Source organism: Megalobrama amblycephala, linkage group LG2 (assembly GCF_018812025.1).
Source record: "Megalobrama amblycephala isolate DHTTF-2021 linkage group LG2, ASM1881202v1, whole genome shotgun sequence".
Taxonomy (NCBI): domain Eukaryota; kingdom Metazoa; phylum Chordata; class Actinopteri; order Cypriniformes; family Xenocyprididae; genus Megalobrama; species Megalobrama amblycephala.
Genome location: NC_063045.1, coordinates 41,211,194 through 41,283,024, shown reverse-complemented (window position 1 = coordinate 41,283,024; position 71,831 = coordinate 41,211,194). Strand labels below are relative to the sequence as shown.

General features: G+C 36.1%; 5 protein-coding genes and 1 long non-coding RNA gene across 8 annotated transcripts in view; 4 read left to right on the top strand and 2 right to left on the bottom strand.

Annotated features, from left to right (window-relative positions):
• map3k7cl (map3k7 C-terminal like) overlaps positions 1-667 on the bottom strand; it is a 10,554-nt gene extending 9,887 nt beyond the window's left edge. Inside the window, exon 1 of the mRNA XM_048176009.1 lies at positions 390-667. The gene's annotated coding sequence lies outside the window, so the exon portion shown is untranslated. The remainder of the gene's footprint in view (positions 1-389) is intronic.
• A 1,039-nt stretch (positions 668-1,706) lies between these two features.
• On the bottom strand, positions 1,707-17,177 carry LOC125258849. 2 transcript variants are annotated; one of them, XR_007182690.1, is made up of 4 exons: positions 17,044-17,177; positions 10,143-10,226; positions 8,748-8,785; positions 1,707-2,341 (listed from the first exon to the last, which is right to left on the bottom strand). It is a non-coding gene; the product is annotated as an uncharacterized LOC125258849 (long non-coding RNA). The 2 variants fall into 2 exon arrangements; XR_007182691.1 differs by lacking the exon at positions 1,707-2,341 and adding an exon at positions 5,488-5,846.
• LOC125258829 (kelch-like protein 10) lies at positions 4,991-10,578 on the top strand. Its single transcript, XM_048175975.1, has 8 exons — positions 4,991-5,245; positions 5,395-5,887; positions 7,863-8,282; positions 8,536-8,733; positions 8,921-9,070; positions 9,769-9,885; positions 10,159-10,250; positions 10,370-10,578. The coding sequence occupies exons 1-8, from the start codon at positions 5,097-5,099 to the stop codon at positions 10,500-10,502; spliced, it is 1,752 nt and encodes a 583-aa protein (XP_048031932.1). The 5' UTR covers positions 4,991-5,096; the 3' UTR covers positions 10,503-10,578.
• On the top strand, positions 17,120-25,975 carry cct8 (chaperonin containing TCP1, subunit 8 (theta)). 2 transcript variants are annotated; one of them, XM_048175991.1, is made up of 16 exons: positions 17,120-17,279; positions 18,192-18,282; positions 18,379-18,458; positions 19,831-19,980; positions 20,406-20,586; positions 20,685-20,746; positions 20,846-20,983; positions 21,165-21,343; positions 21,480-21,546; positions 21,699-21,786; positions 22,341-22,456; positions 22,547-22,618; positions 22,697-22,861; positions 24,842-24,961; positions 25,092-25,224; positions 25,722-25,975. In XM_048175991.1, the coding sequence occupies exons 1-15, from the start codon at positions 17,220-17,222 to the stop codon at positions 25,197-25,199; spliced, it is 1,677 nt and encodes a 558-aa protein (XP_048031948.1). In that variant the 5' UTR covers positions 17,120-17,219; the 3' UTR covers positions 25,200-25,224; positions 25,722-25,975. The 2 variants fall into 2 exon arrangements, with proteins under 2 accessions (XP_048031948.1, XP_048031958.1); XM_048176001.1 differs by lacking the exon at positions 25,092-25,224 and having other exon boundaries at positions 17,121-17,279.
• Positions 25,976-41,841: 15,866 nt separating this feature from the next.
• On the top strand, positions 41,842-44,521 carry LOC125262881 (L-rhamnose-binding lectin CSL3-like). The gene is made up of 5 exons (XM_048181723.1): positions 41,842-42,897; positions 42,986-43,009; positions 43,130-43,186; positions 43,382-43,505; positions 43,644-44,521. Exons 1-5 carry the CDS (start codon positions 42,867-42,869, stop codon positions 43,747-43,749), a joined length of 342 nt encoding a protein of 113 aa, XP_048037680.1. The 5' UTR covers positions 41,842-42,866; the 3' UTR covers positions 43,750-44,521.
• A 6,577-nt stretch (positions 44,522-51,098) lies between these two features.
• tmem135 (transmembrane protein 135) lies at positions 51,099-62,234 on the top strand. The gene is made up of 15 exons (XM_048175814.1): positions 51,099-51,289; positions 53,026-53,153; positions 53,562-53,654; positions 54,151-54,184; positions 54,400-54,465; positions 56,514-56,560; positions 57,058-57,099; positions 57,252-57,419; positions 58,270-58,339; positions 58,567-58,734; positions 58,882-58,945; positions 59,034-59,110; positions 60,502-60,600; positions 60,913-60,980; positions 61,071-62,234. Exons 1-15 carry the CDS (start codon positions 51,149-51,151, stop codon positions 61,201-61,203), a joined length of 1,398 nt encoding a protein of 465 aa, XP_048031771.1. The 5' UTR covers positions 51,099-51,148; the 3' UTR covers positions 61,204-62,234.
• The last annotated feature ends 9,597 nt before the right edge of the window (positions 62,235-71,831 follow it).

Below are 71,831 nucleotides of genomic sequence, written 5' to 3'. Positions count from 1 at the left end.
TTAATTTCAGAAGTATGAGATCAGCAGCCTTTCAGGGAGTCATGAAAAGGTTTCGTCATGTGCCCAAAGTTGCATCAGGGATTAAACAATTGGAGATAAGTCCTCTCCCAGCCAGCAAATGAGATCATACTTCTGAAATGGAGTTCCTTGGTGTTGCTTATGAAGTCATATTTGTGTATGTTACTAAATTCAATAATGTATATTTACTATATTTTATGTGCTAATACATATCTGCTAGACACAAGTCTAGACACAAGTCTAATGTTAATGTCATGAAAGCGTGAAAGAGACCACAAACATAACTCGCACTGTAACTTTACTTTGTTAAAACTAATTTTTAAGAGGTTTAATTTGTTCATACGATTAAATGAGACAATAAAACCCCTTACCTGACAACAGAAACGTATTTACAGAAAACTCTCTTATAAAAATCTTAAAAGAGCCTCAAGAGTCGCTCAACAAAAGACACAGAGCTGAAGACACTCCATTGCGAAGCCTGTAGATCTTCTTCACTGTTTATACCATAAAAGTCACATTTAATCAGTCATAATCCTCGTAGTGTACACTGAGAAGCCAAAAGCAGGTTCACAAAACACAGCCAAAGTAATGACAGCTCTTCAGCAGGAGGTACTGTGATTCTGTGTGTGCTTAGACGGACACCAATTAAATGGCTCAGATGGCATGACTTTACACTACAACAATGTCCACCTCTCCAATCAGCTTTGAGTGACCCACACATGACAAGAACAATGCAAAGGTTTGATTTTCATTGTAATTTTGTACTCTCTGTTGTAGGCGGTTATAGGGTTTGTGATTTATAGTATTTTTTTGTGTTTGTGCATTGTTAGGTTATTTTTAATGCAAAACAATAATCAGCAGTGGAATCATTTAGAGTTGTGTACATCAAATTGTTAAAAAAAAAAAAACAGTCACACAGGAAGGAAATATATAGCCTAAAGATATTTACATATTGTTATGTAGCTTTATTTCAGCTATATATTAAATATGTTAATGTCTATATAATGTTAAACAACAACAGGGAAAAAACAGTTTGTATCTATGTTGTGTTCATTTGTCCTATATTGTCAGTCGCTTCTTTGTTCTTATTACTGACTGTTTACTTGATTTCTTAATTACTTTACAATTTTTTATTTATATTAGGCAAGTATTTTTTTTGCTGTGGTTTGCTTATAAGAATTTGGACATATTGCCAAATCATGTTATTAAAGGGACAGTTCACCCAAAAATGAAATTTATTTTACCCATATTTCTTTTACTCACTCATTAATTTACTCTCAAATTGGTCCAATTACTTTCTTCTGCTGAACACAAAAGAAGAATATAGCTGCAAGCAGCAATGACGGGTCCAAGCCCCGGCACCACCACCACACCGGTAGCTTCAGGGCAACTGTGCATGATGGGCAATATGCATTTAAAGCGAGTAAATGTAAAAAGACTTTGTAAAAGTCATTTGAATACACCACAATTACTGCAGCCAGCTGGTGCCACTATGACCGTGAACCACAACAGCCACATCCATGAGATCATTTAAATTTTGAAAAACTGCATGTGACATGATGTCACAGGTCAGCTTCAAGTAAATGTAAATTTATCATTTTGCATCTCAAAATTTTGTACTTCTAGAAGTATTTATGTTAAGGTTATTTTATATTTTTATTAACCTAATAAACAAACTAATTATATACAACTATATTGTCAAAGGAACTATAAATGAACTGGTTATATGCATTTATTTTGTTATTCGAACTGATATTAAAAGATAAGGCCTAAGATATTTCTTATCCTGTAATGTAGGCAACTGCAGACAGCAATGAAAGGGTTAAAATCTAAACTAGCAAGAATGTACCAAATACCAGATGTATTTATCTTAAATTATGTTTTACATTTTTATTAACCTAAATTTAAACTAATTATATAAAACTATGTTTTAAGTGCACTATTAATGAACTGGTTCTATGCCATTATTTTTTTCATTCAAATAGAGAAAAACACTAAGAGATTTCTTATCCTGTAATGCAGGCAGAATTGAAATGAAAGGGTTAAACTCTAAACCGTCAAGCATGTAAAATAGACTCACACAAATGCAGAGGGATCTAAGGATCAGTTGTAAATGTTTTACCAGGCAGTTAAGCCAGAAACTTTTTACATTTTGTCAGAAAATAACTCAGGATCCTGTAGTTTATTTAGAAACAGAGAAATATTTAAGCAAAATAGTCAGAATCGTGGGTAGAAGATGGTGAATGGCAGGCCTTGGAAGCGAGGAGAATGCAATGGGCTGCGTGTCGTCTGCTTTCCAATGAGAAACAAACAGCACAGGGAACTGGAACAAAACAAGACAGGAAAAACAGCAGGTATGAGCACAAATGATCTGACAAAAGGCAAGAGCAAACACACCACATAAAGGCAGAACTGATGAGCTTCAGGTGTGCTGAGCAAGACAAGCAAAATGAACAAACAGACCTGCAAACCATGACACATTTTAAACAAAAACAAAACTTAAATCTAAACTGTGACAGAAAGTTGTTTTTGATAATGTCTAAATATATATCCAAATGCAATCCCTGATAAAAGGATTATGTCTGAACAATTTTTATCAGTCTCAACATTATGTTTTCAGCAAAAAGAATTTTCTCAACCTTGCTAAAATACCTATGCTGTCATCTAGTGGTTACACTAAATATTAAATTTGTTAATTAAATATTAAATATTTTAACTTACACATACTGCTTTAATTGAAAAAGTAAAATAAAATGTTTATTTCTAATATTTGTATTATTTTATATAGAAATAAATGGTGTATAATATATTGTTTAGAAGATATGAGACCCTTCCTGTAACCCTTTTTGTCATTATTTTAATCCCTCACCATGGCAACACCGTTTGAGATATCTAATATCCCTTCAAAATTTAGCATCCTCAATGTGTTGACTTCATGCTGACTGAGTTTGCTTGCGATCAGATGAATTATTTGATTATATGAAGTTATATGAAGTATGAATTATATGAAGTATATAAAATTCCAGAGAATGCTGTCATGATCATTACTGGGAGTGCCCTTGTCTGCCACCAGAGGGCACTCCAACCCTCACTGTTTCTCACCCCTTGTTTGTCACCTGTCAGAACTTCATTACCCATAACACACTTCCCCGACTCATTATCACTTCATTGCAACCAGCTGTCTTGTATTATGTTATCAGTGTCTGTCTATTTATACCCTGTTGGTTTCTATTTTAGTCATGGAGTTTTCAGTTCATATTTCCTGGTTTCGTGTGTGTTTCTTGTTCCCTGTTTTTGACTGTTTTTGTATGGACTGCTTTATTGGATTTTGACCTTTGCCTGTCTTGGACTACGACTTTGGATTACCCATTAAAACAACACCTGCATTTGGATCTGTCTCTCGTCTCTGTGTTATCATACGTGACAAATGCATTTTTCAAACAACTCATAATAGCCAACTTCCTGTTGGGCTGGCGTATAACTGTATGAAGTTTGGTTACTGTAGGTGAAAAGGGGTGCTCTACAAATACAACCATATAAAAGGGTGCACCACAGAGAATGGCTGTAACAAGGCTGTTTTAAAGGTCACCGAAATCTGTTAACCCCCTATATTTCACACAGAATAGCTGTAATGTCCTCCAAATTCACTCTGGTCTAATGTGATGTTTCATACAGTAGAAAACCATCCAAACCATTTCAGGTGACTCAATAGCTGTGTCTCATTTCAATTAATTTCAAAGGCTGCATCCTCAAGAGGATGAATCCTGTGAAGGATGCGGTATATGGAGTGTCCTTAGCCAGAATTAAACAAGACGTCCTTCGTAGGACACACAGGCAGGAAAGGAAACGGGAAGTATATCGTTGCTATGCCAACGCGTTCACGGCGCTCTCAGCAAATGAATGAAAATTATTAATAAATTTGTATGTAATTTGAAAATAAAATGTATTTACTTGTTTTATTTTGGTTAATGCTTGAGGAACTGGCTTATGTACAACATATCTGTTACAGAGACAAAAGAGGAGGATATTAGGAAGAACAAAGTTTAAAACAAAAACAAGCATGAAACTTACATTTAAACACATCTTCGCTTGTAATGTACATTTGATGACGCCGCCATTTATTTTTTATTTTTTTCAAATAAATGGCGGATGTTAACAGCGACGCAAAGAATTGTGGGCTATCTGCAGCAGCGAAGGATACACCTTATGCATCCTCCGAATACCTGTGAAAGAAGAACGCATTCCAAGGTCGCGCTCGGAGAGTCCTACTTACTTTTCTGAAACGATACAGCCTCAATGACGTATGAAACCTTCGAATGCGACCTCCGGAGGATGCACCCTTCGAAATGAGACGCAGCTAATGTATCTTTCCTTCTTTCGGAACAAGTGAAGGAGTTGAATGAAAATGACACAGCAGAAATAACAGCAGAAATGCAGCCGTTACCCTGGTAACCCCATAAACAAAGCAGCTGCTAATCTGTTTCTGAACAATATTTGAATGTTTTAAACAGCCATTCAGATTTTTATATTTGCAATGGTGTTCATCTCAGCACTAAATACTTAGAAACATAATAGGCTATTTATTTTCAAATTTAAACATTTTAACATTTTAATCTGGACTACAGCATGCCCTAGATACTGATTGAAAATGATTATTTATGTGTGACCCTGTGTGACCTCTTCATACAGGCCTCTGTTAAACTTGTTTGTGGTCACACTATGCAAGAAAACTCCTGCTGTCAAAAATTGTGCAATCAAAATGGTGATTGCATGTTCAAATGAATAATTATTCCATGCTTTATAGGTCACTGACCAATAAAATAATTTATTAGATGAATTTTAATATCTTTGTGACTGTGAAAATGTTTCATGCAAAAAGAATTGACAAAACCAAACTCCATGATAATTATGTAGCCAACACAAACTGATATTCAAGCTCTGCAACTATGATGTCACAAAGACATTCTAGAACTCTGTTGAGCATTGGGTCGCCACAAAGACACAAACCTGAGATTACTTTGATCAGAGTTTTGAGGTGAGAAGACGAAATACATTTAAAGACCAACATCAGAGAGAACATGGAGTACACTAACATTAGTGAAACAGCGTTTAATTTGTTTGATGAAGCACGTTTCCAGGGCGAACACACTGACGTGATCATCAGGGCAGATGGAGCAGAATTTCGAGCTCACAAGATCATCTTGTCTGCCTTCAGCCCTTACTTTAGGTGAGGAGAAGCATTTGAACTGCAATTGTGCGCAAATTACCAAGAAATAATTATAATTACATACATAATTTCCACTGCCAGCATCATATTGTTGAAATTGCCTAAGCGGTACAAATATATAAATGCATGAAAATGAATTTTGTTCACAGGGCTCTTTTCTCCAACAACTGGAGCAGCACAGAAAAACAATTTTATGAAATTCCAGGAGTGTCCCAAGACTCCCTGTCTCAGATCATTCAATTTGCATACACAGGAGCTGCACACATTACAGAAGAAAATGTGACAGAGGTCTTGGTAGCGGCTGATCAGTTTTTGGTGTGGGCTCTTGTTGATGCTTGCTGCCATTTCCTGGAGGAAAATTTATGCCCAGAGAACTGCATTGGCATCTGCAGGTTTACAGAAGACTTTTTTTCCTGCTCAAAGCTCCACCATAAAGCAATGCACTACATCCTGCAGAACTTTGAGGAGGTTCTGCTCGAACCTGAGGAGTTCCTGGAGCTCTCGCTGGAACAACTTGAAGAAATCATCGGAAAGGATGAGCTGAACGTTAAACAGGAGAAGGTGGTTTTTGAAGCAGTCCTCCAATGGATCAATTATGCACCTGAAAACAGGAAGCAAACCATTGTCGTGCTTCTGCCAAAGGTAAAACAGAGAGTTTTGTCTTGTTTACATTACAAATTTCAAATAACTCTGTAATCAAGATACATTTTCTGCTATAATTTTTAGTTAAAATTGTAGTAATTTTGTTTTGTTGTTTTGTCATTTATATTAATTTGGTATCACTTTGGTATGGGGAACACATACTCTCTATTAACTACAACTTTTGCCTCAATAAACTCTTAATTTACTGCTTATTAATAGTTAGTAAGGTAGGCCTAGTTGTTGTAGTGTTTAAGTTTAGGTATGGGGTAGGATTTAGGGATGTAGAATATGGTCAAGCAGAATAAGGCATTAATATGTGCTTTATAAGTACTAATAAACAGCTAATATGCAAGCTATTAAGCAACTAGTTAAAAGTGAGAATTGTTCGCCATTCTAAAGTGTTAGTATGGTTTAAATGTGTCTATAATTTGTATCTAATTTTATTTCAGTTTCAGTTTTAGTTATTTTAGTATACATCAGACTAATTGAAAATGTACGGAAGAGGATTAGGGCCAAGCAACAATAAAAAAATAAAACCATCTCGAGATTAAAGTTGTTAAATTTAGAGAAAAAACTCGTTACATTTCGAGAAAAAAATCGAGATAAAATGTTGAGAATAAACTCGTTAAATTATGAGAAAAATGTCGTTAAATGTCGAGAAAAAAGTCGAGATAAAATGTTGAGAATAAAGTCATTAAATTATGAGAAAAAAGTCGTTAAATTACGAGAACAAATTCGTTAAATTACAAATTTTTTCTCGTAATTTAATGATTTTATTCTCATAGTTAATGACTTTATTGTCTACATTTTATCTCGACTTTTTTCTCGAAATTTAACGACATTTTTCTCCTAATTTAACGAATTTGTTCTCGTAATTTAACGACTTATTTCTCGTAACTTAATGAGTTTATTCTCAACATTTTATTTCGACTTTTTTCTCTAAATGTAACAACTTTAATCTCGAGATGGTTTTATTTATTTTTTTATTATTGCTTGGCCCTAATCCTCTTCCGTAAAAATGAGAAATGGTGTCTTGACAAAAAGTTTTTTAATAATTTATTTCAGTTAAAGTTTATTTTCATTTTATTTTAAGTTTTTAGTTTTAGTTTAACTACAATAATCCTGGCATGGAGTAAGAAAGTATTCTTAAATCAAAGGGCAAACAAGTTTATTTTTCTGTCTTTCTGACAGATATTTTTCTTGTTTTAAGCATAAACTGTATTAAAGGATTAGTTCACTTTAAAATGAAAATTACCCTAAGATTTACTCACACTCAAGCCATCCTAGGTGTATACGACTTTCTTCTTTCTGATGAACTCAATCGGAGTTATATTACTAAATATCCTGATGCATCAAATCTTAATGGCACTGAACAGGACCAATGAGTATGAAGCTCAAGAAAGTGCATCCATCCATGATAATTATACTCCACACGGCTCCGGGGCTTAATAAAGGCCTTCTGAAGTGAAGCGATGCACTTGTGTAAGAAAAATATCCATATTTAACAAGTTCTAAAGTAAAATATCTAGTTTCTGCCAGACCGCCTTCTGTATTATGAAAGTTTAACGTCTCTTCCAGTTCAAAACGCCTCACGCTACGTCCTACGCCTTCCGTATTCAACTTATAAAAAAGCATTTTTCGATGAAAAAATTATGAAAAAAGCTAGATGTTTTACTTTATAACTTATAGCTTGGACGCGTCAGGATATTTATTAATATAACTCAGATTGTGTTTATCAGAAAGAAGAAAGTCATATACACCTAGGATGGCTTGAGGGTGAGTAAAGCTTGGAATAATTTTCATTTTAAACTGAACTAATCCTTACATTTTAATACATTTTACAGAACACAAGACTTAACATCTTAAGAAATTTTGGAAAATAATTTTTCAGTTTTGAACTTTGAACTGCTTAGCAACAGCCTTGCAGCAGTCTAGCAGCTCTGAAAGTCTAAACTCTCCTTTCACTGTGCTTCAGGTTCGATTGGGGTTGATGCCATCAGACTACTTCATCAATAATGTGAAGAACAATCCACTGGTGATGGAGAATGAAGCCTGCAAGCCTGTTATCATCAATGCAATGAAGACTATGTTTGACCTCGGCATGGATGAATCCACCAACCAAGAGCTCATACATCAACTGACACGCCCACGTCTGCCCTCAGCAATCCTATTGGCCATTGGAGGTTGGAGCGGCGGAAATCCCACCAATGAGATTGAGGCATATGATGTGAAGGCAGACCGCTGGGTCAATGTATCTCAAGACGATGAGCATCCAAGAGCCTATCATGGTACAGCGGTCCTGGAGGAGTTTGTTTATTGTGTTGGTGGTTATGATGGTGTGGAGTATTTCAACAGCGTGAGGAAATGTAATCTCATCACTCACACTTTTCATGAGGTGAGTAATGTTGTAGGTCAACGTGTAACTTTAATTCAGCTTCCTTTACAAAAAAAGTACCATTGTACAGTCGTGGTGGCAGATTTTACTTTGATATTGTCATGGACCAGAGTACTGAATAATGGTTCTCCAAATACTATTAAAAAAACTGTGTTAATACCATTGTAATTTTTGCAACTGATAGGACAGAACCAATGTGATGGTCTATTGATGTGTATTTGGACATTGATGTATAGTATCTGATGTGTTGCAGGTGGCCCCCATGCATGAACGCCGATGCTATGTTAGTGTGGCTGTTCTGGACGGCCTCATATATGCAATTGGTGGTTTTGATAGATATCAACGGCTTAAAACAGCAGAGCGTTATGATCCAAACACCAATCAGTGGACACTGACAGCACCCATGAATGAACGGAGGAGTGACGCCAGCGCCACCTCACTGCAGGGCAGGGTAAGAACACTCACCCATGACTCCACACTCTTCTGCTGGAGACTCTTAATTCCTGTAAAGCAGAAGGAGCATGATAATAGAAATATTATATAAAATATACTAAGTGTTGTAAACAGTTTTTTTTCTGAACAATCTGTGATAATTGTGCACAAACATCATGTATGTTATGTTTGTGTGTGTTTGTCAGGTTTATATCTGCGGTGGTTTTACTGGGATCGAGTGTCTCTCTTCCGCTGAGAGTTATAACCCGGAAACAAACCAGTGGACTCTCATCTCTCCCATGAGAAGCCGCCGCAGTGGTGTCGGTGTGATCGCTCACGGAGATCTAGTGTATGCTGTGAGTATTAAACATGCATATCAGTGTTATGTATCATTGACATACTATTATAGTTTTTATATTTTAATATATAGGCCTATTTATTGGTTTTATTTTATATTTTTAATTATATTTTAAATAATATTTGTATTAATGTAATTTTATGTTTTTGTCATTTCTGTCATAGTTTTATATATTATAATCTGTGAAAGTTTATATATTTAAAATGTTTGTAATTTTGTTGTGTTTTGTCATTTTTATTAGTTATATATTTTTATTGATTAAAAATATGTTTAAAGTTTAAAATGAATATATTTTTAAAATATTTTAATATTTTTTTAAAGTTAATTAGTTAAAGTTTATTTTATTTCAGTTAACTGCACTGTAAAAAAGAATTGTTGGTTTAACTTAAAAAAGTAATTTTTTGCATTAAAATTTTGAGTTTATTGAAAAAAAAATTATTTAATACAACGAAGGCAGTTGTGTTAATGTACAGAAACTCAGAATATTATGTTATCTGAACTACATTAATTATCTAAGTTGATTTGACAAAGGAAAAAATGTTATGACAACAAATCATGAAAATTATTTTTTACAGTGTGAATGTTTTTTTATGGATTTAGTTTATAATAACCCTGACACAAATATAGAAATATGGAACAATCACAGTTTGCATACAAATGCACAGAATACATCATAAAAAATGTATTTATTTAAAGGTTGGTGGTTATGATGGTGCCAGTCGTTTGCGGAGTGTGGAGGCCTACAACCCGCTGACTGACATCTGGCATGAAGTTGCAGCAATGTACAACCCACGTAGCAACTTTGGCATTGAGGTGAGGTGTGGACAATTAAAATCTGCATCTGGTGAAATGACATGACAATGATGATTTTATGATAAAGAATATGGTGGAAAAAAATCTGATCCCATATTAATTGCACCATAAAATTGTAGCAATCTTCAAAGATCAATGTGTTTGACTAAAAAAACATCAATTCCAACAGTCAAAAAATTCAACCCTGTTTAATTGAAGTGTTGCATCTTACTAAGATTTATTCATGTAAAGTTAAACATGATTTATTTTTCTTTTACCTTCCTCAAAATCCAGGTAGTTAATGGTCAGTTGTTTGCTGTCGGAGGCTTTAATGGAATTGGCACCACCTGTGACGTCGAGTCCTACGATGAGAAGATAGATGAATGGTAACTTCCACAAACACTAAATCTCATAGAGCATTTCAGACTGCATTAGATATCTAGAAGTCTATAAGTATTATGTAGGCTATATTTCATTGCATTCACTGCATCTGTTTTCTGCACAGGTTTGATGCAAATGAAATGACCATTTACCGCAGTGCTCTGAGTTGTTGTGTAGCATCAGGATTGCCTAACATGACAGAGTATGCTGCCCTACGAGACGCCGTACAGACACAAGACGAGTCTGACAGTGAATGATCTCCTTCTAGCAGATCTGACAGTCTGATTACAAATGGAGTGTCATGTTTCCTGAATAAATGCATTCAAAAAAAGAGTCTGTATTCTAAGTGTTAAACTTCCTCTCAGGTATAGTGTTGTTCATTAAAAAGACTGTAGGTTCAAATCTCGCAAGGGATCTCTGCAGCTCAACAAACCAACATCTAATATTGAGAATTCTGTTTACTGAGTAAACTATTTATTGCTTTATTAAACATTTACTGTCATTACTGGTCTTTCAGGGTGGCCGGTGAATGTGTTTGGTCTGTTTATGATTATAGATTGTGTATGATTGATTTAACTCATAAACAGTCTTTGCTAAACTCTGTGAGAAGCATTGATTATGTGGTGTTTTAGGCATAATCTACACATGGAAATATAACTCTTGTGTTACATTAAAAAGTTGAGCCTACAATCATTTTTGCAGTGTCATTATTGACTTCTGAAAATAATAATAATTATTATTATACATACACACAAGCACACAATCATATATACATTCTCATTCTGAACAATTACTAGCTTATTTATCTATAAAATAATTCTAAACAAATAGCCTACCTAATATTAGCAACATATTCAACAAGACATGAATACAGATATCTAAGCACCAAATCCATCATAATTAGCCTTTCTGTCATAGTTTTATATATTATAATCTGTGAAAGTTTATATATTTAAAATGTTTGTAATTTTGTTGTGTTTTGTCATTTTTATTAGTTATATAGGTTATTGATTAAAAATATGTTTAAAATAAATAAGTTTTTTAAATATTTTAATAACTTATTAAAATTAATTAGTTAAAGTTTATTTTATTTCAGTTAACTGCACTGTAAAAAAGAATTGTTTGTTTAACTTAAAAAAGTAAATTACCTGGTTGCATTAAAATTTTGAGTTTATTGAAAATAAAAATTTGATTTAATACAATGAAGGCAATTGGGTTAATGTACAGAAACTATTGTCATGATCACAGTCTGCTCCTGTCAGTTCCCGGACTACACTTCCCACAATCCTCCCTGCCAGTCACATGTTCACTCCACACCTATCACCTGTCGCCACTTACAGCCATGCACACACTCCTCACTAATCAGCACACCCAGCTGCAGCTTGTTACCTGGACTATAGAAGGACTCTCACTCACACCATCCAATCGCGAAGTCTTGATTACCCTGTGTGTCAATTCTAAGCGTTTCCCTGTGTTTATCCTGTTTCCCTGTCTGTTCCTGTTCCTGCCTTTGACCCTTGCCTTGCCATCCTGTTCTGTGAATGTTATCTGCCTGCCTCGATCTACTGCCTGTACCCTGACTACGATTCTGCCTAGCCCTTGCTGTTCCTGTTTGCCCCTGCTTAGACCCTGCCTGTACGACCACGCTTACCACTGTAAATAAAAGCTTGCATATGGATCTTACCATGAGTCCCGCTTCGTTACAATTATGTTATCTGAACTACATTAATTATCTAAGATGATTTGACAAAGGAATAAATGTTATGACAACAAATCATGAAAATTATTTTTTACAGTGAAAAGTGAACTGTGACGTTTGTGATTTTTAGCGTGTCCTTTAAAAACTGACACTTCATAACTTGGGTCACTTTAGTGTTATTGTGTAATTTAGAGAAATGTGCAGCGGGGTACAATTATCAACTGTATCTGCTGTAGAATCCTATTGTCTCGGATGCGGTCAAGGCCTAGACATATGGGATGAAATGTTGGTGGCTACAAGTGCATCAACATCCCAATTTATTCATTTAAGATTAAGAGTTCATATTAGGAATTGTTCATCTCTAAAATGTTTAACAACCATTTTAAATTAGCAATTAAAAACCATGTCACAATCATATCCTGTTTAATTTCATTTTCTGTCACTGTTTTGCCTGAGTTCTAGTTCTTTTATTTGTTACTATAGTTTCTAATTAGTCTCGCACCTGTTATTGTTCTGTTGATTGTATTCTCTGTGTATTTACTAATTAATCAACTTACTCTTACTTAGGTATGAACAGGGCTATTTACCTTTTAGACATTCTGCTATTGAACAGCAAATTAACAATTAAGAACAGGAATAAAATGAAGATCTTAAATCTTTTTTTTTTTTAGTTGGTTAAGCTATACTTAGCATTAAAGTTTAGCAATTCAACTATACCTGACATACAATTGGAACAAAAGTACTTTTTGTCTTCATGAACTAACTGTGGAAAACATTAACTATTTATATAAATTACTTGTTTTTAAATACTAGTTTTTGTGTGGTAATGTAATAAGCAAAAAGTGTTCCAACTGTACTCAGTCTACCCAATAGTGAGTAGAAAAAAGACATAATAATGTAACTTAATAGAAACTAAATATTTTCTAAATAATATTTTTAACATATTTATAATATTATTATATTTTTCACAGTATAAATTGGGTCTTTATACAAGAAACTACGTGCATTTTACATTTTAGGATGGGGATGATCATATTTTGGGTCCTTAGCATCTAAAAGATTGAAAACCCCTGTTGTAGCATTCAACATTAATTATGCCTAATTCGTTTTTCTGTGAATATGAGCTTCTTGATAAATATATGCTTCTTAATCACTGTTACATCTGCTTCCAAACCTCTAGATATTTTATATTTATTTTTGTGCTAGCTTTGTTCTTGTGCAAGTTATGATCCACGATTCTGTAATATAGGTACACGAGCAATTAAAACAAGACAAAACAAGCTGCAAAAGTACACAGTTTACTAAGCAATTTTTACACATTTACTGCACAACAAGGTGGCGCTATAGAGCCCCTCCTCCCCGCCTGTTTTCAAAGGACTACATGTGCCATGTTTTAACATTATTCTGATTAAGTTTGAAGCAAATTGGGTAAAAATAAGAGGGTGATCTCAAAGCATGCTGAAAGTGACACACTTTCTGCTGCCAGTTGGTGGCGCTACAAATTTGAATCACAATAGTCACATCCATGTGATCAGCCTTGTACAACAAACACACAGCCGAAGAGTCATCAAAATAAATTAATGTATGCAGAAGTTATAACACTTTGTTTCCCTTTTCTTGCCATAAATTTGTTGCCTCGCCACGGCCAAACCGTTTGAGATATCCAACATCCGTTTGCAATTAAACAACTTCAATGTGATAGCATTGAAGGTGTAAATTGTATAAACCTTGTAGGAATAGTAGTATAAAATTCATAGCCTGTCTGGCTTAATGAGAGCAATGTGTGTACCGAGTTTGGTGACTGTAGGTTAAACTAACCCCCTACTTTTTTCAAAAGGTGGCACTATAGAGGCCCTCCTTCCTGCCCGTTTCTGAGGCTTTGCACATGTCTACTGGATGACAATCCTGACATGAGTCGAGTTTCATGTAATTTGAAGCATGCTAAGTGTCTCAAACCCATCCAAAACAAATATTGAAGTTTGATATGTTGCTATGGAAACAGTGTTTGAAATATATTAAAAATCTTTTTACAGGTCTTCATTCGTTATGTCTTGACATTATTCTAATGAAGTTTGAAGCAAATTGGGTAAAAATTAGAGGGTGATCTTAAAGCATTTTGAAACTGACACACTTCCTGCTGCCAGTTGGTGCCGCTATAACTTTGACTCACAATAGTCACATCCATGTGATCAGACTCCTATAACGAACACACAGCTGAAGTTTCATAAAGATCAATCAATGTATGCAGAGGTTATAACATTTCCTGTTTCCCTTTTCTCGCCATAAATGTGTTGCCTCGCCACAGCCAAACCGTTCGAGATATCAAAAATCCGCTCACAATTTTACATCCTCAATGTCTTGACTTCATGCTGACCGAGTTTGGTGGTGATCGGAATAATCGCCTAGGAGGAGTATATCAAATTCCAGAGCATGCGTTTTTCAAACAACCCATAATAGCCGACTTCCTGTTGAGCTGTCAGATAACTTAGAGCATGAAAGTTGTTCGGCCCGATGAGGTCTATGTGAGTACAGAGTTTCATACAAATACATGCAAGCGTGTTTGATATATAGACCAAGTTTTCGGACACCATTCGAGGGGGCGCTGTTGAGCCCCCCGCCACGCCCGGGTCCCATCCTTTGTGGCATCCTAATGGCCGCAGATTCCAATGTGTGTGCCAATTTTCAAGAGTTTTTGAGCACATTAAGGCCCCTAAAAAGCCCTGGATGACGGGAAAAAAACTAATTCAGCCCTTTACAGGGCTTTGGCCCTAAAAATAATCCTTAGGGGATCGAAAGCCCCCTTCGCCATTACATTGGCTTGGGCCCTAATAATAAGAATATAGCTGCGAGCAGCGATGGCGGGCCCAAGCCCGGTGGCACCGCCACCCCGGTGGCTTCAGGGCAACTGTGCACAGCGGGCAATAGGCATTTAAAACGGTTAAACATCAAAGGACTATGTCAAATTCACTCCACATTTACTGCACTACAAGGTGCCGCTATAGAGCCCCTCCTCCCTGCCCATTTTCAAAGGATTACATGTGCCAAGTTTTAACATTATTCTGATGAATTTTGAAGCAAATCAGGTAAAAATAAGAGGGTGATCTCAATGTATGCTGAAAGTGACACATTTTCTGCTTCTAGTTGGTGGCGCTATGACTTTGAATCACAATAGTCACATCCATGTGATCAGCCTTGTACAACGAAGACTAAGCCGAAGTTTCATCAAAATCAATTAATGTATGCAGAAGTTATAACACTTTGTTTCCTTTTCTTGCCATAAATTCGTTGCCTCGCCACGGCCAAACCGTTTGAGATATCCAAAATCCGTCTGCAATTAAACAACTTCAATGTGTTAGCAACAAGTTAAAAAAAGCTTGGTGTAAATTGGATAAACCCTGTAGGAGTAGTAGTATAAAATTCATAGCCTGTTTTTTCAAAAAATTAACATTCAAACCAAAATAGCTGACTTCCTGTTGGTCGGAGCTAATGAATGTAAATTAGAAAATTGTCCGGCTTGATGAGAACATTATGTGTACCGAGTTTGGTGACTGTAGGAAAAACTAACCCCCCCACTTTTGTCAAAAGGTGGCGCTACTGAGCCCCTCCACCACGCCCATTTCTATGGCTTTGTCCATGTCTACTGGTTGACAATATTGATGTGTGTGTCGAGTTTCATGCAATTTGAAGCATGTTAAGAGCCTCAAAAACACTCAAGAATATTATTACAGTTTGACCTGTTGCCATGGCAACAATATTTCAAATATCAAAAATCCTGTCATAGGTCTATATCTGCTGTGTATTGACATTACACTGATGAAGTTTGAAGCAAATCAGGTAAAAATAAGAGGGTGATCTCAAAGCATTTCAAAAAGTGATACACTTCCTGCTGCCAGTTGGTGGCGCTATAACTTTGACTCACAATAGTCACATCCATGCGATCAGACTACTACAACCAACACACTCGTGAAGTTTCATAAAGATCAATATATGTATGCAGACGTTATAACACATTTCCTGTTTCCTTTTTCTCGCCATAAATTCGTTGCCTCGCCACGGCCAAACCGTTCGAGATATCAAAAATCCGCTGGCAATTTTTCATCATCAGTGTCTTGACTTCATGCTGACCGAGTTTGGTGGCGATCGGATTAATCGTCTAGGAGGAGTATATCAAATTCCAGAGCATGCGTTTTTCAAACAACCCTTAATAGCTGACTTCCTGTTTGCGTGGCGTTTAACTTAGAGCACGAAAGTTGTTCGGCCCGATGAGGTCTATATGTGTACCGAGTTTCATACTAATACGTGCAAGCGTGTTTAATATATGGACCAAATTTTCAGACTTTTTTCAAGGGGGCGCTGTCGAGGCCCCCTGCCACGCCCGGGTACCAGCCTCTGCAGCGTCCTAATGGCCGCGGATTCCAATGTGTGTGCCAATTTTCAAGAGTTTTTGAGCATGTTAAGGCCCCCAAAAAGCCCCGGAAGACGGAAAAAAATAAATAAATAAATAAATAAATAAATAAATAATAATAATCCTTAGAAGAACAAGAGGGCCCTGCGCGAATTTTCGCTTGGGCCCTAAATATAGTAACCAAACAGTTGATGCATGGGCCACATTGGCTTCCATGGTATAGGGAAAAAAATACTATGTAAATCCAGATGTCAATGGGGTCCTTCAACCGATTGGTTACCGATTGGTTATATCTTCTTTTGTGTTCAGCAGAAGAAAGAAATTCATACAGGTTTGGAACAACTTGAGGGTGAGTAAATGATAACACTTTCTTTTTTTTTTTTCTTGAACTATCCCTTTAAATGTAGATAACAGCCTACACCCCTAGCCTAGCTAGCTATCTAATAGCGATGTATGAATAATATCGAATAAAAAAAGCTATCTAACAAGATTTATGCATTTTGTTTGTCGTTTGTGTCATGTATGACTATTGTGCATCTAACATAATACATAATATGTTAAATGTGGTATTTTAATTACAAAAAAAGCTTCGCAAATTTCAAAAATACCACCAAAAATCATTAAAAAATTATTTAAAAAAAACACAGCGAAATCCTGGTGGGACTGACATATTAATACATATTAAATAGCTTACTTTTTCTGATTTTCTTCTGGGCGTGTACTCAATCGGCGCTCCACTATCTCGCCTATCTGGATCAGTAATCCGTGTTTCTGCTCTCTGCAGCAGCGCCTGTTCTTTCTTAGCTGCATGCTTCCAGTACGCTGCAGCCTCATCCAGCATCAGTCTAATATCTAACTTTTCGGATCAAAATGGCTCTTCACGTCCCCAAAGCCCCGGGCTTTGCCCAGATGTTAAAGGATGGTGCGAAGGTAGGGCTGTTGAAACCGTGTTTTGCTCGTATTGTGTTGTTTTTAAGAGCACACCCAGTGACTTCCCATAGAGGTTTCTAGAACATGGGCCTCATGCCGTCAAACTGCCGGTAGAACTAACAGACGCTTGAGACTTCAACTGAATATTGACGTTTTGTTCAAGGCCGTCATTAACATTAGGTCTTAATTAAATATCGAAGGTGAGACAGTAAATGGATTCCGTTAGAAAGTAACGGATGAATGAAGTTAGCATGTTAGCTGAAAACATGTGACAGACTCTGTCTACACCTCCATCACTCAAACGACTGTCTTATAATCATACAGTATTAGAAAGGATCGTGCTTTTGTTAAACGTCAGAATTACAACGTGTACAGTTTTATTTCACTTCTATAAAAATGCCGTTTTGGGCTGTTCCCCATTCTTAATCTCTGCATATTCTTATGTTGATATGATCAGATCATTTAATAATTGTATTTAACAAAATAACTATTTGTTTTTCAGCGTTTGCAATTAATTTATTTTGTAAAGGTTCTAAACATTTTGCTTTTGAGATTTTTGTTTTGTTGTAGATTTTAGCTCTGGCAATTTATTTTTATTTTTATTTTTTTTGATAGGCATCATTATGCCAGCAAATATCATAAATACTATTCTTTCTGATCCATTCAAAATTGGAAGAAAAAAAAGATCCCCTTTTTCTTTTTCTTTTTATTAGAAAAATATTCTATACATTATGAAAATGTCAACTTGAATGGCTGATCTTTCACTGCCTAGTATTTAATTTTGTATTTAATTTGAAATACTTTTAAAGAAGGAAATCAGGATGTGTGTTACTTTTAAAACCACTAACAAACCCCACATTTATGTTTTCAAAATATGAATTGACTTTTGTCTTATTTGTTTTCCACAATCAGCACTATTCAGGTCTTGAAGAGGCTGTTTACAGGAACATTCAGGCATGCAAGGAACTGGCACAGACCACAAGAACTGCATATGGACCCAATGGTGAAGCTTATTTGTTTACTGTCATGCCGTAGACCTTATTTAAGTGATACCACTGGACTCTGACTGGACTGTGCATGTTCATTTAATTCTGTACAGGTATGAACAAAATGGTCATCAACCACTTGGAGAAGCTCTTTGTCACAAATGACGCTGCCACTATTCTGAGAGAGCTGGAGGTAAATAATAATAATTGTGATAAACACATTAATCGAAGGTGCTGTTTACGATTTCTGAGAAACGCTGTTGAAAGTGGATCGGACCGGGAACCACAACAAACTTGTAGCCAATCAGCAGTAGGGGGCATAAACACTCATGATGGGGGAGGAGAGAGTGAGCAAGAGGGGGAGATTTAAAGGAACACTCCACTTTTTTGAAAATAGGCTCATTTTCCAGCTCCCCTAGAGTTAAACAGTTGAGTTTTACCGTTTTCGAATCCATTCAGCCGATCACCGGGTCTGGCGGTACCACTTTTAGCATAGCTTAGCATAGTTCATTGAATCTGATGAGACCAATAGCATCTCTCTCAAAAAAATGACCAAAGAGTTTCAGTATTTTTCCTAATGATGTCTAGGAACTATACTCTCATTCCGGCGTAATAATTAAGGAACTTTGCTGCCGTGCCATGGGTGCAGCAGGCGCTGTGACCCCCTGCTTGCACAGTGAGCATGCCTTGCAACCATATATCATTGCGCCTGCTGCACCCATGGTACGGCAGCAAAGTTCCTTGATTATTACGCCAGAATGAGAGTATAGTTCCTAGCCATATCAGCCTAGAAAATCGCAACTTTTCATTTTCCGTCGGTCTTAGTGCACGATGTAACTACAGAAGAATCTCAAGTTTTAAATAGGAAAAATATCCAAACTCTTTGGTCATTTTTGAGCAAGATGCTAACGGTCTAATCAGATTCAATGAACTATGCTAAGCTATGCTAAAAGTGGTACCGCCAGCCCCGGAGATCGGCTGAATGGATTCGAAAACGGTAAAACTCAACTGTTTAACTCTAGGGGAGTTGGAAAATGAGCCTGTTTTCAAAAAAAGTAGAATGTTCCTTTAAAGAACCAAGAGAGATGGCTGAGATACATTACAAAAAAAGAAAAGGTTACTGGAAAAAGAAGTTATGATCAGGCAAGAGCTTTAGGACCTGTGTTAATATTAGAAAAGCTTTGCTATGTATCACAGAACCAAGATATGCCGTTGTTGTAATGTTAGCTATAGTAAAGAAGACAGTTTTGAGTCCATGTCATTGTTTGTCTGGAGCTGGTGTGCTGCTGGCGGCTAACAACAAACTTTTGCTTGTATTTACTCTTGTGTACTGTATGTTAATTTTTGTTCTTCCTTGTTATTCTTTCACCATCTTTGCTTTATTTTTCATGAAGCGTTATTTTGGTTGATGAAGGGAGGGGAGTGTTTGCTTGGGTTGATTTCAAATTACAATAGTCTTTCTTAGAAATCATTCAATTACTACACCTTTTAATGCTTATCATTTGGAAGAATATCTCCATTTATTGTCTTTTTTTTTTTTTTTTTTTTTTTTTTCTTCCTCCAAGGTTCAGCACCCAGCAGCCAAAATGATTGTGATGGCATCCCACATGCAAGAGCAGGAAGTAGGCGATGGCACAAACTTTGTGCTGGTGTTTGCCGGTGCTCTGCTGGAGCTTGCCGAGGAGCTGCTGAGGATGGGCCTGTCCGTTTCAGAGGTCAGTAAACAACAGCTCTAATGCAATATTGTCACCATGTATGTTTAAATGCACTCATTTTCATCAGTCAGAATAAATCCAATGTGATTTGAGATTCTGAAAGTTCTGTTTATATGAACCGTAAATGTTGACCCATCAATCTAATTATAAAAAAATTATTTGGATACATGTAAACATAGCTACTGTCAGGATAAAGGTTTTCATTATCTCTTAAAACAATTTTAAGAAATCTTTTACAAATTATATCGTTTATTTTGATAATCCAGTTTCCAAAGTTTGGTTTCCATACAATTTTTTTTTTTTTTTTTTTTTTTTTCTTTAAAGAAATTATGCATCTATTTGTGTGATTAATTTATAATGTTTAGCAAGTTTATGCTAAGTTGAGAACTAATAGTTTATTTACCTGAGCTGATGATTTATTCCAGGTGATTGAAGGCTATGAGATGGCATGTAAGAAAACTCTGGAAATTCTGCCTGATTGCGTCTGCTCATCTGCTAAGAACCTGCACGATCTGGATGAGGCCACGGCCATGATCCGCTCAGCTGTCATGAGCAAACAGTACGGCAATGAGGACTTCCTGGCCAAGCTCATTGCACAGGCCTGTGGTAAGGCATGAATTCAGGAAAAGTTCATTTCAAATGTTCGAACGTTTTTGTGAAAATTGTGTGATAATCTTAGGGCCATTTTAATTATTATTTTACAGTCTCTATATTCCCTGAGTCTGGCAATTTCAATGTCGATAATGTCAGAGTGTGCAAGATTTTGGTAAGTATAAAGTACTATTGAATTTAAGCATTGCTTTAAACTAAATGATTTCTAGAGTGTCTATGGGTCAGTTATATATTTTTATTTATTTTTTTATAGGGCTGTGGACTGAACTCTTCTACGGTGCTTCATGGCATGGTATTTAAGAAAGAGGCAGAAGGAGACATCACATCAGTGAAAGACGCAAAGATAGCAGTGTTTTCCTGTCCGTTCGACTGCATGGTTACTGAAACCAAGGTAGAAAAAAGCTCAATGAATTGGATTAAATATCTTTATGCTGTCTATCTTGTGTCGCACTCGCAATGGGTTGACATAGTATTTTCTTTTGTATGATGTTCAATAAATCACATTCTCCATTTGATTTATAGTTGTTCGTGCTTTCTTCCTTCCTTCAATACTTATTTCTGATGTTTCATAGGGAACAGTACTTATAAAGAATGCAGAGGAGCTCATGAATTTCAGTAAAGGAGAGGAGGACTTGATGGAGGTCCAGGTGAAGACTATTGCTGATTCAGGGGCCAATGTGATTGTGACAGGGGGCAAAGTTGCTGATATGGCCCTTCATTATGCCAACAAGTACAAGCTCATGGTGGTCAGGTGAGAGAGAAGATCCTACTGTCCTTTTTGCAACTTGAGTCAGCATTATTTGTCAGTTTTTTTTCTGTGTTGGCTTTTTGAATGAGAATTTAGCAATGCGTCTGATATTCATGAATGCTGTTTGTTTTTCACCAAGGCTGAATTCAAAATGGGACCTCAGAAGACTATGCAAAACTGTCGGAGCTACGGCGTTGCCCAGACTGGTGAGTTAATCTTGATTTTCCAGACTGGATTAGAGTTCTACTTCACTAGTGCCATTTTGTGTAAAGCAGTGAGTTAGTGATAAGCCAGTTGGCATCATTATGGTCCCTCCCTGTCAGCTTTAATGTTGTTTATTTTTCCTCTGGACAAACAGACTCCCCCTACACCAGAAGAGATGGGACACTGTGACAGTGTTTACCTGTCTGAGGTTGGAGATACGCAGGTTGTGGTTTTCAAACATGGTAAGGAATTTCCGATACTCAATTCTTGTATATTTGCATGATATACATGCATAATATATGTGTGTATGTACACTACCTTTCAAAAGTTTGTGGTCATTAAGATTTTTTTTCAAAGAAATTAATACTTTTATTCAGCAGTAAATTTGTCTAAAGTTACAGTAAAGACTTTTCTGTTTTCAGCATTTATAATAAGAAATGTTTTTTTATTTATTTGAGCAGCAAATCAGCATATTAGAATGATTTCTGAAGGATCATGTGATAATGACGACTGGAGTAATGACAGCTGGAAATTCAGCTTTACCATCACAGGAATAAATTGCATTTTTTTTCATATATTAAAATAGAAAACAGTAAATTTTACTGTATATTTGATCAAATAAATGCAGCCTTGGGTTGAAATGTGGTTGAAATGTGGCACTCACTTATCAACATACCACTTGTCTTTGTGACTTGTTTTCTTGACATCCTGTAGCAAACTGTGCTTTGTAAATATTGTTGTTTAGTCTGGCAGTGATGTATCCAGACTGCTCATGCCATCTCACTCCTATTTCTAGATAAAGAGGATGGTGCCATCTCTACTTTAGTAATTCGAGGGTCCACAGACAACATGATGGATGACATTGAGCGTGCCATCGATGATGGAGTTAACACCTTTAAAGTCCTTGTCAGGGTGAGCTAGTTTAAAAATCCACCTCTTCTCAAATCCACTTCTAATTAAATCATGAAAAAATGTGACTCTAACAAAACTATGTCCCCTCAGGATGCACGCCTTTGTCCAGGTGCCGGTGCCACTGAAATTGAGCTTGCGAAACACATCACCGCTTATGGCGAAGTAAGTATATCAATCTAATTTCCTTTTGCTGTTGGCAAAACTTGAACAGTAAAAATAATTTGGAAACATCCTCTAAAGTCTTGCCCAGGCCTGGAGCAGTACTCCATCAAGAAGTTCGCAGAGGCGTTTGAAGCAGTGCCCCGTTCTCTGGCTGAAAACTCTGGCGTGAAGGGCAATGAGCTGATCTCTAAACTGTACGCTGCACACCACGAGGGCAACAAGAACTACGGCTTTGATATTGAGGTGAGAAGGGGCCCATGGCAAACGCTTGCTTTGTAAGTGCTTCAAGTATAAAAAGCAAAGGGAGAAGAGAAGCTATTTCTAATTTGGAGGCAGCAAACCTGAAATAAATAGAAAAGGACCCTAAATCATGCATAAATAAGGTCCCTGTGGGTCTTTAAATTGTTAGCTCACCACAAAATGAAAATCTTCCCATGATTTACTCGCCCTTAAACCATCCTAGGGTTGTCACAATACCATAAAAATGTCTTACGATACTATACCAGCTGAAATATCACGATACCATGCAGTATACAAAATGAACCAAACTTTCATAAAAACATGAAAACAAACCAGATTTTTCTCTGAATACTTCATTAATGAGAATGAATAACAGACTTTTATTACCAAATCAAATGAATCATTGTAAACAAAATTCAAATTCATCTTAGCACTGCACAGAAGCTGTATGAACTGACATTACGATGTAGCATTTATGCATTTACACTTCAATTACAATTGCATAAATAATGTTATGATAGTAATGTTTCAAATATAAAAATCTGAATATAGAATTAAAAATGTTGGTGGAAAAAAATGATAGAATAGACCTACTTTTATATGGGAGACTAAAGTCGCCAGTAGGTGGCAGCAAGTGTTAATGATTAAGTCAATGAATCATTCAACCGATTTGTTCAAAACGGCTGATTCATTCAGCAATCAGGAAAAATTCAGTCTTAATGAATGGATTAGTGAGTCAGTGACTCGCACAATTTGTTCAAAAACAGATTCATTTAGAAACGAAACAAAAACAGCGCTTGTGTCACGAACTATCAGGAGCATTTTTGCCAGCCTATCTTGAAATATCTAACCCTGACTGGAGAGCAGTATGTAAACCCGCTATAGCTTATTGATGAATGGAATTGCATTTGTCTGAATCGTGTTCGCAAAGATGTTTCTAGAAACAACGATACTACCGTTTAAAAAATACAATGGCATCGCCAGTATTTTGAAGCTTTAGTATCACAATACTACCGTAGTACCGGTACACCGTGCAACCCTAAGCCATCCTAAGCTTATATGACTTTCTTCTTTCAGACATAGCTTGGCTCTTCCAAGCTTTATAATGGTAGTTAATGGGGCTCAAGATTTTGAAGTGCATCAATCAATCAAAAGTGATCCATACAGCTCCAGGGGGTTAATAAAGGCCTTTTGAAGTGAACCGATGGGTTTTTGAAAGAAAAATATCCATATTTAAAACTTTATAAACTAATAACTGGCTTTCTGCAATGGCCATATGTGAGTGTACTTCTGGCGGAAGAGTGGCCTCTGAAAAACGCAAATCACATTATGGTTTAATTTGAATATTGAACTTCAAAAGGCAATGATTTAATTGTGAGCGCTGCATGCTTCAAAGTAAAAATGTGGTGCTGCTATGCATTTTACAGTCTCTTTAGTTTCACAGCACTTTGCAGTCAATGAATACCACACATATATGCCAGGCGGTTGCTTACAATCTACTGTTGATGAATTATGGTGGTGTTTAGCTTATGGTGTTTGTAATGGTGTTTTTATCATTCTTGCAAACTTGTCACATTTGTAAAAGGTGCAGCTGTTTTTTGCGGTTCCATAAGCGACACCTACTGTCAGAGAATTAAATAGAATTTTCATTCAGCCGGTGGATCGAAAAGAAGCTAATATGCATTCTAAAGATAATCACAAGATACAAATATATAATTTAAATTTTGACTTATCCCTTTTCATTATAAAATGATTTAAAGGCTGAAAAGTGAGGTTTATCATTTTATAAAACTTTTTTTTTTTTACAAAAGTTTTTTTATTATTTGAACTTATGTTACCATTAATGTTGCTCTACCCCACCCATGTGGTAATAATTTGATTTGTGCAGGTATTAAGTTCTTAAGCCTTTAATTAGATTTTAAAAAACAGTTTTAAAAACTGTTGTGGTGTTATTGATGGCTATGTGCATTTTAAACCATTTAGGGAGAAGGGCCTGCTTTGAAGGACATGTTGGAGGTTGGTATCCTTGACCCATACCTGGTCAAGCACTGGGGCATCAAATTGGCCACAAATGCAGCCATCACTGTCCTCCGCGTGGATCAGGTTAGTGCTTCACTTTACAACTATTTGCATGTTATTCATTTTCTTTTTCCATCCATATTTATCAATTTAAGTGCTTTGTTAGCCTGTTTTTTTTGTTTTTTTGGATTATAATGTGATGTGTATATGCCAGATCATTATGGCAAAGCCAGCAGGGGGACCCAAAGCCCCCAAACAGCAAGGACACTGGGACAAGGACGGTTGGGATGATGAACCAGACAAATTTGATACACATCACTGATAAGAAATCCAAAATAATAGCAAAGGTGCACAAACAAAAGCCACTGTTTGGAGTGCTTAACCACTGGAGTGAACCGGGGTGCATGAACACTGTGTGTGGAAATTCACCTTGAATTTGTTAATGAAACAAGTCTAGCCTGACTGCAGTTGTTACATCACAGATAACATAGTTGTGCTGTTTTATTTTACCTGAGAAGCATTGGTTAAGTTTAAATTGTAAGTTTGCATTAACACATTGAAAAATATTCATTCGGATGGTTTTTAATTGAATCATTTCATCCTGAAAACCAAGAGATCGGACTGAGTATAATGGTTGTTTCATAACTGTTTTGCACTTCACAAGCATCACTAACTTCAGTCACTGTGTCACTTTGAATGTCATCTTGGGATTTTGTTGTAGGCATGCCGCATGCACTAAAAGCACTTTTTCCTCACAGGATTTCCCCTGCTAACATTTGCACTGCACGAAATTGCCTGTCTTTTACTCTGTGAGTGTCTGATTATGTCTGCTTCCCCTCCACAGATTATAATGGCCAAGCCGGCTGGTGGACCCAAAGCTCCACAAGGAAAGAAGGACTGGGATGATGATGAATGATGTCACTAGCCTGTGTGTCTCTGTCACCGTCTTAGCTTTTCAAGTGTTGTGTATTTAATATCTAGCCCCATTCTTTTTTTGTATTTTTTTTTTTTTTTTTTTGTTAGGAGAAGCCATCCACATTAACAATGCGTGGCTCTGAGCTGTTTTTCTGGTCCCAATAAAGGCACTTGAGCTGTCAACATCCTTGTCATTTCTTTTAAATAGTTCTTGGTGTATAGCAAAATGCAGCATAATTGCAACAGTATGTAATTCTTGAAAACATAAGTTTAGTAAAACTCCTTGAATGTCACATTTAGGAGCACACTAACACATAGATGATCTCAGGTGTCTTTAAGATGAGCTTTTATGGAATGGAACTGCAATTTCTCTTCCATAAAATCTGTATAATCGCAGTAGTTTGCTCAATTATTTTACGTTACGTATACAGATTTATGTTATGTATACAGGTATAGATAGATGTATTTGCTAATCCTTAATGGATATTAATATTTTGTTGAATTTCAAAAGATTGCGCACACTAATGGACCTATTTTTATGGATGACATTTTTGTGGGTGGAGCTGATCTGGTGGCAGAAAATGACAATTCTGCAGTAGCAGTCTGTGGAAGCCATGGAATAAAAAAAATAAAAGTTAATTTCAAGTTTATATCTCACAATTCTGACTTTATTCTTTCAAATTCAAGTTTATATCTCAATTATTTGAATAGTAGTAGTCTTTTTTTCCCCCACAATTCTGACTTTTTTCCTCTCAGAATTGTGATATAAACTCACAATTGCAAGTCCGAACTGGGAGATATAAACATGCAAATGCAAGAAAAAGAAAGTATGAAAAAAAAATGTATAGTCTATGTTTAAAAGTTATCTATGTAAAATGTTAAAGGTTCAAATATATTGTCATGATATTTCATCTCTTATAAACTGCATATGTGGATATTATGTAGACTTAGGCCAAGACTCCAAGGACTATTCTCAGCCCTGCCGGCAAGACATTCACCATCTTCCTCTGTGTCTTTCTCTTCTCTGGCCCATTCAGTCATGCCTGCCAGAGAGAAAACTAAAGAACACTAAAGCCTCAGATTCCATCCCGGACAGCTCTTACTCTCCACCCGTCTGCTCAACCCCACAAGAGCACAGCTCAAATCCTTCTCGTGTTCTGTCCCTGATGGAATTTTGCATCTCTTTCGGTTGCTACACCAAAATATTTTGTTTAGCATTCCCCCATAGACAGTGCAAATTAAGGAATTATTTTTAATACTATTTAAACTTATGATTTTTCCCCCTCTACTCCTGAGACTACATTTTTGACCGCCAACAGATTGAGCTAAATCCATAGGGCCACTGAACACTTCTTCTACCTGTGCAAGACCATTTTCCTTCTTTCCCTATCCTCCCTGTTCCTCCCCGGTCTCAGGGGCCGACCCAAGCGTGAGGCTGCCTCCACAAACATCCTTGGCCCTGGCCCTTCTCCCTCCTAACTCTCTCCCCCAAGACAGACCTTTGTTCTCTCTGTTCTCTGTATGGGGAGAGCAGAGCACAACTTAATGTTTTTTGACTCTCTCAGTTTGTATAAATCGACTAGGGGTTCGGAGAATTTCTTTTGTTTCATGTTAATTATGACAATTCATTTATTTAATTAATACAGTGTATACTTTTTTCTTCTTTTTTTTCCAGAAGAAAAAAATACTTATGTTACGTCATGTTACTACGTGTCCCATAGGTGGGACACGTAGTAACATGACCATATAGCAGCTTAAAATGTTATCTGATCTAATAAAAATACATAAAAACTAAAATATTTTGTCAATAAAAGGCAATTGTTTTTGTTTTTTTTCATATAAAATATGATTTTTTTTAGAAATTTTTTTTTAGAAATTCAAAATTAAATATTTTTGTAGTTTGACAGTGAACACACTGCAAAACATAACTATAAAGCATAGGTCAAAACAATACAGGCAAACAGATGAAGAAACATATTCAGAGACAAAAACACTGCTAAACAAAACACTCTCCTCCTTCCACTCAAAGCTCTCGCAGAACACGAGACAAATAGACGAGCCAGTACAAATGCAGTACATTTCTTGAAATAATATTTTCCAAATGTTCAGGTTCTTCCTCTCAGGCTTTATTCATCTATTTTTTTATGGTTTCTTAACAGAAATTCATAAAAGTTAATTATACCAGTTGTATTGGAACTGTATTGAATAGCTAAGTGGGGGACATTGTAACATTGTTACAACGAACCCTATCTGTGCAACTGGAATTTAAACTTGACACACACTTCTGCTAGTTAGTGAAGCATTAAAGAACTAAACTACTAAAATCAGATTGGAGATTAAAATAATAACATTTGTCTAATTTTAAATACACAAAAAATATAGATGAAAAATTAACAAGTAATAATTTACTTTTGCTATTGTTATTTGTAACACAGTTCGTAGCGGGAAGAAGGAGGCGGGAACCGGCGAACATTCAACAAAACTTTAATACCAATATAAACAAAGAACAAAACGAAAGTAATGTCGGCAGACCTTCGCGGACGTCTGCCGGCCACACAAACATAATAAAACATAAAATAAAGTCCAGGCCTGGTCCTCTCTCGTCGTTCACTGTCGTCGCTCCTCCTTTTATAGCCTGGTAATACCAGACTCTGCTACTTCACTTTGCTTCGTAGACAGAGTCTGGAATGGCATAATAGAGAAGTGTTTTCTCTCTCGCTAGGGGACGCTTGTCTGAAGTTTAAAATCATTGGTTACCCGTAAGCCAATCAGATACGTTTAGTTATGACGTATGTTATCCGCCTGTACAGCCGCATCGAAGCACAGACATCATGCATCGAACTCAAATCTATGATTGAACTTCCACTGTAAACCTGTTGTAAACACATGATGATGTGAGCGAAATACCGGAGTGAACATGGCTGTAAATGACTTTTGCAGATTATGCGAAGTTAATGCATCCCGAAGTTTGCATCCCGTGTCTCGTTTCCCATTTCCGCGGTCGTTTCGGTTTTCGATTTCTCTAACCTACAATGTAAAACTCGGCGCTTAGCATCTACGTCACGGCTCTCAGCCCGCCCTCTGTTCGTTGATTGGCCCGGCTGTTTCCAGACCGGTGGCAAACACAAAGCTCTGACGCTGTATCAGACTGAGTACAGAAGCGAAATGAAATTGAGCGGAAGTAGGAAGTCTGACGTAGTCAGGCTACTCCTTTTATGCTCCCGGAGCTCTTCTGTGAGAGACTCAAGACCGGTGCGCCTCCCAGGTGTAGCTCGTTAACTCTCGCGCCACCGGCCTCGCGCCGTTCCCTCACGGCTCTCGCCCGCCCTGGTCGCCACATTATTGTTCTCAATTTTGGCAATTTTTTTTCTCTATATTTTCAATATGGCAACTAATAAATACACTAAGTTTCATCATGCTAGCATTTGTGGAAGTTTTTAAACCATGTGTGTTACAACTAAAGCCGAGTTCAGACTGCACGATTTTCAAAGCAGTCGGTGTCACTGTTCTTTTCACACTGCATGACTATCTTGGCCAGCATTCAGTCGCTGCTGTGTTCAAACTGCACGATGGATCGGCGACAGAAGGTTTCACACTGCATGACTTTACAATAGGAAGAATCGCCGACAACTCTGTCTGGCACGCAAATTACGTTTCACAACCAAACACACGCGAGATGTGACAAGGAAACAACACGATATCACGCGTTCAAGACCGGAGTTCTCACGTGAGACTGCCCTGCGTTTCAATCAGCTCCCTAGCTCCCTAGGTAGTGAATCAGTAGGTAATGAAAGTGAATGTGGCTGATACCCTGATCAGTGCCCTGACTACTGAACTAGGGAGCTGATTGAGACACACGGTTGGATTATTATTAAAAATAGTAGTCCGCAAGAAGCTTGAAATACGATTGCCTGTGCGCTGATTTGCAGCGAAAACAACATAAATAAAATAAGAATATGGAGAAGGAAATGTTTGGGGAGACTGTGGATTATGTGTTCTGCAACGACAGTTGGAACTAAATACATAACTTTTCAATGTGCTGCTGTTGCGGATGGTCAAGCAAATGTTTGTGCTTTGTTTTTGTTTGATATAATTGTAATGTTTATCTGAAATGAAGCCATGCTTGCTGAATTGTGGCCGAACTCTCCGCTGCTCTGTATCTTGCTCTCTCATTGGCCGTCGGTCATCGCGATGTAGTTTCAGTCAAAACACTTTTCACACTGCAGGATTTTGAATCGCCGAAGGTCCAGATATTTAGCATGCCAAATATCTCACGGGTGTCGGCGACTCGTCGGCGATTCTCTCAGATCGCGTCTTTGCTCATTCACACTGCGTGATTGACTCGCGTGAACGAGCACCGATTTGCCTGTGATTTCGGGCATTTGTCGGCGATTTCTCAAAACTTGTCGGCGAGCCAAAATCGGGGCTAAAATCGTGCAGTCTGAACTCGGCTTTATAATTTGGCGTGCTAAATATCTGGACCTGTCGGCGATTCAAAATCCTGCAGTGTGAAAAGTGTTCTGAGGTTCTGATGAAACTACATTGCCGGTGCGATGTTTTGCAGCGAAACAGCCAACTGAGAGAGTAAGATGCAGAGCAGCGGGGAGTTCGGAGGAGGAGTGGTATGGAGACCACAATGGATTCAGTAAGCATGGCTTTGTACCTATGCTTTGTACAGTTGGAGGTAAATACATAACTACAATGATTCAAACAGAACCAAAGCACAAACGGATTTGCTTGACCATCCAACAGCAGCACATTGAAAAGTTATTTATTTACCCCAACTATCATTGCAGAACACACAATCCACAGTCTCCTCAACCATTTCCTCCTCCATATTCTTCTTTTCTTTTTCTTGTTTTCGCTGCAAATCAGCGCACAGGCAATTCGTATTGCAAGCTTCTTGCAGGCTACCGTTTTTAATAATAATAATAATAACTCCGGTCTTGCACGCGTGATATCGCGTTGTTTCCTTGTCACATATCTCGCGTGTTTTTGGTTGTGAAACGTAGTTTGCGTGCCAGTCAGAGTTGTCGGCGATTCTTCCTATCATGCAGTGTGAAGCCTTCTGTCGCCGATCCATCGTGCAGTTTGAACACAGCAGCGACTGAATGCTGGCCAAGATAGTCATGCAGTGTGAAAAGAACAGTGACCCGACTGCTTTGAAAATCGTGCAGTCTGAACTCGGCTTAAGCCCACATTAGGTTGTGCCCCACTCTCCCCTAGGTCACTTGTTATGATGATATTCAAAAAATTAAAATTCCTTCCTTGTTAGGGGTGTGGACTGCATCTTAAATGATATCAGAGGCAATACAAAATATTTTTTTTTTCCATTTCAGAACAAAACATTTCATCTTAGTCACGGCACACAAGGGTAATTACTCTGTACAGTCATCGTTTTGTTGCTGCATGTAACTGCAAATAGAACTTTTAATTAAGGTTAGATGGCTACTTGCATATTTTATTCATTGCAGTTTGAGGACTTCTCAACATTGAGTTGACTGTGCAATTCAATATTAGCATGTATTTTCATTAATGATACTATATGGTTGTATATTTCCTCTGTGCACAGCATAGGACCTGCTGACTTTTTTTGAACTGACAAAGAATAAAAAAGGCGAGATGATGAGACCACAGACCCCACCCCAGAGAATGAACAAACTGTCACAGCTACTGCTGGACAGATATCTTGAGATTTCCTGAAGTTTTGACACTTAACGCTAAAAATATCTCGCTCTCATGCTTTGCACTCATACAGCACCAATACATTCTTGCTTGGAACTTGGTGGTCAAACAAAGACCAAATCCTGTGACAGTAAAAGAATAGTCTAAATGATTGTGTCCAAAACATGTTCTTCATTATCAGATTTAAGCTTTTCTTGTACATATGTTACATGATCTTGGACTTCACACATCTATCTCATAATAGTTTTGTTTTGTTGTTTAGTTCTCTCTGGTGTCAAAAGTCAGACAGCCAAAGACAAGCAGATCAGCCAATCTAAACAGAGCTACACAGATAGAGCATTTAGCATTAGTAAGATTAATGTCTAACTATGAAAGACTAAAGATATCTGGGGTTATTTTTGAAGAGTGTGACCAGGACTGAGCTTCAGGACCTTGCAGTGGAGTTCATGAATTGAATGTGTCCTCAGGTCAGAAATCACCTTACTGAACTGATCAGGACTGAGAGAATGAACAGAGAGAGAGTTGAGATTACGGTGGAAATCTATGGGAGTGCAGATTGTGTGAGAGATCATGACTTCAGGACAGAGACAAACGCACACCAACCACTGCAGCGTACAGGTAATCACATTCCTATCTGTGATGAAAACATCAGTCTGCACATGTTCAGTCATTTATTTTCATATATGTGGTGTTCAGGAAGTGATTGTGTGAAGATCAGAAGCTGTGTTTGGTGCTGCTGTGTGTTCTTCTGCTGACTGCAGTCATAGTGCTGTGTGTCCACATCCATACAAAGAGCACACACTACACAGAAGAGAGAGACCAGCTACTAACTACAATTACCAACCTCACAGAAGAGAGAGATCACAGCTTTCAAAACAGAGAAAGAGTTATTATCCAAGAATGACGATCTAAAAATGCCATACGTCTTCATGAAATGGGTAATCATGACCACAACTATACAAACATTCAACATTAACAACATAAAATACATAATCTTTGGGTACAAAAGATAAGCTGTGTAGTTGAGTGTGATGGGAATGAAGAGCTGATACTTTAACTGGTTATGTTAACAGATGGATGGATTTACTTTCAATCCAGTTTTTACTACATTTCCTCTGAGAAGAAGAACTGGACTGAGAGCAGAAGAGACTGTACAGAGAGAGGAGCAGATCTGATCATCATAAACAACAAAGAGGAACAAGTGAGTGAAAGATCGTGTCTGTGTGGTCCTTCTACGTTTTGTCCTCAAAGGGGTAGTAATACCAAAAATGTCTGACCTTGTGGTTGACATTTTGCTGAATGTTTTCTGTGAGGAGGGTTGTGTTTAGGGGATAGTTTCTATATTATAAAAATGATTATGTCTATGAAAAGTGTGTGTGTTTGTGTGTGTGTGTGTGTGTGTGTGTGTGTACTTGCTTTGGATAAATGTGAAAGTATGTGTATTTGAAAGCAATTGAAGTTTGTCATTATCAGATTACAATATAATTGTTTGGTCTGACTGATTGTATTGGACAGCTTCTGGAGGTCTGGAGAGCCAAATGGAGGCAGACGAGAGAACTGTGTTCTTCTAACTTATTCATCAGGATGGGATGATTATCCATGTCATGATCATTATAAATGGATCTGTGAGAAAACCATTAAAGGTGTCATAATGCCATTTTTGAACATGTTAATATCATTCTTTAGGGTCTAAATGAAAAGTTTGTAATATACTTTAATTAAATATTCTCATTAGTATTGTAAAAAAAAAAAAAAAAAAAAAATATATATATATATATATATATATATATATATATATATATATATAGCTGCGAGCAGCAATGACAGGCCAAAGCCCCCGGTGGCTTCAGGGCATCTGTGCATGGCGGGCAATGGGCATTTAAAACAGTCAAACATAAAAGGACTATGTCAATTTCACACCACATTTACTGCAGCGGCTGATGCTCCTATGATCACAAACCACAACAGCCACATCCATGAGATCGTTTAAATTGAGATAACTTTCATGTCATAGAATGTTATGTCAATTTCAAATGAGTGCAGAATATCATCATAATCTGCCATGTCTGTTTTTTCTCAGACAACCCCTATAAAAATTCTAGAGCAAATTACTTACTGCTATTTGTGCAAATTCCACCGTGCTCTGAGAAATCTAATCCAGCCTTAATGCGAATGTTTGTGATCGCTGATGTTGTATTCATCTTATTCCAACACCCCATGATGCTTTGCGCGAATTATGGGAGTAATTTCCGTTAAGCTGTAAACAGTCAGTGATAGACTCTATGAACGCAGTAATGCATTTTATTTTTAAACTGGGTACAATGAGATGACATTATTCTACTCACCCTTCAACCAACGAACATTAAAAGGACATTTAAAAGTGTAAAAGCATCAACAAGGTACTTTCAACAGGCCATGAAAAAGTGTGATTCTTTCCACAGCAATAACGGATGGGGTTGAACATACAGTATACTATAGTGATATATATGCATTATGTAATACGTTGCCTTAATAAAAATGTTCATGAACTTTAGCATTTCGTGATACTAATTCATAGTGATTTCCATTTTAATAAATTATATTTACAATTTATTAACAACTGTGAAACAAACCTGGAAAGAGACGTGAGGCTTTGAGGAGAAAAACGAGAGATTCTTTGTGCGTTCCAGTGAATTATTAATGGGATATATTGTAAATTATATAGAGAGAACAGACCACAAATGTGCAGCATATGTTGTCCTTTTTCATACTATTACAGCGGTATGCAAAGAGACAAAATAAAATAATTGGGAGGATAGAAAGCATCTGCTGAAAAAAAGAGCTCTTGCCATAGATATTCTTGTTATAACATGTTATGTTACAATACCAAGCGTTACGTAATTCTCATGATGTCTGAAAATAAAACAGGAAAGAAAAATTGACAGCTCATTCAGTCAAGCTGACAGATAAGCTTTATTTGTAGGGCAACCTTATGATTTGAAACGATAAGTTTCAGGCTTTTTGAATGGAAGTTCCCCAAACCGGAAGTGGAACCCATAATTCGAAACGCAGAGGGCTAGTCAGGAATAAGGTCAATAATCCTCACACTTCTCTTCATGTTTTTTGACCTCCCTGAGCTGTTGTTTGTGCACCAATCTTATGCACCAAAAGCATGCTTTAATTTAATTTTAATATGTGTGGTATAAGATAAAAAATAAAATGAAAAAAATAATAAATAAAGCAAATCACAGAACCTGCAAAGACAATTTTAATGTCAGTCTCAGGTAATAGTAAGGTACATGTCTAGATTTTTTCTACTCACTTATGCAAGTTTGTTTTAAAGACACTTTTATAATCTTGTGAAATTTACTTAAAGATTTTATTTTAATAATTTGAATTTTATCAATAAACAATTAATTTAAAAAATAATTTTAATTGGTGACTGTAGTTTAAACTAACCCCCCACTTTTGTCAAAAGATGGCGCTATAGAGGCCCTCCTCCCCACTTGTTTCTACCGTTTTGTCCATGTCTACTGGTTGTTTCGTTTTATACCACTAGGTAGCAGAATTCACCAGAAAAAAATTTGACTGTCATATTGTAAATATAAAATATTCAAATATAACTGCAGGGAGGGAAAATTATTTTTTAGCATTATTTTTTCAAACTACTTTACCCCCCAAATTTTTGCTGTATAATTTAGCACTTCTCCTAATAATTGATTGGTTTTCTTAATTTTATATACTAAAATGAAAAATGGGATAAAAGAATGGGACCCACTATACTTTTATTTTACACCAGTTTTTTTTATATATATATAGACACAAGACTCTATATCTTATCAAATGTAGTCATTACAGTTTAGAACATTGTCCAAATCCACCACATATATATTATTTCACTGATGTGCATCACTTGGATATGTGGTCTTGTGCATCACCTGCATCTGACCTGTTTCCTGTTGATGTGAGCCTGTCTGTGCCAGGGTCTGCTGGTGATCCATTTCATAATCTGAAATGAAGAAACCAGTGTTTATGCCCATACTTAGTTGTTTTATTTGTAATAATATACATTTCACAACATCAACATGCAGATTTACTTCAACTGCTTGAGTTTGCATGAGTAGGTTTGTTGCGCACGCAGCGTTGCAAATGCAAGACAGACTTTCTATATGTTTTGTCAAATAACAGCTTATTTGCTTTATTTTCCCACTTCTAAATAATAATTATATCAAGAAAAATGTATTAGCCTTGTAAATGTAGAAATATAAGAGCTTACCAGTCACACGCAGTCTCTCCCTCGACAAACGGAACCTTTAGTGTCTGTTCTTTCCGTTTCCATAAGAGCGCTGTGGCAAATGGCCCACCACGAGCCGGTGCGGGATAAGAGGTTAAAGGATTAGTTCACTTTAAAATGAAAATTACCCCAAGATTTACTCACCCTCAAGCCATCCTAAGTGTATATGACTTTCTTCTTTCTGATGATATTAACAGTTAATAAAAAAATAAAACTGAAAGAATTAATATTAAAAAATCCTACCAGGGACGTGCACAGGGGGGTTGCTCAGGTTGCCCGGGCAACTGCCCATATGCCCTTCTCGACTCACTTTGCCCTTCCGAGGTGGAAAAAATAAGGGGAGAGCCCTTTTTTTAGGTCAGAGCAACTGCCCCTCAAAATTCCTGTGCACGTCCCTGATCCTGACACATCAAAGCTATATAATGGCAGTGAAAGGGATCAATGAGTATGAAGCTCAACAAAGTGCTTCCATCTGCAAAACGTACTCCACACGGCTCCGGGGGGTTTATAAAGGCCTTTCGAAGAGAAGCGATGTGTTTGTGTAAGAAAAATATCCAAGTTTAACAAGTTATAAAGTAAAATATCTAGCTTTTTCCAGACCACCTTCCGTATTCCACTGTACAAGGAAAGTGTAACGCCTCTCACAGTTCTAGTGGAAGCTTTTTATTTTACTTTTATTGCTTCATTTCAGAAGGCCTTTATTAACCCCCGGAGCCGTGTGGAGTACATTTATGATGGATGGATTCACTTCTTGAGCTTCAAACTTGTTCAAACTCTACATTGATTTAATGTAGAGTAACTGCTAGCTTAGCTCACTACATTTTACTAGTAGATTTCCCAACGCTGGACATCTTAGCTGTTGTGGCACGATGTGGTAAACACAGTGTATGGAGCCGGTGTGTTTCACCACGGTGTGTTATGCCCCTGCAATCATCATTTGTTGGCTGTAGATAACAAAAGAGGAAATTAGAGTTACAGTTCATAATCTATTAAATGTTGAAACCATAATGATCACAGCAATAATGTTGTTTTAACAAAATAAAACTGGCAGCTGTGGTTATCAGAATAATTATTTTAAATAAATAAAAATGGTAAAAACACTAACAACTTTACAGAACAATACTGACAACCACTCTAATAACAGAGATGATAAGAAAGCCACATGAAGAATCAAAGCTCATCTCGAGTAACTTTTCCACAGGTAAATACTAATATACAGTATAGAAGGTGCACACAGTGTCGTGCACACAAATACAAACATCACCATCATGGTAACACACATGTCACTAAAATAATGCAATAGACATTCGTTTAGCAACATAAGATGTAACATTAAACCCAAATGTACAAAACTTATAAGAAAAACAATAAGAAGGATCATATTTATTTAAATGAAAAACATCAAATGTGAAGTGTCACACAGTAAACTCTAGGAATGTCCATTTACATTTTTATATTGTAATTTATAAGATGACTTGTTCTTTTAGAAACTTTAACAGCATTTTACAGTAAAATTACATAAAATGTCCCATTAGATCTGTTACAGTTTTTCACTGTACATAGTAAGGGAATTTACTGTTAACCAATTAACAGGGTTTTAGCATTTGTACCCCCGGTTTCACAGACGAGGCTTAAGTTTAGCCCCAGACTAAAATGCATGTTTGAGCTGCTTTAACTGAAAGCAACTTGTACTGATATATCTTAAAATATGCCAGTGCCATTGTTTTGTCTCAAGATGCACACCAGTAATGTTTTTTTTTTCTTCTAGTGTACGTTTATAAAAGATACTTAATTGAACTAAGGCCTAATCCTGGTTTAGGCTAAGCCCTGTCTGTGAAAGTCTTTTACTGTTACAATTACAATAACTTTTTTACAGTGCCTGAAAGGTTGCAGCCAGGTTCTTTGAGTCGTGTCATCTTAGTAAGTTGGTAAATGTTAAAATTTGATAGACCATTTATGTGTATGTGAAATTTTAAGCTTGATCTTGAATTTTACGCTTGGCATCTTTCACTGAAACTGGGTGTGATCTTACACATTCATGCTTTGACCGCAGATGTTTCTTCATCTAGCAGTTCATTTCAGGCAAACTTCTAGATTTTAAAGGGGTCATGACATGAGAAATCAAATTTTCCTTGAGCTTTTGACATATAAGAGGTCATCATACTTTAAGAATATCCTGTAAGTTTTAGAGCTTTAAGAGAATAAAAGCTTTAATTGACACCAGTCCCAGCAAATGACAGGATTTTCAAAGTGGGGATCTATGACGTCAAAGGGCAGCAAGCACCGCCAGAAGATCAACACCTACTTCATACCTGCCTGTTTAGCCCCGCCCACCGAATCGCTCATATGTGGTGCTAAACCAGATCGAGCTACCAAGCAATAAACATGCTGTTGAGGATTACAAAATATTAGGCTTGTTTGAGATGCACCTAGCCTCGCCTGAAGTTCAGCCGAGAGTAGGCGGCTGCAGTGAGGGGAGGAGTGAAAAAAGTGCAGGCAAGACGGACAGTTCTGTTCTAGTAGTGGATCAGAACCTACGAGATCAAAGGCGGATATCGCGGGATTCACACTCATGCGCTGTGTTGCTGATAAATAGAGTGCCTCAGGGATGACGCATTTTTGTAGGCAAAACCCGGAAGCGAGTTAGCATTTTAGGACTTCCGGTTCCAACGCAGTAAAGTCTATGGGTTTTTTGAATGGGTTTTTGCTAAATCACCTGAAATAAGGTCTGTGGTTAACAAAGCATCTAAATACTTTCACGTTTTGATCTATGACATAAAACACACCAGTTATAACCCACTTGTGATTTTTTAAACTTTTACTGTGTCTTAAAATCGGCGGTTGCTAACAAATTGCTAAAAGGGACTACTTCCTTTGGTGGGGACTTTAGACGTCATCATTAAAAACGGGACATTTGGACAGCATTTCTCATGAAAAAGTGGATAAGTATTAATAACAGCGCAGATCATAATCAGCGAGCATGTTTTTAAAGTTTTTTTTTATTTATTTTTTTATTGCAAGATTGAACAAGAACAACTTAATCATATCAATATAACAATGGATGACATCAATCATAAATAATAAGGAAGACAAATACATTAAGTAGTGAAAGGAAAGCAATCAAAAAAAAAAATACAGAGGTAATAAAACAAATTATGTAACATTCATCAGATCATTATACAGATTTATAAGTTTGACACTTTTTTTGTTATTAATCTTTTTTTAGTGTTATAATTAAATAGTTAAGGTCACAGAGAAAGTGGTTTAATTTGGGCACTGTTTAAGAAAATTTACATTTATGAATGTAATATTTTGCAAACAAAATAACTAAGTTTCCTATATATTCTATATTTTGTTTACAATGTGAAAAATAACAAAATACATCGCACATATTTAAATCAATGACCAAATTAGATTTCGAAGCCAAAAAATTTGCCAGATCGGACCAAAATTCTTTAACAAGGGGGCATTTAAAGAAAAGATGACCAATTGACTCAATACCAGATTTACAAAAATTACAATTTAAACTAGTGTTACTAAATTTAGAAATAATTTCATTAGTGGGGTATATATTGTGCAAAATTTTTAAATGTACTTCTTTGACTTTATTAGAGACACAAAATTTATAGGGTAAGAGCCATGCTTTTTTCCAATTAATCTTATCTATTAAAGAATTCCATATTCAAGAATTCAATAATTCTTTTTCTAGACTGAAATACATCTCTTATCATTTTGTTACTACATTTTGGGTCATAAATACTCCTGGCTTCAAAAATTTCTGTTCGCTCTTTACAATCTCTTTAAATGATAAATGACATCTCATTAAATGAACAAGGCCATTTGGTATAGCTTTTACCATTGTAAAAAATTCTTTATGAACCACTGGAAAATTATGTTTAGACATAAAATCATAATAAGAAAGAACATTCCCATGTGGATCTAGCATATCACAGAGATAATCGATACCTTTCTCATGCCAGTTCTTAAAAAAGATTGACTTGTTCTTACTTAGAATGCTTTCGTTGTTCCACAGTTTCACTTTATGTGGAGAAAAATTGTGAACAAAGCAAAGTTTCCATGCCAACAAAGCCTGTTCAAGTTGTTTTCTAAGTAAAGTTTGAGGAAGCTTGGTGGTGACGACGTTGATCCGCGACCATGGTGTGCTGTAGTCCGTTTATAGCCTACTGTTAGCCTTTTATATCTGACGACTTTATTTAGGCTTCAAAATCTATAAATATTGTGTTAACTTGTAAAGATTATCTTGATAGACAAAACGTGTAAGTGTCATAACCCTTTGTTAAACACAGAGCTTATTTTCTGCAATTTTCCAAAAGTCTATGGGAAAAATGCATAGGCTTTCGATCGAGGGAACCCGTGCGCCGCTAACTTCCGGGTTGGCCTACAAAAACACGTCATCCCTGGGGTACTCTATTGGATGCAATTTAAGTTCTGTTGCTTTTATATGAAAATAAACATAATAATCAAGAAACCCAAAGTACTTGTTATTTATTTCCATTCGAAAGATGTGTGTATCAATCATTTTTAATTAAATTTTAGACATGTTTTTATATATTTATATAAATATGACAACAATCACATAACCCATAGAGAGATCGCACTGTCAGAGAGTTTGGGAATATTCACACATAATTTATACACATAAAAACATGATATTAGAGTATTAAAATCAAACATTTTAAAACATTGTTTCTCTTAGTAGGATGAAAATAATCAGTTATTTAACGGTGATTAATTTATATAAAGAAAGCTCAAAGAAAGCCCCCTTTGCAATCGTTGGAGCAGCGTGCGCTGAAGCTGAGTTTATCAGTGACTGACAGGCAAAACTCCTGTTTTATTCAACAAATCTTTTAGTTATATTGCGTTTGCATTGTTAGTGAAGATGAAGCATTTGTTAGTGTACAGAAATTGAGTTGCAATGACGAGATCACTGCTTTCATGCGCTCAACATTGCCTGTGATCGGCTACAGTGTTCATCTCTGCAACCTTTCATGCCACGATCTAAATATACAGTGGGTACGGAAAGTACAGACCCCCTTAAATTTTTCACTCTTTGTTATATTGCAGCCATTTGCTAAAATCTTTTAAGTTCATTTTTTTCCTCATTAATGTACACACAGCACCCCATATTGACAGAAAAACACAGAATTGTTGACATTTTTGCAGATTTATTAAAAAAGAAAAACTGAAATATCACATGGTCCTAAGTATTCAGACCCTTTGCTCAGCATTTAGTAGAAGCACCCTTTTGATCTAATACAGCCATGAGTCTTTTTGGGAAAGATGCAACAAGTTTTTCACACCTGGATTTGGGGATCCTCAGCCATTCCTCCTTGCAGATCCTCTCCAGTTCTGTCAGGTTGGATGGTAAATGTTGGTGGACAGCCATTTTTAGGTCTCTCCAGAGATGATCAATTGGGTTTTATGTCAGGGCTCTGGCTGGGCCATTCAAGAACAGTCACAGAGTTGTTGTGAAGCCACTCCTTCGTTATTTTAGCTGTGTGCTTAGGGTCATTGTCTTGTTGGAAGGTAAACCTTCGGCCCAGTCTGAGGTCCTGAGGACTCTGGAGAAGATTTTCGTCCAGGATATCCCTGTACTTGGCCGCATTCATCTTTCCCTCGATTGCAACCAGTCGTCCTGTCCCTGCAGCTGAAAAACACCCCCACAGCATGATGCTGCCACCACCATGCTTCACTGTTGGGACTGTATTGGACAGGTGATGAGCAGTGCCTGGTTTTCTCCACACATTCCGCTTAGAATTAAGGCCAAAAAGTTCTATTTTGGTCTCATCAGACCAGAGAGTCTTATTTCTCACCATCTTGGAGTCCTTCAGGTGTTTTTTAGCAAACTCCATGTGGGCTTTCATGTGTCTTGCACTGAGGAGAGGCTTCCGTCGGGCCACTCTGCCATAAAGCCCCGACTGGTGGAGGGCTGCAGTGATGGTTGACTTTCTACAACTTTCTCCCATCTCCCGACTGCATCTCTGGAGCTCAGCCACAGTGATCTTTGGGTTCTTCTTAACCTCTCTCACCAAGGCTCTTCTCCCCCGATAGCTCAGTTTGGCTGGACGGCCAGCTCTAGGAAGGGTTCTGGTCGTCCCAAACGTCTTCCTTTTAAGGATTATGGAGGCCACTGTGCTTTTAGGAACCTTAAGTGCAGCAAAACATTTTTGTAACCTTGGCCAGTACAGTATTGTACAGTATGAGAGCATTTGGGGGTGTTAATGTTTGTAATAAGTGTGCCCTCATACTGTTCATGTTGTGTGTATGTGACCCTGTTATCCATAAATGGATATATGACAAAATTAAAAATAGGTTCCAGTTTGACAGAGAATAAGTTGTGTGTGTGTTTTTCCTTCGTATAGTTTAATCAAATTTACCAGTTATCGCTCACGCAAATGTTTTTTTCTGTTTTTTTATAATGCACTGAACTGTAAGCTGTTGACATGTGAAACACAATTTCGTTTCTATTCAACATATAGAAATGACAAATAAAGCATCAATCAATCAATCAATCAATCAATCAATCAAATGTCTGCTCCATATCTTAGAGATGCTTTATAGCTGAATCGCATTTTGAAACATCAACACTGAACTGACTCGAGCTGAATAACAACAATGTTGCCTTCTGTAGAACTGCTTATAGCTGAACTGAACTTGTTTCAAAATTTAGACAGTTATTGAATTGAACTGAACCAAAATGAAGTGACTTGAGCAGAATAATGGCACTATTGTCTTTGTAGTGCTGCTTTAATTCGAATTTATCTTGAAGAAGTTTTCACAATTGACTCTGATATTTTCCTCTTTATTACACTGTGAAGCTGCTTTGAAACAATCTGTATTGTGTAAAACACTAGAAAAAAAATGACCTTACTTTAATATTGCAGCGAGTTCATCTAATGCAATCATTAGATGGCAAGAAAAAAAGGAGAGCTTATTTTGTAGAATCTTGATTGTTTCGAAACTCCCGTTTCTGCATTTGTTGTCTACAGTAAACAGATGATTATGATGATGAGAATTGTGTTTGTTATAAATACCGTGTGCACATGTGTCTCCTTAAGAGAATTCTAGAGTTTTCCTTCTGTTCACACATTCAACATGCTGGTGCAAAAGCTAAGCTGGATCGCTGGTAAGTGCTGATTTAGAGCCAATTCTTGCAAGATTTCAAATGTTCAGTTCAGTGTTTTAATTTGTTTCTTTTTGATTTTGATTTTCAGTGCTGCTTGTACTGTGTCAACATGGTAAGAATTGTAGTTGACTAATGTATAATGTACAGTCTTATTAAATAAAGACTTTCTAGTACAGAAGAATATTACTTTATTTCAAGTAATTTGATCCTCTCGCATGTTTCCTCTCTGCAGGTGTAGAAGCGAAAAGGGTAACTGCCTGTGAAGGAGAATCTGCAGTCCTCGAATGTCGTGAGTAATTCAGTAATTTTAAGTTATATTTTTGGTCATTTGTGCCAAAATAGGACAGTACGAGAGAGAAAGAAAGCAATTGAAGAGAAAAGAGAGGAACAGGGTCAGGAGGGGACCCTCTTCAACCATGTACAGTATGCTTAAACTTTACCACAAGTCTAATGATTTTTTTTTTTTTTTTTTTACATGTGTCAGATGGGCAATCAATAAGGATCATTAATGCCAACTATGGGAGAACTGATGACACAATATGCCCTCGTGGAATGATACATGATTTAAACTGTTTATCAGCAAAATCCATCTGTATAATGTCCGTTCGGTAAGATTTACATAACTAAGGAAATTTTATATTTATAAATTCATTTTATACATAATTTTACAAGAGCAGGAATAAAATAATTTTTTTGTCCTTAGTATATTCTTAATTATTACTTGTCATTGTCTGTCCATGATTCAGGTGTGATGGAAATAAGAGCTGTTCTGTTCCTGCAGTGAACTCAGTTTTTGGTGATCCTTGTTTTGGGACTTATAAATACCTGGATGTGTCTTATGATTGCCAATAATGAAGGGGAACAGGTGTTTTATACATATAATTTCCTAAATCTATCCTAATTGTTTAAGTTGATAATTAATTATAAAATTCTTTAGCTTTAGACCATCTATGTAGATGATAATAAATATTTGTTGTTTTACCTTATAAGTTGCAAGAAGTCTTGTCAGCTAGTGCTTCAGATTCTGTCTACTCTGATCCATGTCGGTGTGTCCATAGGTATCTAGAAGTGACGTAAAGCTGTATAGCCTATAATTTTGTGATTATCCTGCCACATAAATGTATTTTTTGTGTGTACGTTTTTTAAATGAAAAGTCTCTCTCTATTATTGATATTGGATGCTGATAATCTTATTTTTGGTCTGTGAAATAATGATTTGATTGAATGAAAGCTCTATCTAAAAACAGACAAAACAAAACAAAACAATGCATTTAAATATGGAGGTGTCAACAAATGAGAATTATTGGAAGTAAAATGTCTCAAAAAGTAAAATGTCTAGATGTTTTAGAAATGGGCTATCATTATCATATCATATTATCATTTATCTGTACGTAAATGTATAAAAACTGCACTTTGTCAAACAGCAAACTGTATAAAAATAAATAAAACAGGACACTCTACTCAGCACTGCCAAATCTCATTAATGGAGAAAGATCAAGAGATCTGGTGAGATCTTATGTAGAAGAATCTACAAAACACAAGAGTTGTTTTTAATTCTTTTTAATTCAGTTTTTATTTCTTTTAAAGCTGTTATGTAACAATTTATTTTGTACAACTTGGAACATTTTGTAAAATGCAATAAAATCAAGAATCTGTGCTTTGTTAATTCTCTTTAACCTTTTACTGACAAATGTACAAAAAAAAGATTTCCAATTTTTTTGATTGACCAGCTTAAAGCTGCTGTCTGCAACTTTTTGTTGTTGTTGTTCAAAATTCACAAAAATGATATAATTAGCGAGTATGCCATGAAATCATTTTCCAAACAGTTTTTTTTTTTTTTTTTGTCTTATCATGACTTCCACACATAATTCACCCATACCGTCTGCACTGATGTACATCCACCATGAATGATGTTTGCTTTTGCACCTGTCTCTGATGAAAGTCTGGATGGTCTTGCATGATTATTTGTCAGTTGTTACATGTACATGTTCCTGTTCCCTTTGTTACCTGTTCCTTGTTCTGGTTTTGCTCTTCCAATTGAAATTCCTCCACTTAGATCCATGTTTCTGCCTGCCATCCTTTGGTTCCCTCATTACACATACAGATGTGATGATAAGCTATAACACTATAACACAAACCTGCTCCACTTTCCTCTTAGGCCCGCTGTTTGAAAGTACCTTTTGACCTTCATTACATAGAACATTTTCATTACACTTTTTACAAAAAGGCATTTTATTTGTCTTCACTACATTTTTATCACAAATAAATTAAAATCAGTCTCCACACACACACACACACACACACACACACACACTGATGCCATTTGACCAATGATATGACATGACATTTGTCTAATTAGGTTTACTAATATTTTATTTTATTTTATTTATAATGTTTTTGTGATTTGTATAGCTTGAAAAGTGCTACATTTCTTTAAAATAAATTAATATAATAAAATTAATTTAAGATCAAATCTAATGCAGTGCCATTCATACATTTTTACGTGGCTGTAGATACACACAATATGAACAAACAATGAGTACCTTTAACCCTTAAATGCATGACTGTTTCACCAATCATTCTTACATATTCGGGTCTTTATCGACCCAGATCTATATGTAACAAGGAAGGATCTCTACCTGTCGCGATAATATAAAACTCTTCTGATAATAGAGTAGCCTAACAATTACAGAAGAATAAAATAAAGCATATTTTGTTACCTTTTGGAGCTTGAAAGGGCTCTGTTTGAGCAGATATTTTATGCCATAATCACTGTCCTCGTCAGAGCTCATTTCCCAGTAAATTCAGAAAATAATGGGCAAGTTTTATGTTTGAGGTCATGAATAGGCTATATGAGCCCATTTGCGATCTCAAACATATTCTCAAACTATATAATTTTCAACATCTTCAAAATCAATATTTCATTCGCTAACAGCTTCACCAGATCAATCCAGTAACAGTTACAGTCATATTTGATTGCGTTCAGTACTTGCTCTGCAGTAAATTGCTGAGCCATTTCATGTTTCTCTTATTATTTCGTTTTCTGTCTAAATGAGTCGTTACTTCAGCATTGTGTTTCAGACATTGCCACCTTGTGGAATAAAGGTGAATTGCACTTATTCCGTCATCTAAGATTCAATTATTGTTGTGCAGAAAAAATATACTTACACTCATACACACCTCGGGTTGTTTGTGACCCTATACAATTTTTACAAAAAAATGAATACAAAAATAGGCATTCTTTTATAATTTTATGATTTTTTTCTTGTTTTCTTTTTCTTGATTTTTAAAATGAATTGATTGAGGAATACCAAGAAGGTTGATGTCTAACTTTAAAAAATGATCGAGGAGGAGGGTAGTGAATGATGTCCCGGGTCACTAAAGACCCGAGGTATGCATTTAAGGGTTAATAAACATTTAATGCAAAACACTTTTCGTTTAGATATAAAATTTTGATTACATAAGAAATATCATTTGTTAAAAACTAGAAGTTTACGTGACATAAACTGCTATAGATGAAGAAACATCTGCGGTCAAAGCATGAATGTGTAAGATCACACCCAGTTTCAGTGAAAGATGCCAAGCTTAAAATTCAAGATCAAGCTTAAAATTTCACATAGCCTACACATAATGGTATATCATATTTTATCATTCACCAACTTACTAAGATGACACGACTCAAAGAACCTGAATGCAAAGAATGAATGCAATGTACATTAATAAATACACACTAATCCAAGGAAGGACACATCAAATTGATCAAATATGACAGTTATGATATGTAAATATGCAGCAGAACAACTGTTTTCAACATTGATAATAATCAGAAATGTTTCTTGATGATCAAATCATCACATTAGAATTATTTCTAAAGGATCATGTGACACTAAAGACTGGAGTAATGATGCTGAAAATTCAGCTTTGATTACAGGAATAAATTACAAACTGTAATACTAGATTTTAAATTATAATAATTTAAATAATACTGTTTATATTGTATTTTTGATAAATTACAATGAATGTACCCTTGGAAAGCAAGTGAATTCTTTCAAAAACTTAAAAAAAAAAATCTTACAGACCCAAACTTATGAATGGTAGTGTATGTTATGCATGTAAATCTTTGCTAAGGTTGAAATAAAACAGGACAGGCCTGTCAATTTTCCATCTGTTTCAAACAACAAATATTGCATTGTGTCTCAAAAAAGAGTAAACAAAATATGAGAGTAAAATGCATGTTTTGGGCACTTATGATCCATATACAGCACCTGCAGCAGTATTTCAATCACTAAACTGTAGAGTATAAAAACTAGAAATGAAGGTAAGCATTGTTGTTTTTTGTAAACAACTGAATGGGTCTATTAATAAATCTATTAAATATAATACAATTAAAGATTAAGTAACAATAAAAAAGTAAGTAACACTTTCAGAATGTTTTCATTAGTGGAATTCACCTCAGATCAGTGTAGCTGTAATTCCTGATGCATGGATGCATTAGATAAGGTAAGTACTGTGTGAAAGTGTTGTTAGATACAAATCTCTCTCTCTTTTTTATTTTTAGGCAATATCAACACCATACAACAGGCCCTGCTCTCCTCACCAAGAACAAGTAAGAATTTATCTAAAAAGATTTTTATTTTATTTTATTCATTTTTTACTGTGAACTATAATGTTGTTGTCATTTGTCTATAACAGCAGATAGTAGTTTTATTAACAATATGACTCTGCATACCATTTTCAGCACCAGCATCATACTTTTGTTAAGTATAAATAGATATGCAGATTTACACAATACATTACATATCAAAAATACTGTATGTCATTGATCCAGAGATGCTAGGGGGGACTACGGAGCAACACACATTCAGTGATGCCACAGCAACATTTAGGTCATTTCTCTTTTAAGGTAATCTTCCTTTTGGGAACACTTTAAAGGGTTAGTTTACCCAAAAATGACATTTCTGTCATTAATTACTCACCTTCATGTCCTCCCAAACTGTGAGACCTTCGTTCATATTTTTGATGAAATCCGAGGGTATCTGATCCACACATTGGCAGCAACGTCATCGCACCTTTTGATGTTCTGCAACACATTTTGATTTCTGCAACACATCTGACCAAACATGGATGACAAGGTTATGGCTCATCAATTGTAAGGTAAGGTAAATAGCTTTTTATGAAAAATAATCAGAATTTTACCATTTTGAGATCACACACACACACTCAAAAAAATTAATTGTTGGATTTACTTAAAAAATAAGTGTCAAGTGGTTCCACACAACAATATTGAGTAATTTGTACAAAAAACTATTTAGTTATATGAACAAAAGAATTCAAGTAAAGCTGACAAAATTTCTTTAAGTAAATACAAATAATTTGAACGTCACTGTTACATAATAGCCTATTTATATGTGCAGTTTACTTAATAATGTTATGTTGATTACGTAAGGTGAAAACTTTTTTTTTTTTGAATAATCATTTAAATAAAAAGGATGCAACATATCAGAATGCAGCCCCCTCACCCCAAAATGCATGCAAAAAATTGCTAATTGAACAAATTCAATTGAATTGAGAGCAGGAATTTCATCCTATAAACATGCGTATATGAGTGCGCACAGCCTAAACACAGGCGACACTCTTCTGCATGATGGTAACCACAAAATTCAAAAACATTACAGAAACTACTCTAAATGTCCAACATAACTGAACATTAAACACTAACATAAACTAACAACATCTTTCTCTTTACTGAAAAACACATAAAATAACACTTTAATCCCTAAATTTACTCTCCTAATGCAGTCCCTTGCAAAGCATGCTGGGAACTACGCATCCACTGCACAGTTAGTTATGTCAACAATAATGTGTGTGTTTCACACAGCAATGTTAAGTTGACTGAACAAACACTTACTAAGTAAAGCTGACAATACTCAATTTTAGTAGAAACAACGCAGTTAAATTAAGTTCATGTAGTTACATGAGTTTTTTAAGTAATGTGAACAAGGGTGGTTTGAGTGAAACTAACAATAGTGAAAGTTCATTTTTTTGAGTGCAGGACCTTTTGAGAAGACTAATTTCTCCTGTCTGCTCACTAGTCACTCTGGTCAGTCCCGGCCTAGTCCTGTCATATCAAGCGCCGATCTGCTCTGTTCTCTGCCCAGTTTACCTGTGCCTGCAGTTCAACTCTCTCTGGTCCCGGATGTCTACAGGTTTCGGACTCATGCCTCAAGGTTTCTGCGCTTGCATCTCTTGATTTGTTGATCTTTCCTGGACTCATTCTGGTTACCAATCTCTTTGTTGATTAATTGACCAATTGTAATCAAAGTCAAAATGCATTACAATAATAATGATAGATTCCTTGCTACGTCTGTTGTTTGTCATTGTTTGTGAATGTGGATGGATTATACATCACATCACACTCTAGAGGTACAAAATACAACAGAAAATTTCCACCAGTAGGCGTAAAAAGAGAAGTTGTAAAAGTTGTCCACTGTCCCTCTCTACTGAATGACACTGGTTTGATGTCTATATACCACTCACCAAGTTATAACAAAAACGAAGAAAACTTGCACTTTTCCCACGGTCCCTAATTTTCAGATCAGCCAAGAGCGAGCCTTCCTGGTGCAACTCACACCACTGTGATGGCTTTTGCTGACCAGTGCTCATTACAGTAGAATAATGAAAAGAAAGTTTGTGAAACACTAGTAGCTTTGCCTTTTAGCGGCAATACTGTTTAGACTTTTTTGGGGCATGTCGTTAGAGGGATTGCATTTCACATATTTTATTTAATTTTTGAAATTTAAATGTATACAATACTGTATATCCATTAAACTACAACACCATTTGACCTAAAACTTTCAAACCAACTGTAAATTACTCTGAATATTATTCTCTATGATGCACAAGATTTATTTTCCAGATAAATAATCTGGTATTTTTTATATACAGTACTAAACCCATTTAAATCCATTAAACTACAACACCGTTTGACCTAAAACTTTCAAACCAACTGTAAATTACTCTGAATATTATTCTCTATGATGCACAAGATTTATTTTCCAGATTATTAATCTGGTGTTTTTATATACAGTACTAAACCCATTTAAATCCATTAAACTACAACACCGTTTGGCCTAAAAGTTTTAAACCAACTGTAAATTACTCAGAATATTATTCTCTATGATGCACAAGGCTTATTTTCCAGATTAATAACCTGGTGTTTTTTTTATTTATTTATTTTTATATATATACAGTACTAAACCCATTTAAATCCATTAAACTACAACACCGTTTGGCCTAAAAGTATCAAACCAACTCTAAATTACTCAGAATATTATTCTCTATGATGCACAATGCTTATTTTCCAGATTAATAACCTGGTGTTTTTTTGTTTTGTTTATATATATATATATATATATATATATATATATATATATATATATATATATATATATATATATATACAGTACTAAACCCATTTAAGTCCATTAAACTACAACAATGTTTGGCCTAAAAGTATCAAACCAACTCTAAATTACTCAGAATATTATTCTTTATGATGCACAAGGTTTATTTTCCAGATTAATAATCTGGTGTTTTTTATACGTCTTATTTTCCAAATTATTAATCTGGTGTTTTTATATAGCTACAGTATACTAAACCCATTCAAATTCATTAAACTACAACACAGTTTGGCCTAAAACTGTCAAACTAACTAAAATACTCAGAATATTATTCTCTATGATGCACAAGGCTTATTTTTGTTTTGTTTTTTTTTATTATTATATATATATATATATATATATATATATATATATATATATATATATATACAGTACTAAACCCATTTAAATCCATTAAACTACAACACCGTTTGGCCTAAAAGTATCAAACCAACTCTAAATTACTCAGAATATTATTCTTTATGATGCACAAGGCTTAATTTCCAGATTAATAATCTGGTGTTTTTTATATACAGTACTAAACCCATTTAAATCCATTAAACTAACACCGTTTGGCCTAACAAGTATCAAACCAATAAATAAATGTATTTATTTATTTTGTAAAAATTCCATGAAAACACAACACTTATTGTTTAATATATTTCACAATGTCCTCTTACTTTCAAAGACTATTATTAATTTATTTATCTGGTTATTTCTCATTATCTGCTCTCCACGGGTGCGCGCGTCCGTCCATCGGGAGCGCTCTTGCAAGAAACAGTGGACGAGCGCTCCCGAAGTGCAGTGCTAAACATGGCTGCTCTCAGCAAGTCCATACCGCATAGCTGCTATGAGATAGGACACACATGGAGTCCCTCATGTACGACCTCCACCCTCCAGGTGACAGCTGGTGCTCTGGAAGTCTCATTCAAGATATATGCTCCTCTGTATCTGGTGAGTTTAATTGCACGGATCTAACCGTTAATTCGCCCTGGCAAGGGCGCAGTTAGCCTGGCAGCTACAGCAGAGTCCTGCAGGACGATGCGAGGGCCCGAAATAGTTGCTAAGTTATTTAGAAATAAAAACACAAAAGTGTGTCTCAACCTGTCGTGTTTTATATCTACTAGCATTTAATGTGTTCAGGAAAGGTCGTTTGACTGATGTCATGCTCAGATTAGCAGAGAGAGAGAGAAAGCTGCTGAATGATACTGATCAAACTGTCAAATGCTCCTTTGCGGAAACTTATGCAAAACTTTCGCTTTTGTTTCCGCATTTCAGTGTTCTTTATGTCGTGAATTAAAATGATGCATGCCTCACTTCATTTAATGAGAATCTTCCTGGTTTGTCTATTAGATTTGCACAATCATTCTCATTAAACTGAAACTGCAGTTTTAAGAGGAACTATTACTGTTTACCAAAGCAAAGTTTAGATTAAGATGTTTTCTTGGGCAAGGATGTTCACTGGCTCACATTAAAACTCACCAATAGTTGTGTCAGATTCGTGAACGAATCGTTATTTGGAGTTTTGGATCTTTTCAGTGAATCGGTTGAACCGTTCTAGTGAATTTCTTACTCCACGTGAAATTTTGACTCCCTTGCTTCTGATTGGTTGATAAAGTGGGGAGGCTGCTATCTATTGGTCCCTATCTCTAAAGACCACACCTAATCCTAATCCTAATCCTAACCCTTATAGGGAGAAGCAGGGCGTCATAATAATCTCATTAGGGAGTCAGATTTTAATATCACACATACTTGAACAATTCGTTCAATTAAATGAACTGGTAGTTAGCAACCATTGGTGCTCAGACTCTAATAATTGTGCACAGACAAATCATTTATGATAAATTCCATAAAAAGAATCGTCTATTTTGATTTCATGGTGACTTTAACCTCAGGTGGTTGTTTGTATATTAGTATATTTATATTAGTATTATTATATTAGTATATTTATTCTCCATCAGGGAACGTTTTCTTGAATTTACTTGCATGTGATGACTTGGCATAACCGGTCTTTGTTGATCTGACAGAGGGATCATCATTGTGTCAACTTTGGATGTTATTTGCTTCCATTGCAAAACTGCAGTTCATAGTGGCGCAACACCTGAACTGTAGGGTTGCAGTACTGGCATTCGAGTCAGTTTCGCAAAAACTATTGCTCAGTCTATCAATAGACAGTAGGACAGTGGTATTTGGGTGACAAACCACAGAGTGTCAGCATGTTACCTACAGAAACCAATGTGTTTGTTTAATGCTCTCACATATGTAACAGTTAATGTCACATGGAAACTATAGTCTGTTGTGTCACATAAGCTCTTGAGTTATTTTTTCTTTAAAGTTGGCACGAAACAGAAGTTGCCAGCTTCTCAAACAAGAAAGAATGTAGGGCGGGACTTGATTTTGTCCATGGGGAATTGATTGAATGGTTGGATCATTGTTGTTTGCTATTGGTCGATCTCATGTGAGTGACCGATTGTCCCGCCCTTGCGCCAGAAAACACGTCATTAGAGAAGAGATGTTGCTGCAAGAGGGAGGGAAAGTTATTTAGATTAAAAATTACGAGGGCATGTAAATAAAACAAAATGATGTGAACGCATAAGTCATTTATAATGAATACTCCAAATTCCATAAAAAATAAGAATTGTCCATTTTAATTTTATGGTGACTTTAAAAGCTTTTTTTCTGTGTTCCAGATTGCAGCCATTTTAAGAAGAAGAAAAAAGGATTATTACAAGAAAAGGCTGCTTCCTGAGATCCTGCAATCCACGTCTTTCCTGACCGCAAATGGAGGCCTGTACATTGCGTTTTTCTGCATTCTCCGGTAATCTTAACAACATTCTGCTAACAAGCTATACTTGGAAACGTTTGCTGTCCCACGTGTACTGTTGTTGGAACAAGAGCTGTAAAGCAACCTTTGAATCCCTCTACTTATCAGCTGTTCAGAGTCTACACACATATTCGTCCAGATAGGATTGTTAAGACCATTGACACATCAAATGAATTATGCAGTGAGATAAACTTTTGGATTTATGACCATTATTCTGCATGACCGGTCAGTTTAATGAAATGTAGTTCACTTGATTGTGTCAATAAATTTAAATCCCTTCTAAATGAGACAAATATTCAGCAGCGATATTATCCTCGGTTGAGAGCACTGTTGTGTAGTTTATGATCATAAATGACCTGCTGTCCTTTCCATTGTTTCCTTTCTTTTTGTTCTGTTATTCAGTAAGCTGTTGGGACGTTTCTACTCCTGGTCAGCAGGCTTTGGGGCGGCACTGCCGGCCTCATACATCGCCATACTAATAGAGCGGAAAAGCAGGTTAGCCCTGACGTTTTCCTTTCATGCTGATCAGATTTCCTTTGGCCTTTTTTTTGTACAAATTTCATGCAAAGTTTAAACCACATTTACACTGAACTTGCATATGGAAATTTTCTCTGATAGAGAAGATTAAAGACCCATTCACACAATGGATGACAAATATAAAGATAACTATATTATCGTCCACACCAATTTAGCTCTTTAACTCTTTCCCTGCCATTGATGGAATTTTCTGTCATTTATGAGACAACGCTTGTTCTGAAAGTGATTCCAGCAATATTGTTCATCTTTGTCATTATTGTTATAGTTGTGGTGTGGATGTTTTTATTCTCATATAATCAGAATGATTATTAAAACTTTATTGTTATCATCCTTGGTGTGACTGGGCCTTAAGATCTCCTAATATACGACTAATTGAGTTTTTGTGACATTGTTTTGTGTTATTACAAGTTCACTGTGTGCAGATGTTATGTAATTCATCTGTCGTCTTATGCAGGAGAGGACTTCTAACAATTTACATGGCAAACCTGGTAAGACAATTCAGCATCGCTTCTCTTCAGTTCCACTGTGTTAAGTCTTCATGACAGTTCTTTCATACTTGTATGACCATTTCCTGGCAGTAGTCAACATTGCATCTGTTATCTGTCACTTATGTTACTTTTTCTGGAAAGCTGCGATTAAAAAATGGCCTGTTTCAAGGAACCCTCAGCTGATTTTGATCTTAAGTGCTCTGTGTCATTTCCAGGCAACGGAGACGATTTTTCGGATGGCTGTCACGAGGGGTCTTGTTAAGCCCATGAAACATGGAGAGGTATGTTACAGTTTACGCTACCTGTTGGGGATTGCTCCACTGAAAGCTGGTGTATATATTATTGACCGCTGCAGAACTCTGGTCAGGGAGTTGAAGTCATCAGATACATTTTAACTGTTTATTCACAAAAGTGTCCATATACACATAGAAGTGTACTTGAGGTAGTTTTCTGAAATAAATAAAATATTCATTTTCTAAATATAATTAACAATTTAACAGATTACAAACTGAATGATAAACAACTTTACATAATGAACTGATATATAAATATGACTGAGTAATATATCAGCATGAGTCAGCAATATTAAGCTGCAGTGTAATAAAGATTACAAAACCCACAAAATATGAATTATAAAGGGTAATGAGTAATACAGGCAGTAATAATGGCGACCACAGAATGATATGACCTAACTGAGAAATGTTAAACTTGGAGCAAATAACTAATAAACATTACTAATACTAGCCGCGATGCTAGCGGGACAAATCCGCTCGTTAAACAGGATAAAATTACATTCAGAAAGAGCGCGAAACATAAAGGATATAATGAACTAAAGCTAATACTGCTGCAATACAGTGTAAAGACAAAGACCTTAAGTAGCCCCGCCCCTTTTTAGCGCTGCGCTCGTTGTCTTTTGACTTCCGGTTTGTATTTCCACAGCGATCTTACGTATTTATGAATGAACTGCTCATTTTAAAATCTTACCGGTCTGCTGACATTTGTTAAGACATCTGCTTTGAACATAACAATGCTCATGATAACGTTCATTAACTCTACAACAGGTAAATCCACTTCACCAGGTAATTATTCTTCAACAGCGATGCCATAGAAATATATAGGGCTACCGCAAAAATGGAAGTTCAAAGACAATTTTCTAAAGATGGCGGCGCGCTTGTTTCTCTGGTAAATAAGGTCTATACATTGGATTAAAACTTACATGTCATTAACTTTCTCTTGTGCATAAACGCTGCACTTTAGTGAGAGCGTGCGATCTGACTGCTCCGCTGGAGTGATAGTGAATAGGCAGATACGCTGAACTTGTACACGCAGGAAACACTGCTCTACGTTACTTACGTAAGTCATAATTTAAACGTCACACACATAATGAACTTAAACTTAAACGGAGAGAATTCACAACACTACCATTGAAAAGTTTGAGGTTAGAAATAATTTTTTTTTTTGAAAGAAATTAATACTTTTATTCAGCAAGGATGCATTCAATTGATTAAAAGCGACAGTAAAGAAAGACATTTATAGTGTTAGAAACATTTCTATTTCAAATAAATGTTCTTTTGAACTTTCCATTCATCAAAGAATACTGAAAAAAATTCCACAAAAATTTAAACAGCACAATTGTTTTCAACATTAAAGCGGAACTCAGTAAGATTTGCGAAGCTCCCCCTACAGTTTCCTTCAGTGAATTACACTGTCGTAAATACTCCAAGCGCAGCTCTGGACTACAATGACTACAATGCTCACCAGAGCAGTAGTTTTGCAAATACAGTACAAGAAAGAGGAGGTGGGTAATTTGCAAATACAGTACACTCGATGGAGGAGGGTAATTTTCGAAATTGTCTTATAAAGTTATAATATATACATTGTTTTTGAATTACCGTAAAGCATTTTGTCACTCTCGCGTAAACGTGAACATGAGGCGAGATTGTGTCGGGTCGATGCAGCTCAACTTGCAAGTGCTGTTTTCTGGCGTAGACGTGCCAGAGGGGGTTAGTGCTCGCCTCAAACACACCACTACAAGTCAATTAACCATCGTAAGGACTTAGAAAACTATTTATGAAGGTAAAAAAAGTTACTTAGAATATAAATGCAGCATTGGTGAGCATAAGAGACTTTTGAAAATCTTACCAACCCCAAACCACTGAATGGCAGTGTATCTGGATTTTTATTACATCATGCAGTGAGATCATTTAGTGCCATTGTTACAACAGCACTTTACATGCTGGTAAAAGCATTATTGCTTTGAACTAACCCTGACCTGATCATAAAGTTTCATGTGATGTCTATCTCATATTTTCTTTTTTTTTCTCCCCAGGTTCTTCTCTTCTGTCTGACTGCATCTCTCTACATGTTTTTCTTCAGGTCAGTTGTTCAGTTTATTGTTATTTATTTAACACATCATCTCATTAGAAGAGGCTCCAAGACTTGCTGAGGTCCTCCAGGACCAGCAATAAATGGATAGTTCACCCAAAAATGAAAATTCTGTCATCATTTACTCACCCTCAAGTTGTTCAAAACCTGTATTTATTTATTTCTTCTGCTGAACACAAAAGAAGATTTTTGAAGAATATGGTTAAGCAAAGAGTTGATGGACCCCACTGACTTCCTTAGTATTTTTTTTAAGTCGATTGGGTCCATCAACTCTTTGCTTAACCATATTCTTCAAAAATCTTCTTTTGTGTTCAGCAGAATAAATAAATAAATACAGGTTTTGAACAACTTGAGGGTGAGTAACTGACAGTTTTCATTTTTGGGTGAACTATCCCTTTAAGATGGTCAAGCACACTCTTCAGAACATATAAAAAACTAGTTTTTCAATTACAAACATTGACCCTTCAAATTTCTGGTTTTATCTTCAGATGTAAAGACGGACTGAATGGCTTTGCTTTCTCTGCCTTAAAGTAAGTTTATTTATTGATTTTATATGACTTCTGTACATACTTAAGTTCCCAATGATTTTCTGTTAATCCTAAGGCACCCCTAGGAAACACCCTGTTCAGAGTATAAAGTCATGTCAGACTGTTAAAGGCGATTATGTGTCTGGCTGTGGCAGATTTATAGTTGGGAAGGAGGAGATCCCGACACACTCTTGCCTGGCTGAGCATGCGCATGCACAGGGCTCAGAGAGAGACGCGCAGCCACCGGAGGAGAGACCAGAGCACACGCCTGCCTCCAGGGGGAGCTGCATCAGAGCGTTTACACGCAAACTCCTAGACTCTATGTGAGTGTGAGATAGATGCCTAGAAAACATACATTTCAAACTTTAATTATGGAATTAAACATTAAAAGGTACAGTAAAGAATTTTTCTAGACATAATTACTTAAAGACTTTTAAAGATTATTTAATTCATGAAAATTAAGAGAAAAATATATTTTAAAAAAAGTATTTTTAGAACTGTCAAAGTATGAAAAATTTAAAAAAAATAAACTAATTGTAAATTAAATAACTCTTTTATCAAATGTGATGTTATTATTTATTTATTCTTGTTGTGAGATCAATTTTATTGTATTGACCACAGTAATAAAATACAAATTAAAACCACATCGGCTTATATATATCTAAAGAAATATATATTATATAAACTGCACATACACAATACAATTCAAAAGTTTGGTATCAATACTATTTTTTTTTTATCTCTTATACTCCCAAGGCTGAAATTGATATCAAATATACATTAAAAACAGCATTGTGAAATATTCATAACAATTTAAAATAACCATTTTCTATGTTAATATTTTTTAAAAAGTAATTTATTGCTGTGATGGCAAAGCTGAATTTTCAAAAGCATCATTACTCCAGTCTTCAGTGTCACATGATCCTTCAGAAATCATTCTAATATGCTGATTTTGAGCTCAAGAAATATTTCTTTAAAAAAAATCTTACTGACCACAAATGTATATGCATTAACAATGTGCAAAAAAAGGGGTTTTATTTGCATTTGTCACTTTGTGAGTTAATTTTCATTTCTGGTTGTTCAACAGTCAGCTTCATTGTCATGTGTGATTGCTCCCCTCCTTCATGATGTATTGTGCATTTGCATTCATTGTGCATGTGTTGTCCCCTTTAGATGCAAACATGGACCCAGGCATAGATGTTGCAAACACTATCAAGACAACTGCTTCTCCTACTGTGTTAAAGTAAGAGTCTGAGACCTCCTAACCCACTGTCTTTCAAACCATTCATCTGTTTGTTCTGAGCACATGTGTTTGAACAGGAGAGAGACAGAATGTGAATGCATAAACGCGTAGCGTTTATCTGGGTGAAAGGCTCTGTCGATATAGCAGTGCCCTTTGCTCACTAACTGACAGTTAATCTGGAGAGCAGCTTCTGAGATGCTTGCTTTATGACTTTGTGTTTTTAAAAGGGTTTCATCCGGATGTTCAGCGTGGGTTACCTCATTCAGTGCTGTTTGAAGGTTCCATCAGCATTCAGACAGGCCTTCACCAAACCCTCTCGTCTGCTCTGGCTGCTCTACAACAAAGAGAACTTCCAGCTAGGAGCTTTCTTGGGATCTTTTGTCAGTATATACAAGGTACTTCATCTCCACTAAGATCCAGGACTGGTTTTTCCTATGAGACAGCAAGTTTTTCTGAAACTCTGTTTCCTTCACCTTTCTCAGTGACACTTTTTCAGATGTGATTTTTTTCTCTCTCTTCCTCTCTCTTCCATTTTATGAAAGGGCACAAGCTGTTTATTGAGATGGGTGCGGAACCTGGACGACGAGCTCCACGCTCTCATAGCAGGTAAACTGTGTTTTGAACCCTTTTTTTTTTTTTTTTTTGCACAGGTGTTAGATGTTCTCAGCTCACCTTTTTCTGTTTATCTTTTTAGGTTTTCTTGCTGGCACGTCAATGTTCTTCTACAAGAGCACTACCATCTCCATGTACCTCTTCTCCAAACTAGTGGAGGTAACGATTCTCTTGCTTTTTAATGGTTTCAAATGAGTAGGGTTCTCAATCATGCTTGTGGTGTCTGGTTCAGTGTTTGAACCCTACAGGGCTTGAGAGTTCAGAGTTCCCACCTCCCTCAGTTCCACCTGCCTACATCTGCTATGGGATTTATCTATGGCCCTGTTTCCACTTCATCAAGATACGATTTGATCAGTCGGATCAGAAGTGGAAGATGCTAAATAAAGGTGTGAACAGGGTGTAAAATGTTTTGAGCTTTTCTACTTTCGACCACTTCCAGAGGAAGTGAAAAACGCATTTTACTGGATTGCTTTCATAGTGGAAACACTCAAGTGGTTGAATCTGTCCACTAAAGACGCCTACTCTCCGCCTACTGACCTAATGCGTAAACATTATGGAAAGCATGCTTGCCAGACGGGATTTAAACTTTGTTGTCTGGAGACCTGAGTTTGGTTTGAAGATGAAAATGTACCAAGCACAATGTTCTCTCACCATTCCTGATTTCTAGCGTTCGGCTAGTCTTGCGGCTGTCAGAGTTGAATGGAAAGCTGCTCCTCTCCGTATGTTTTTTTCCGTCACCTCTGGGGCATTCATATGTAAATTGCACAAGCTTATTTTGTCCATTAGATCGAAAGATCTAAAAAAAAAACAACAAAAATTTTTTTTCTGATGCCAAAACGAAGAAATCAGGACAGAAGTGTATTGAAAGTGTTCAAAAGAGATCGATTAAAATACCATGTGTAAATGGGTATGTGTCTCCCTCGTCCATTTGTGATCCGATCGACCAAAACGCATCTTAATACCAGGTGGGGCCTATGTCAATTTATGCAGCAGCAGCAGCAGTGGTTTGTTTGCCTACCTCAAAGCAAATATTCCTTTTATATTTTTATATTTCTTTCTGAAAAAGAAAATTAAGTCATAAAAGAAGACTGTAAATTTATTTATTTTTTGTTTGTTTGACAATAAATTATTATGCAATTAATGAAAGCATTATGTATTAACTATGATGCACTAACACATGCAAAAAAACTAAAAAAAAATATATAACTGGGACCAGGTTTAATCCTTTGTCAGCACTGAACTTGTATTTCGATATCCCAAAGCAATATAAACATTTCCTTTATGATCATAGAAATAGAAATGCTTTTAAAAATGTATTTATTATATTTTTGTCAATAAATTACCATAAAAGATTTATATATTAAATTTGATTTATAAACAACCATGAAAAAACATATTTTATACAGTTCATATAAAGGTTCAATAGATATTTTTGGATTTCAAAATCCAAATTTCAAAAAATAATTTATATACTATGTATAATATAAAATCTTTACATACAGTATATATGTGTGTTTACTCTGTTAATAATCTATTGATTGTCTTTTTAGACGTTGTATTTCAAAGGAATCGAGGCAGGCAGGTTTCCGTACTTCCCTGAGGCTGACACAGTAATCTATGCCATCTCCACTGCCATCTGTTTTCAAGCGGTGAGTTTAAAATATTTTTTCAGTTCTACCTAAAAGCACCTTCTGGATACCCAAGGACAGTTTTACGCCAAGGGAAAATACAAACTACATTAAAATGCAGGAGCCATTTGTGCCCGTGTGACTTATTGATGACTTAGTCATGAACTAAATGAGAATCAAGTGTGGTTTCAGTTAAGGAAAGGCAAAAATAGTGTTGTTAGGTTTTAAATTACGAGGCTATACATTTTAAAAACCTTCTGGTAACATGCCCATAGTTCATGTGATTTATTTTAAAATAATTTTGTTTAATATGTCCTGGTTGGATCTGATCAGGCGGTTATGGAAGTGCAAAATCTGAGACCATCATACTGGAAGTTTCTACTGCGGTTGACAAAGGGCAGGTCTGTATTAGTGGAAAATCTGATTGATTAATATGTCTTATTTTGCATATGAATTCTTGAACGCATAAAGTTATTGATTTCTTTGTCCAGGTTTGCTCTGATGAACAGAAAAGTGCTTGATGTTTTCGGGACCGATGCTTCCAGACACTTTGGTGACTTCAGGCCTAAACTTGACCCCAGATATGTGTTGTGTCCCATGGATATGGACGTGCAGCTGGGCTGACAGACCCATGGGCACCTGTGAGATGTCTTCCCATAGACCAACAATGACACAAAGGCACGGAAAACTCTTGCACACGATCTCTCTATCTTACATTCTCTCGGCCTGGCGCTCAATGTCATTAAATGTGAAGTGAAAGTGTGAAAGCAGTTATATGTTTACGTTGATGTGGATCTGAAACATTTTGCAATGTAATTACCGCAGGAAAGATGTGACCTCTATATACGCACAATATCAGCATCGGTTCATCTGAAGATGATTTGAGGTTCATAGGATAATGGTTGCTTATTGGATTCTCAAGGGCAGAACGACAGAGAAGGAATATGTTCACACTAACTCAGCAATTCCTGAACTATTTGGGATTTGACCTGCTGTTTTATAGTTTGCAGCATTAACTATTCTGCTTTGAGAATATAAAATGTTTTTAATTAGATTTTTGTTTTGTTTTTAATCTTATTTGTTTAGTTAGGAAAATTCAGACAGTCGTTTACAGCACAACGTTGGCCATCTCAGAATGTGATGCTGGATTATTTTTGGTTACTGTCATTTCAAATCCTACCAAAAACGATCAAATCTGTAATTATCCATAGTCAGGATATGCGGGTTCAGCCATGTAAAAAGATCTCACTGACATCAGGGTTGTGTATGGGCTCTTCTCTGTCTTTAGTGTGCTCTTTGTTCTTGTACAGATAGGAAAAAAAATTGAGACCTCGTAAGTAGAGTCTTTTATGGAAAGTGATTAGTACAGAAATGAACATTTACTACCCACATTTTATTCTAGATTTAATATTCACAATTATTCTTTCATGGGAAAAAGCAGATTAAAACTCATCTTAATGGACTTTCACCTTCATTTTCAGTAGCAGATTTTTTTTTTAAATTAACAACAACAATATAGTGTAAAATCTGACAATATAATCGCAGTATTGCTGTGTATTTGAAATGTAATTTATGTAAAAAGAAAAAAAGAAAGCCTTATGTCTTTGATGTTTGTATAAAAGCAAAAGCTTTATATTAAAAAAGTTCAGATGAAATAAGGTTTTAAGAGTGTTTTTTTTTTTTTTTTACTATACTGTATGTATATATTTTAAGCTTTTTAAGCCCTATTATGTTTATATAATGTCTTATGTCGACCACTGCATTTATTTAATCAAAAATACAGTAAAAAATAGTAATATTGTGAAATATTATTACAATTTAAAATAATTGTTTTCTACTTTAATAAATGTGACCCTGGACCACAAAACCAGTCATAAGGGTCCATTTTTGAGATTTACACATCACCTGAAAGCTGAATAAGCTGAATAAATAAGCTTTCCATTGATGTATGGTTTATGATATGACAATATTTGGTCGAGATACAACTATTTGAAAATCTGGAATCTGATGGTGCAGATTAAAATATTAAGAAAATCACCTTTAAAGTTGTCCAAATCAAGTCCTTAGCAATGCATATCCACTCACAAAAATATATTTTTTGATCTATTTACAGTAGGAAATTTACAAAATGTCTGTATGGAACATGATCTTTACTTAATATCCTAATGATTTTTGGCATAAAAGAAAAATCGATAATTTTGACCCATACAATGTATTGTTGACTATTGCTACAAATATAACCGTGCGCTTATGACTGGTTTTGTGGTCCAGGGTTACAAATGTAAAAATGTAATCTATTCTGGTGATGACAAAGCTGAATTTTCAGCATGACTGCTAAAATTAAGGATTGTAAGGAAATTGTGACACCAATAATTACTTTTTCTTTTACACAATTTTGTCATTCTGTCCCCCTAAATATTGATTTGGATTAGTTTGAGTTTGACAGAGATACTATTTATACATTGGAGAAATATATAAAAACGTTTTGTTCAAACGTCCACTTGAGGGCGATGTTATACTCCGTTTAAATCGCTAGTCATCCAATATTTGAATTCATGAGTGCACTCAGTAGTTCACAAACATTTGCAAGACTATTATAGGTGCTTGTTTGTAAACAGAGCTTAAAATACTAGTATCTTTATTTCTAGTATTAGACCAACTCAATAGCTAAACTTTAAGTTTATTTGCATCCAAAGACACAGACTTTTTAAAATACACTTCTTAAATTATGGCCATAGAGGACAAAATTCAGCAGTTGTCCATCGAGGAGAGGTTCTTCTCATTGTTGCACTTTGTATTCAGTTCACATGATCCTGACGCAGCACAAATTGTCTACGAAATGGTTACAAATGGCTTTGTTTTGTCTTCTCGCTTTCTCATTGTCTTTGTTTACAGACGAGCATTTGTATCAATGTTTCTCAGACTTTCCCTTTCTGTCCAGTCTCCATCCCTCTGAGAGACCCAGTGTGATATAGAGTCATGTCCAGTCCTGAGAGAGTATCTGTTCATGTCTGCGTATAAGGGAGTGAACAATGATTCATTTGAACTAGCCGTGAAGTGAAAACTCAGAATGCTCAAAAAAGACATTTGACCTCTACATTTATATATTTGCCAGACTATACTGCAACTTACTGATAAAATATGCACCCTGAATACACTGTACGTTTTGGAATCAAACCAATGACCTTGACATTGCTGATGCCATGCTTAGAAGTTGAGCTATAAAATGGCATTCTTCTTTGATAAATGAATAATATTTTCAGCCCCGTTCTGTTGATGGAAAAGGGGTGGAATTAAATGCGAGATGCCTTTATGACTGTCCTTGCCGCATCTCCAAGGGGAAATATTAATTTGATCTCTGATTTCTCGTGATGATTCTCATTTTCACAGTTATTTCTTCAGCCGAAGGACAGATATCCATCCAAAACCGTGCCAGCACAAACTTCTAGAGCAAATCTACGCATTGGGTGCGACGCAAATGGAAGAGCCGTCTTTAATTGTGCCAGTATTTTTGCAGTGACCTTCAGCGTACATGTAGCAAACTTTCTCTTGATTCACGTCCTTCATGCTGAGATTTCCCACAGGGCCTTTAAAAATAACCGGTTGATCTAGAAGTTTCGGTGAGCACTTTTCAGGTGCTGGCCAATCAATCACTTTCAGCTGTCTCCATGGCAACTGAATCTCATCAAACAGTCTGAAGTACCTCCGAGGATGAGAGTGTGAATGTGTGCGGCCAGAGTGTGTATTTATTGAAAATCATCGCTATACTGTACGTGCAGCAGCTGAGCATTACTCAAAAATGTGCAAAAGCTGCAACGTTTCACCTTACAAGGTTAGTAGAAGGGCTGCAAACTCTCTTTGTCTCAGTTCCCGTGCTGTCTCTCTTCTTCACACTTGTCTGGGACCTGATCCAGATGAATCGAACCCAGGTGCAATGTCAAGCTGTCATGTTTGTTAGAAACCGGTGAGAGTGTGTGCGTGTGTGTGGTTAGCCTCAGATGCGCACCTAATCATGGCATGTCCTTTCTTGCCTCTGCCTCCAGGTTGTCAGGATCCATGGCAGAATGAGGCCACACAAACGCTCTGATCAAAGTGATGCGGTTATGTCTGCTTGCTGTTGTATTGATGTCAGTGAAGTCGTCTTGTGTTGTCGCTACACTTTGGATTGATTCGGCTTGAGAATATTTTACCAGCTATTACAGTCGCAGAAAACCGTATTGAGTGGGAAGGCTGACCTGCAGGGGCTTTAATATATGGTGGCAGACAAAATCTATAATAAAATCTAATCTACTTAAGCCTATTTTAACACATTTATTAAATGAGACCCGGGATGTTAATGAGTCTGGCAGGTATGGAGTGAAGAATACTCCAGGCAGACTGCTGAGAAGATTAATACTACTCACCACATTCATTAACTCATAATCCCTTCCTCATTGAAAGTCTGTTTTGTAAAAAGTAATGGGGCATTTTGGATTGCAGCTTATTTGAGTTTTAAAATCATGCAGAGGAAAGCCAATTTTCTTATACAGTAGCCCCTAGAAGTATTTGGAGATCATTATATACAGTTCCCTCCATAGGTATTGGGACATTAAAGACAAAATTGCTCTGTTTGCTGTGGAGTCTAGAAATCTGTAAATATGATTAAAACATGAAGCCAAAAGTGCAGAATGTGACATTTTACTATAGGCTGTTTCAACACATAGACTCACGTTTTACCAACTAAAACAGCACTTTTAGGGCCGGTTCACAGAGAATGCGTTTTTCCTGTTAAAATCCATTTCCTGGTCAATGGAACAAAAAAAAAAAGTTAAAAGTTTTTTAAAAGTTGAACTTCTTTTAACTTGAGCCCCACATTTTTAGAACGCTGTCGTGCGCGAGAAGCTGCAAAAGATGTGGGATCTGATCACAATGGTTATAAAGACGTCCGTTGTCATGAGAAATCGAGTTCCCCCCAGGAATCAGGTCTCCTTTAGGTTCCAGGCGGTAATGCCTGATCAAAAGTTGTGATGTCTTGACTAATAATGACCTATTTCACTATTGTATGATGTTTATTACATAAAGTGCTCAAACAACATGCTTAAAATATAAAATGAATGCCTATGTATTGCATATTGGAAGCAAAAACATACCTAATATAATATAAACTAAGCTAGCAGGCTAATTAGGTAGATCTATGCTATGCTAGTACATAAGCTAACTAAAAAACAGTAGGTGCGTCCCAATTCGCGTACTTATGCACTATTCTATGATGTTTTTAAGTGTGTTCACACTGAAAATTCCAAAAAGAAAAAGTACACTTTAAATACCCGGATGATGCACTTTATATAACGGAAAAAACGAAGTGTGGAATGTTGGACACTTCATGCACTCAACTGTCGCAGCTTTAATTACGTAGTGGAGGGGAAGGGGCTGTCAGACTCTGATGTTAAATGACAAAATTCACCTTATAAAATTCACGCACTACATGGATGAGTACATAGTGCATAAGTACATAGTGTATAAGTGCATAGTGTATAGTGTGTCATTTGCGACGCAACTAGTAAGAACGAGAAATGCTTGATTTCACAACCTATAGCTTCAGTTATATACTAGTAGATGAACCATGTAATTTAAAGGGTTAGTTCACCCAAAAATGAAAATAATGTCATTTATTACTCACCCTCATGTCGTTCCACACCCGTAAGACCTTTGTTAATCTTTGGAACGCAAATTAAGATATTTTCGTTTTTGGGTGAACTAACCCTTTAAAAGACATTAAGTAAGCAATAAATAGGCTGTGCTGTATCAGCACGATAAAACGGTTACCACACAGTACAAATAGTAAAGCCTAAAATATTTATCAATGCAACTTTTATGTAGTAAACTTTTACTAAAAGCCTTCCTTCCACCGGAAAAAAATAGTCCCTGACCGTGAACAGCAACAGAAGTTACATTATTACACCATTAGATGGCGGCAAAGACTGTCATTATGAGTGTGTCAGTCAGTAGCAAAGATTTTTATAGTGAAAGTGAACACGGAACAAGACGCAACTGACAAATGCTTTGACTAGCGCTGTCAGTCACGGGAAAACCCCCTAACTTTTAAAAGGACAGGATAATACATCGGACATTTAAACATTTTTTATTATGAACATAGGACTGACCTGAAGGAAAATGCTAAATCTGAATGCAGGTAATAAACTCGCTCACTCTATCTCTTTCTCACAATACTCTTCTACATAATACAGTGCTTCAATGAACAATATCAATTGAGAACATGCAGTTTACGTTGCTAAGGGTGTTGTGTACACACACCCGTTGGGTGAATCGGTCATAGCTGTGTTTTATCGTGAATAATATGATTTACATGGTATATAAATCATAACGTGATTTCTCACCACTGTATCCACCTTTTCAGTTAAGAATGGGTGCCATGACGGGTATGAAAGCGAGGCTGTAAGGGATAGACTAACTGTATTTTCAATGGCATTCGCTATATATATAAAAAAGCTAAATCTCCTTATAATTTTCCACAGCTCATGTTTTCTAAAGTTTTTTTGTCTACTTACATTTCTTGGATATTTTTGTAGTGTTTCATCAGCAGAACAATCCAACACAAAGATGGCGCTGCTGTGAATAAGGTTTAGCGCAATGGAAACTAGTGCAGTGGAATGGAAAAACACGTTTGGTGTGAACGGCCCCTTAGAGTTTCAACCCTCTACCTATTGTGAGCATAAGTATTGGGGCAATTTAACTTAAAGCAAATGTACAAGTTTAAAAGCTAGTATTTGGTTGCAAATCCCTTGCATGCAATCACAGCAGTGAGTTTGCGACCATAGACATCACCAGACTTTTGGCTTCATCCTTTGAAATGCTTTTTCAAGCCTTTAATGCAGCCATTTGCTTGTTTCGGGGAGTTTCTGCCTTTAGTCTCCTCTTCAGCCGGTGAAATGCATGCCATGTTCAGTAGGATTTAAATCTAAAGATTGACTTGGCCAACGTAAGACCTTCCATTTCTTTCCCCTGATAAACTCCTTGATTGAGTTGGCAGTTTGTTTTGGGTCATTGTTCTGTTGCAATATAAAGCGCTTCACAATGAGTCTGGTGGCATTTTCTTGAACATTGGTAGCCAAGATGGTTTTATACATCCTGCCATGATGCCGCCATGATTCATTTAGTCATCAATAAAGATGAGTGAACCTGTTCCAGAGGCAGCCATGCATGCCCATGCCATGACACTACCTCCAACATGCATGCTATACTGATGAGATTGTATGCTGTGGATCATTTACAGTTCATTTTTTCTCCACACTTTTGCTTTCCCATCACTTTGATAAAAGTTAATCTTTATCTCATCTGTGCATAAAACTCTGTTCCAGAACTCTACAGGCTCATCTCTGTGCTTTTTTTTTTTTTTTTTTGCAAACTCTAATCTGGCCTTTCTATTTTTGGTGCTGATCAGAGGTTTGCATCTTGCTGTGTATCCTCTGTAATTCTGCTGTGGAAGTCTCCTGCAAACAGTAGATTGTGAGACCATCACCCCAGCATTCTGGAGGATGTTGGTGATTTTACTGAAACTTATTTTAGGGTTCTTTTACACAGCTTTTACGATTTGTCTGTCATCAACTGTTGTTGTTTTTCTCTGCCGACCTGGTTGATGTCGATTGCTGAAGTCGCCGGTGGTCTCTTTCTTTTTCTTGACATTCTGAACTGTTGATTTGGCTATGCCCAGTGTTTGTGCTATACAGTAGCTCTAATTGATTTCCCCTTTTCTTTTAGCATTGAAGTCAGCTCCCTCGTCTTCATCCTGGCTTATATGTGTTTTGTCACCATACGCAAGACTCATGATGCAGAAGGACACAGTTGATCACTAGAGGGATGAAACTCTAAAAGTGCTGTTCTTCTTAGGGGCTGTTTACACAACACCGTTTTCAACTAAAAATGGAAAACTTTTATGCATTTTTGATAACGATAACGATACCGTTATTGTCTCCGTGTAAACTGCAAAAACGAGAATTTGTGAAAACGGTGGTTCATGCGCATATAGAAATGTAGTTTTTCTACATTTTACTACAAGTGACATAACCAACTACTGATCGGGCATGAATAATACATTGTTTTCACGAAATTCACGAAATATTTAACATGAACTAGGCCTAAAAATACTTTTAAAGCCCTTTTAAAGTTTTGGCTTATGTAAATTTCCACAAATGCCAATTTTTATAGGCTGTTAAAATAAAGTTATGTAGCATCATTTAGAACTAACATGAACCGACATTAACAATAGACAAAAGGGTTTGTTTGTTTGTCTTTGCCCTTACTCTCTGACCCCCTGAAGGCCGCTGTGTAATTCACACCCTGACTAAGACACGTTGAGGGAAGCATTTCAATGTCCCTAAAAATGCATATTAAAATGCAGAATTGAATCGAATTAATCGAATCGCATCGAATTTTAATGTGAATCGTCGCGAATTGAATCGAACACCTATGAATCGTGAATCGAATTGAATCGCTGTCTACCCAAAGATTCACATATAATATATAATAATAAAATATTTAATTGCACCAAATAACAAAATATCAAAACGTGGAATTTATATTAAAGCAATCACAGTTGCTTATTTAAAAAAAAAATCACAAAGTTTGTTAGGCATTAAGTTATTTTTAAAAGTATATATAGTCTGTTCAAAATTAAGACACTGTCATGTTGTCAAACTTTAGTGAAACATGCTTATTGGGATTTTTAAAAAATTTCATTTCGATCTCTTTGAATCGGTTCACCAAAACAATTAGTTTAGTGACCCTTTCAGGTTGCACATCATAATGTCCGTAAGTGTTGACAAGTGTGTTTTTGTGTTATGAACAACTCATTGAATTATTCATTCAGCCGATTCATTAAATATCACAGAGTCATTTGGGTCATCATTCCTACAGTTTGGTGGATTTTATGTCCCCTTTAAACAATACTGCATATTTTACATAAAATATTAATCAACTTTAATGCGTGTACCCCATAGGTGTACCCCAATTAACAAAAATTAATAATAATTAGAATAACAGGCAAACTCCCATGTCTCCAATTATGTTTTTTCAACTTCACTTTGAAACAAAGTTTACATAATATATATTTCTAAATTGGCAATTTTAAGTTTTAAATAGATACATGCGCTGTGTATAAATTTAGTTATTCTCTTTGAAATAAAATACAGTTTATTATGATGCATATATTTTAATGTGAAAATAATATAAAATGTATACGTATGTCCCTCAAACTCCAGTCCACACTGTTACATTGGTGCTAATTGCCCTTTAAAATCTTAAGAGTATGCCTTAAATCACATGACTTGCTAGAAGTGACATCAATTCTTGGAGGGAAAGCAACTACAAGAACAAAGTATAAATTATAAACTTTTCTCTAACATTTTTAGTTGCATAAAACATAAAATGTCCATCCTGTTGTACAAAATTATACTGGATATGAAAATGTTTATTTATTTTGTAAAACAGATTTTATATATTTATTAAAATTCTTCTTGGATGTTAATCTTCTGCTAGCATGTTGTTCTTTCCTAGTTAGCCTTCATTTGCTTAAATCGTCCACCGCACTGTAAATATGTCATGTAACAGGGTGGACAAGTTCCATAATATGAATGTGAAATGTAAAATATTTGGTCAGGATTACATGGTTATACTAGCCTGAGCTTGACCAGTGTGTTTTTATGATAGACAGATATTTTCTCCCCCTTTGACAAGGCTAAAAAATGATGGAATTTTAACAATGTTTTCAGCAAACCTGCTCATTCCAAAATCAACCAAACTGTAGTAATGACCCTTTAGGGAAAAACACTTTTAGATACTAGTTCCTTCTATAAAAATATTGAAAAATACTGTGAACGAATCAAATCCAAACGCTTTCAATCACGGCTCACCTCATCACTGCTAAATATTCGATCAGCCCTCTGCGGCTCATTCATCTTGGAGACATCCAAATTCATTTTTTCTCTCTTTTAATTAAACTTTCTTCCTATTAGACATGTCTGGAGGGCAAGGCCCAAGAGTGCCAAACAGAACAGAATGGGACACATTATGTCCTCTCTCATTCACTTGTGTTCTCTCTAATTACAGGAAAGAGCTGACTACTACACCTCTGCTCTATACGGACTATATGCAGAATCCCCTGAAATGCAAACCAAACTGCAGACAGTTCTTGTTCTCTCATAATGTTTTGGATGCAGACTGACTGAGTCAAGACAGTTTAGCTGTCTTATGATCCCTCTGCGACCTAAACTGAGTTAAATATTACACATTACTGCTGTGTGGTCTTCATAAACCTGCAACATAACCATAAAATCTGGGACAGAATGTCACCCCCTTTGACTTTGTCTGGTGCCATAGAGTGGAAGTAGAGGCCAAGGCAGACAGAAATGAGCTTACTGGAGCCAGTGAGTCACTAGACCAGCCAATATAGGGCATTATCTCCGGCCGTGACACTGTCCTTGTGTTTTATGGGAAAAAACAGGTCTTTTCTTGGTCACTTGGGTCTGATTGTAGTCTCGCTGTCTCTGTTTCACAATTGTGGACATAAGCTGGTTTTGCTTCAGGACCAAGATTTTACACTGGACATTAGCCTAAATGGTGGCAACTGAACACTGTACAACAAATTTGAAACATTACAAACATTTAAATTTTACAAAAATTCATAATTTGTGCAAATCAGTAGGAAATTTCTGAATGTGGCTTCATTTTTTTTGTCAAAATATAAATATGATCAAATATTAGTGCTGTCAAATCGATTAAACATGATTAAAGGATTAGTTCACTTTCAAATGAACCCCCAGCTTTACTCACCCTAAAGCCATCCTAGGTGTGTATGACTTTGGTCTTTCTGATGAACACAAAATTTAGGAGAAATATTAATAAATATACTGACGCATCCGAGCTTTATAATGGCAGTGAGCGGGATCAACGAGTATGAGCTGAAGAAATCCATCCATCATAAATGTACTTCACATGGTTCCTGAGTAGGGCTGTAACGATTCACTCGTTTTCTCGATGCATCGATTACAAATCCTGACGATGCATATGCATCGATCTTGAAACATGTTTTTTGAATCGTGAATCGTTTATTTCGGTCGATAATCGATGTAAAATGCAAAGAATCGGATTAATCGCGATTCTATAGTGATTCAGTGCTTTAAAATATATAAACGTTAAATTACTACATGCGCGAATTGATGGAGACGTTGTGCGCCGTCATTTTGCGCCTTCCCTCA

Excerpts from the sequence above, each read along its gene's own strand:
- LOC125258829 (XM_048175975.1), top strand. The coding sequence starts at position 5,097 with ATGGAGTACACTAACATTAGTGAAACAGCGTTTAATTTGTTTGATGAA. Across the intron at positions 8,734-8,920 it reads CCACCTCACTGCAGGGCAGG|GTTTATATCTGCGGTGGTTT; the intron begins GTAAGAACACTC and ends TGTGTTTGTCAG. Across the intron at positions 9,071-9,768 it reads ACGGAGATCTAGTGTATGCT|GTTGGTGGTTATGATGGTGC; the intron begins GTGAGTATTAAA and ends ATTTATTTAAAG.
- cct8 (XM_048175991.1), top strand. The coding sequence starts at position 17,220 with ATGGCTCTTCACGTCCCCAAAGCCCCGGGCTTTGCCCAGATGTTAAAG. Across the intron at positions 20,587-20,684 it reads GCTCATTGCACAGGCCTGTG|TCTCTATATTCCCTGAGTCT; the intron begins GTAAGGCATGAA and ends ATTATTTTACAG. Across the intron at positions 21,547-21,698 it reads CTACGGCGTTGCCCAGACTG|ACTCCCCCTACACCAGAAGA; the intron begins GTGAGTTAATCT and ends CTGGACAAACAG.
- LOC125262881 (XM_048181723.1), top strand. The coding sequence starts at position 42,867 with ATGCTGGTGCAAAAGCTAAGCTGGATCGCTG. Across the intron at positions 43,010-43,129 it reads GCTTGTACTGTGTCAACATG|GTGTAGAAGCGAAAAGGGTA; the intron begins GTAAGAATTGTA and ends TCCTCTCTGCAG. Across the intron at positions 43,187-43,381 it reads ATCTGCAGTCCTCGAATGTC|ATGGGCAATCAATAAGGATC; the intron begins GTGAGTAATTCA and ends TACATGTGTCAG.
- tmem135 (XM_048175814.1), top strand. The coding sequence starts at position 51,149 with ATGGCTGCTCTCAGCAAGTCCATACCGCATAGCTGCTATGAGATAGGA. Across the intron at positions 53,655-54,150 it reads CTAATAGAGCGGAAAAGCAG|GAGAGGACTTCTAACAATTT; the intron begins GTTAGCCCTGAC and ends CGTCTTATGCAG. Across the intron at positions 58,340-58,566 it reads GCTTCTCCTACTGTGTTAAA|GGTTTCATCCGGATGTTCAG; the intron begins GTAAGAGTCTGA and ends TGTTTTTAAAAG.